Raw genomic sequence first — 71,331 nt, forward strand, 5'->3', positions numbered from 1 at the left:
GGAAACACACATCTTCTTTCTTTGTTATAGCATCCCTAAACTCTTCCCTCAGGCATGCCAGGCATGCCCACATATTGAATACTGTGTGCAGATGTGGATGCTCCATAGCAAAAAAAAGAGATATTGGAATTGGAAAAGGTTCAGAAAAGGGCAACAAAAATGATTACCAGTATGGAACAGCTATCATGTCAAGAGAGATTAAGACTGGGACTTTTCATCTTGGAAAAGAGATGACTTGGGGTGTGTGTGTGTGTGGGGGGGGATATGATAGTGATCTATAAAATCATGACTGATGTGGAGAAAGTAAATAAGGAAGTGTTATCTACTCCTTCTCATAACACAAGAACTAGAGTCACCAAATGAAATTAACAGGCAGCAGGTTTAAAACAAACGAAAGTATTTCTACACACAATGCACCGTCAACCTGTGGAACTCATTGCCAGAGCATGTTGTGAAGGCCAAGACTATAACAGGGTTCAAAAAAGAACTAGCTAAGTTCATGGAGGATAGGTCCATCAATGACTATGAGCCAGGATGGGCAGGGATGGTGTCCCTAGCCTCTGTTTGTGAGAAGCTGGGAATGGGCGACAGGGGATGGATCACTTGATGATTACCTGTTCTGTTCATTCCCTCCGAGGCACCTGGCATTGGCCGCTGTCGGAAGACAGGACACTGGGCTAGATGGACCTTTGGTCTGAGCCAGTATGGCTGTTTTTATGTCGAGACTGATTCCTGTGTGACTCCTGCAGCAGACATCCTGACCAGAAACGGCTCCCGGAAAGTAGACTCCTCACTAGGGTGACCAGACAGCAAGTGTGAAAAATCGGGGCGGGGGTGGGGTTGGGGGGTAACAGGCGCCTATAGAAGAAAAAGCCCCAAATATCGGGACTGTCCCTCTAAAATAGGGACATCTGGTCACCCTACTCTTTACAATTAAAATTCAGGTAACAGCAAACTGAATCCTATTATTAAAGTTGCAGCTCCCTAGACAGGGCTGCTACCTTTTGCCCTTCCCGTGACGATGTTCTGAGGCAGGTCCCTGTTTTGTGGTGACCAGAGAGTGTATCCCCATTAAAAATACCTGTTCATTATTGTGCTCGGAGCTGTACGATAACAGAGCTCTTCCGATGCCCTGACGCCTTTCATAAATCAGCAGCAGGAACTGCAGAATGCAGTGCTTGCTCGGCTCGCCTTTAAGTGACAGCCCCGCACTCCACTTATTTTTAGTTGCCGCTACCCCGGGCCAGGCTGCTGCTGAAGTCAATGGCGAAGCGCCCGTTGGCCGCACGGCTGCAAGCGCGGGCAGCAGGACTTCGCGCGCCCTCCGACGCGCGAGCCGCGAGCACCGCCCTTAGCGCGCTGCAAGGCGTCGCGCCGCTCGGCCCCGCCTGGCGGTGAGGTGCGGTTTTAAAATCTCAGGGTCCTGCTTGCGGTTGGTTGTAAGGAGCGGGCAGCGGGCTCAGCCCTGCCGAGTCTGTGTCTGTGCAATGCGCACGTCTGGCGAAATGCGTATTACCTCATTCAAGGCAAATCGGAGCGTTCGTAATGCGGAGCGCACAGTGTGCACGGCAAGGCTCTCCCTCCGCTTGCTCGGACAGTTCCGCAATACGCGTGGGCAGCTTGTAGCTACCAACGTAGGGGCCGTAGCTATGCCGCTGGAGGGCCCGCAGACAATCCCGGCCCAAAGCGGCCAGCAGCCTCATCAGATTCAATTGTTACGCTTCTGCGCCTGTCGGGGCCGCGGGGCTGCACCCAATGTCTCCGCGAGCGGCTATAAACAGCGCTCCGTCCACCCGCCACGCGGCTGCCTCTGGCTGTGTCGGTCACGTACATCTAACTTCGCTGTTTCTGTTAATCTGCTCAATTGCTATGATCTTCAGAGCAAAAAAAACCGCAAGGACGCTAATCTCTGGGCGTGTGACAGGTGCACTGGCGACGGGAAAGAAGGTGTATGTGTGAAGTCGTTAACGCAATGGAACCGTACAGGGGTCTCTCCCCACTTTCCTGGCCAGGAGTTTCAATGCTGCTTTTTCCAGCTGGCAGGAAAGTCAATCGGATTCTTTCCACTGACTTTCGAGGGAGCTGAATTGAGTCAGATCAGTCACTTGGCCTTGTTTGCTATCATTGGACGCGGTCAAAGTGCTAACCACGGCAGAGGGTCTGTCTACACACAGCCAGGGTGCGAAGAGAGCGTTCGGAATGTAACACCCGGCAGCAGTTCCATTAACGGGAGCTATTTAGGCAGTGACTTGGTAGGTGAGTGCCGAGGGACTGGGTCCTAGTACGAGGAACGGTGGCATCCCAAAATGACAGGGATTAAAAAAAACACTACAACAAATACTGTCCAGCTATTCAAACTGTGCTCCCTTAGCTGACCCGCAGGAAAGTTGTTTATTAATCCAGTTGGATTCACGTGAAGCCGCTTGTGTCCGAACCTACTCCCACTGAAACCCGCAAAAAGCAGAATCAGGATCCCCCTTTGTCTTTTTACCCTCAAGAAAGTCCCGCTACCACGTTGCCTCTCTGAATACAGTGTGACCTGAGAGAATCTCTCCATGGAGGCATAAACTAGTCTTTTTTGGTTGTTTTAATCCTGGGCTCCGAAATTTTGCCCAGCTGCCAAATGTGTCGATTTCGGGCAAGGAATTCCCACTTGGAAATGCACCTTTATTTCTCCTCAAATGGAGAAGATGTCGTGGGTTGAATATGAACATGACTCCTGCTAGAAATCCTGAACAACCCGAAGCGGTTTTACAAAACAGTGGGGAGATCCAGGATGATTTTACAGTTTACATAAACACAGATGGGAAAGTACAGCAGTGTAGGTCTAAAGATTAAAACCCTGGCTGTGGATGTATTTGACTAATTTTTAATAAAATGTAGGTACAGTTTCCTAATCCTCTCCAAAATCTGGCAGATTAATAATTTCTTTCGTATTTTGTTAACGACCCATTTAAAAAAGGAATTTTTGAGGACAATGATATAAAATATGTTTTTGTCACGATTTTTGTAAATAATGTAAATAATAAATGAATCGGATTACTACAATTTCTAACTTTCCCCTTGTAAAGCTGGCTCTGGTTTGAGTCTGAGCGATAGCCATATGCCGGTTTTCAATGTTAAATTGTGTCTTTGAAACGGAATTAATTGATCTATTTAATCTGTATGTCGATAAGAGATTATTTTCAAAACTGAAGCAATGCAATTGTTGAACTGTAGGTTTATATTATTCTCCGCGTGTGTGTTGGGGGATGAGGCTGCATTACTGTGTCTTTAATACAAAGTTTTTTTCATGAAATATAGATGTATACTGATTCATCATGTGGACTGGCAAATGTCCGTACTGTACCTCATCGGATTATGTTTGCATAAAGTCCCCAAATCTGACACTGTTAGATCTGGTTTAGTTCGTGATCATCACATAAGGCCACCATAATAGATCAGTTCAATAGCTAATGTTAAGAGGAGCTGCTGTTCTGATCTGTTACCGTGGGAATTTGCTGCTCACATCTGGTTTCCTCAATTAGTGTACCAGATCTGGCTGAATGGTATTTTTTCAGGGAAGGATTGGATCTTGGAAACATTTGACAAATGCCAGTTGTGAAAGCTTTTTTCACATGTTTAGTTTCTTTGTGCGGATAGAGGGAAACAGATGGATTTCTGTTTAATATTTAAACATTTGTGCCATGGCAAAACAAGCCCAACCACAGCATGCAGAACCCTGTTCCTCACCTCCTGTTTCCAGCACCTAGTGGATTTCTGTCAGTTCCCTGCCTTTAATACCAACACTACCAGCCACCTCAAGTCTGGGCCCTTTTCGGAGGTAGGGAACTGAGACAGAGAGGATAAGTGACCTGCTGCAGGTCACACAAGTCTGTGGCAGAGAGGGGACTTGAACTCAGCTCAGTGCCCAGCCCCTGGGCCATCCTTCCTCTCAGATAACCCTATTGCCAGGTATACACTAGATCTATTTAATAATGGACTTTCTCTTATGAGAGAATAAGATTCTCCGCCTCTGTTTTTTTTTTTTTTTTTTTTTTTTTTTTGTAGGAGTGGTGGGTGAAATTCTGTGGCCTGCGTTGTGCAGGAGGTCAGACTAGATGATCATAATGGTCCCTTCTGACCTAAATACCTATGAATCTGTTGGAGAATAAGCCCTGGTCTACACTAGGACTTTAGATTGAATTTAGCAGCATTAAATCGGTGTAAATCTGCACCCGTCCACACAATGAAGCTCTTTTTTTCGACTTAAAGGGCTCTTAAAATCAATTTCCTTACTCCACCCCTGACAAATGGATTAGTGCTTAAATCGGCCTTGCTGGGTCGAATTTGGGGTACTGTGGACACAATTCAATGGTATTGGCCTCCGGGAGCTATCCCAGAGTGCTCCATTGTGACCGCTCTGGACAGCACTCTTAACTCAGATGCACTGGCCAGGTAGACAGGAAAAGAACCGTGAACTTTTGCATCTCATTTCCTGTTTGGCCAGCGTGGCAAGCTGCAGGTGACCATGTAGAGCTCATCAGCACAGGTGACCATGATGGAGTCCCAGAATCGCAAAACAGCATGGACCGAACGGGAGGTACGGGATCTGATCGCTGTATGGGGAGAGGAATCTGTGCTATCAGAACTCCTTTCCAGTTTTCAAAATGCCAAAACCTTTGTCAAAATCTCCCAGGGCATGAAGGACAGAGGCCATAACAGGGACCCGAAGCAGTGCCGTGGGAAACTTAAGGAGCTGAGGCAAGCCTACCAGAAAACCAGAGAGGTGAACGGCCACTCCGGGTCAGAGCCCCAAACATGCCGCTTCTATGATGAGCTGCATGCCGTTTTAGGGGGTTCAGCCACCACTACCCCAGCTGTGTTGTTTGACTCCTTCAATGGAGATGGAGGCAACGCAGAAGCAGGTTATGGGGACGAAGAAGATGATAGCTCACAGCAAGCAAGTGGAGAAACCGGTTTTCCCGACAGCCAGGAACTGTTTCTCACCCTGGACCTGGAGCCAGTCCCCCCCGAACCCACCCAAAGCTGCCTCTTAGACCCGGCAGGCAGAGAAGGGACCTCCGGTGAGTGTACCTTTTAAAATACTATACATGGTTTAAAAGCAAGCATGTTTAATGATTAATTTGCCCTGGCATTCGTGGCTCTCCTGGATGTACTTCCAAAGCCTTTGCAAAAGGTTTCTGGGGAGGGCAGCCTTATTGCGTCCTCCATGGTAGGACACTTTACCACTCCAGGCCAGTAGCACGTACTCGGGAATCATTGTACAACAAAGCATTGCCGTGTATGTTTGCTGGCATTTAAACAACATCCGTTCTTTATCTCTCTGTGTTATCCTCAGGAGAGTGAGATAACATCATGGTCACCTGGTTGAAATAGGGTGCTTTTCTTCAGGGGACACTCAGAGGTGCCCGTTCCTGCTGGGCTGTTTGCCTGTGGCTGAACAGAAATGTTCCCCGCTGTTAGCCACGGGGAGGGGGAAGGGTTGAGGGGGTAGCCACGCGGTGGGGGGAGGCAAAATGCGACCTTGTAACAAAAGCACATGTGCTATGTATGTAATGTTAACAGCAAGGTTTACCCTGAAAGCCATTGTTTTATAAAATATGTCTTTTTAAATACCGCTGTCCCTTTTTTTTTCTCCACCAGCTGCATGTGTTTCAATGCTCACAGGATCTTCTCCTTCCCAGAGGCTAGTGAAGATTAGAAAGAAAAAAAAACGCACTCATGATGAAATGTTCTCTGAGCTCATGCTGTTCTCCCACACTGACAGAGCACAGATGAATGCGTGGAAGCAAATAATGTCAGAGTGCAGGAAAGCACAAAATGACCGGGAGGAGAGGTGGCGGGCTGAAGAGAGTAAGTGGCAGGCTGAAGACAGGGCTGAAGCTCAAATGTGGCGGCAGCATGATGAGAGGAGGCAGGATTCAATGCTGAGGCTGCTGGAGGATCAAACCAGTATGCTCCAGTGTATGGTTGAGCTGTAGTAAAGGCAGCTGGAGCACAGACCGCCATTACAGCCCCTGTGTAACCAACCGCCCTCCTCCCCAAGTTCCATAGCCTCCACACCCAGAAGCCCAAGAATGCGGTGGGGAGGCCTCCGGCCAACCAGCCACTCCATCACAGAGGATTGCCCAAAAAACAGAAGGCTGGCATTCAATAAATTTTAAAGTTGTAAACTTTTGAAGTGCTGTGTGGCATTTTCCTTCCCTCCTCCACCACCCCTCCTGGACTACCTTGGTAGTCATCCCCCTATTTGTGTGATGAATGAATAAAGAATGCATGAATGTGAAGCAACAATGACTTTATTGCCTCTGCAAGCAATGATCGAAGGGAGGAGGGGAGGGTGGTTAGCTTACAGGGAAGCAGAGTGAACCAAGGGGCGGAGGGTTTCATCAAGGAGAAACAAACAGAACTTTCACACCGTAGCCTGACCAGTCATGAAACTGGTTTTCAAAGCTTCTCTGATGCGTACCGCGCCCTCCTGTGCTCTTCTAACCGCCCTGGTGTCTGGCTGCGCGTAACCAGCAGCCAGGCGATTTGCCTCAACTTCCCACCCTGCCATAAACGTCTCCTCCTTACTCTCACAGATATTGTGGAGCGCACAGCAAGCAGTAATAACAGTGGGAATATTGGTTTCGCTGAGGTCTAAGCAAGTCAGTAAACTGCACCAGTGCACCTTTAAACATCCAAATGCACATTCTACCGCCATTCTGCACTTGCTCAGCCTGTAGTTGAACAGCTCCTGACTACTGTCCAGGCTGCCTGTGTATGGCTTCATGAGCCATGGCGTTAAGGGGTAGGCTGGGTCCCCAAGGATAACTATAGGCATTTCAACATCCCCAACAGTTATTTTCTGGTCTGGGAATAAAGTCCCTTCCTGCAGCTTTTGAAACAGACCAGAGTTCCTGAAGATGCGAGCGTCATGTACCTTTCCCGGCCATCCCACGTTGATGTTGGTGAAACATCCCTTGTGATCCACCAGAGCTTGCAGAACTATTGAAAAGTACCCCTTGCGGTTTATGTACTCGCCGGCTTGGTGCTCCGGTGCCAAGATAGGGATATGGGTTCCGTCTATGGCCCCACCACAGTTAGGGAATACCATTGCAGCAAAGCCATCCACTATGACCTGCACATTTCCCAGGGTCACTACCCTTGATATCAGCAGATCTTTGATTGCGTTGGCTACTTGCATCACAGCAGCCCCCACAGAAGATTTGCCCACTCCAAATTGATTCCCAACTGACCGGTAGCTGTCTGGCGTTGCAAGCTTCCACAGGGCTATCGCCACTCGCTTCTCAACTGTGAGGGCTGCTCTCATCTTGGTATTCATGCGTTTCAGGGCAGGGGAAAGCAAGTTACAAAGTTCCATGAAAGTGCCCTTACGCATGTGAAAGTTTCTCAGCCACTGGGAATTGTCCCAGACCTGCAACACTATGCGGTCCCACCAATCTGTGCTTGTTTCCTGAGCCCAGAATCGGCATTCCACAGCATGAACCTGCCCCATTAGCACCATGATGCATGCATTGGTAGGGCCCATGCTTTCAGAGAAATCTGTGTCTATTTCCTGATCACTCACGTGACCGCGCTGACATCACCTCCTCGCCCGGTATCGCTCTGTCAGGTTCTGGTGCTGCATATACTGCTGGATAATGTGTGTGGTGTTTAATGTGCTCCTAATCGCCAAAGTGAGCTGAGCGGCCTCCATGCTTGCCTTGGTATGGCGTCCGCACAGAAAAATGGTGTGGAACGATTGTCTGCTGTTGCTCTGACAGAGGGAGGGGCGATTGACAACACGGCTTACAGGGTTGGCTTACAGGGAATTAAAATCAACAAAGGGGGGTGGCTTTACATAAAGGAGTATTTCAGGCAGGACTTCATGGAGGGTTCCAATAAGAAATGTTTTACCTAAGTAATTGTTCTTATTGGAACAAGCAGGTTGGTCTGGCCTCTGATTGATACATGGCTAGATTTACCTCGCTGTACCTTCTCTGTGAGTGACTGCAGTGTGACCTAGAGGAATGAGTCCCCTAGACTGAGGGTGGGGGGAGCAAATGAGTACAAAACAAATCTGGTCTATTTCTTGTTTTGATCCACTCCATCTATCTTTTACATCTTTGGCTGGCAGCAGACGGGGCAGAAGGACTGCAAGCCATCCACATCTCATGGCTGCTCAGCAGAAGATGGTACAATAGGACTGCTAGCCATCCTCATCTCTTGCCTGCCTGGCAGAAGATGGTACAATAGGACTGCTAGCAATCTGTATCGCCTGCCTGCTCACCATAAGATGGTTCAATAGGACTGACTGCAGGACTAAAGAGAATGACCTGGTCAAGTCACTTCTAATATAGTCCCTGCACCCATGTCTGCCCAGGCGCTCCTGGCCAATGTGGCCAGGAGCACCTCGGACATGACGATGATGGCTACCAATCCTATTGTACTGTCTGCTGCCACAAGGCAATGAGTTGCTGCTGCTGTGTAGCAATTCAGTACCACGTCTGCCAGCACCCAGGAGACATACAGTGACGGTTACCTGAGCGGGCTCCATGCTTGCCGGGGTATGGCGTCTGCACAGGTAACTCAAGAAAAAAGGCGCGAAACGATTGTCTGCTGCTGCTTTCACAGAGGGATGGAGGGAATGGGGGCCTGACGATATGTACCCAGAACCACCTGCAACAATGTTTTACCCCCATCAGGCATTGGGATCTCAACCCAGAATTCCAATGGGCAGCGGAGACTGCGGGAACTGTGGGATAGCTACCCACAGTGCAACACTCCGGAAGTCGACGCCTGCCTCGGTACTGTGGAAGCACTCCGCCGAGTTAATGCACTTAATCCACTTAAAGCATTTTCTGTGGGGACACACACACTCGAATATATAAAAACGATTTCTAAAAAACCGACTTCTATAAATTCGACCTAATTTCGTATTGTAGACATACCCTAAGACTTTCCTTGTTCCTTTTTAGGAATTAATGCAATTATTAGGTCCTCACTTACACCAAATGCTTTTAGTCTGCCAGGCTGGCTTCCAACTTTTGTAAATTTCTTTGTCATTTGGCATATTTTGTTGTGGTTTTCCTATGTAACTTGCCTGTCCTTAGACACTGTATTTGACACTGGCCATGGCCTCCAGAGAAAAGTAGTAAATGATCGTTGGTAAGTCTCTCAGCGAGACTTACCTGTATGCTGCACTTTAGGCACACAAGTTCTCCCTTCGATTTTACTGGGATAATTCGCATGTTTAAAATTAAGCACTTAACCTAAATCTGAGCAGGTTCTCAGGTTGCATGTGTCCACACAAGCATTTACATCTGTTACAATAAATCGATTTAAAATACGATTTGGGGTAAAACTAGTGTATTTAAGCCCTTCTGTCTGGCTTCCAATGGTTGCATGTTCTCTGACGAATATGTAATGGCGCTGGATGACTATTTGGCTCCTGGATTTACACAGCGGAACGACGACAGATCAACCCAGAGTAGGGGCGGATTTACAGTAAAACACAGGATGCCCTAGCCCCAGGCCCCCCAACGACTGGGGGCCCAGGGCCGGGCAGCTGCGGGGGCAGAAGCATGATCCTGCTGGCTCCTGGGGCTCCAGTCCTGCTGCAGGGTCCGCACCCACCGGCAGCCAAGCTTCCCCTCCCCCGCCTCTTCCCAGAGCCTGCTGCATTCCCACCCCTTCCCCTCTCTCCTAGTGCTTCCCCCGCCGCCAGTCAGCTGTTTGCCGGCACTCAGGTTGCTCCAGGAGGGATGGGGAGGAGCGGGGCCGCAGCATGCTTGGGGGAGGAGGCGGAGAAGAGGCAGGGGCAGGGCCTTGGGGAATGGGGCGGAATGGGGCAGGGTGGAGCAAAGGCAGCCCCCACACTCCCCATACACATACCCCCCCCTTCAGCCCTCTACCGTGAGCTGCTCAGGGCAGGGGGCTGGGAGCACCCCCACAACCCCAGCCCACACCCCCAGCCCTGACTCCTGCACCCCCCCCACAACCCCAGCCCCCTGCCCTCCCTGACTCCTGCACCCACCACACATATCCAGCCCCCCCAAGGCCTGATTCCTGCACCCCCCACATCCCCACCCCCACCTTGAGCACCAAATGGGAGCTCCTGCACACCACCCCCACCCCACATTCCCACCTGCACCCCTCGCACCAAAAGAGAGCTGCCCCAGGTAAGTGCTCCACATTCCAACCCCCTGCCCCAGCCCTGAGCCCCCTCCCTCACCCTAACTTCCTCCCAGACCCTGCACCCCCAGCCCTGAGCCCCCTCCCGCACCCTAAGTCCTGGCCAGACCCCACACCCCAATGTTTTTTTTGCATTTTTTTTAATAAAGCGCTCTTATCCAAAGTGCTTTACACTAGTTAGCTAAGGGTACAAACAATATTTGGAAAGATCATTAAGTGGTCCAGCGAGACCCTCAGCAATTTTCAAGTGGTCTGTGGAAAAATAAGTTAGACTACAAATACACTCAAGGTACCGTACTTTATTTTCATTTACTTCCTCTTACTTAGAGGCGAGGAGGAAGAAAAAAACCAAAAACGGGGCGCTGGGGACATAAGAGAGAATGTTCTTTTTCTTGGCTGGGGGTCCCAAGGGGGGGGGGCAAAAAGGAAGCTGAGCACAGGGGCCCCCCAATTCTAAATCCGCCACTGACCCGGAGCCTTGTATTCGAGAAGGAAGGGGACGGTTCCAGTCCCAGCAGTCCGCTGTAATGAAAGGCACAGGTTGCCCCGTCTATTAGGTCGTGTGCGGGGCTCTGGCTGCGGGGTTTAACGCTGGTCTCCCGCTCGCTCCTTGTCCCCAAGGGCTAGGTCTAGCCCCGCTCGAGGGTTTGGGTTCCATCAGGGTTTCGTTAGCTGCCAGCTGTGCCCCCACCCACCTCCTCCTTCCCGGGAGGGGGCTTCTCACGTGCAGGGCTCGGGCTGAATGTCAGAAGTAAAATTAGGTTTCAGAGCCGCGGCCCTGAGAGTCTGTATCCGCACAAAGAACAGGAGGCCTTGTGGCACCTTAGGGACTAACACATTGATTTGAGCATAAGCTTTCCTGGGCTACAGCCCTCTTCATCGGATGCCTGCAACAGTAAAAGGCAGGTTGCAAACGGCCTATTGCGGGCCGGCTTTTCCCTGCAGGCGCTCCTGGGGCTGGGCTGAGCCTCGTCCCCCACCAGCGGTGTGCTTTCGGGGCAGAGGTTTAAAACTGAACCCCCCCAAAACAGGTAAGAGCAGGCCCGGGGCTCTCCTCCGCCAGGCGCTGGGCTGGGAGCCTGAGCGGGCGCAGACGGCTGCCCGTCCCGTTCCCCCACGCTTTGCCGGGAGGGCAGCGGGGCAGGGGCGCGCAGCCCGGGATGTCGGCAGAGAGCGGCCCCTGCTCTGCCCCGGCCTGCCCGCTCCACCGCCGCGCGCTCTGCGGGCTGGCTGCCAGCGGCGCTGCTCTCCGGCGGGGCGGCAAAGCTGGGGAAGCCGGAGGGCTCCGCTCGGTGACTCGGCCCCCTGCGGGCGCGGTGGCCCGAGCCCAGCTTTGCGCGAGCCGCCGGGGAGGGTCGGTCCCGGGAGGGAGGTGCGGGGAGATCAGGCCGGTGCGCGGGGTTCAGGCAGCCGGGTCCCTGCCGTGGGCTGCCCGGCAGAGAGGTGGGCAGCCGGGTGCTGCCTGGCGGCCTTTAAAAGGCCCGCACTGCGGCAGGTCAGAGCCTCGGCCTCAGTCGCGGGAGGGGGCACAGCAGGATGAACCGGTGGCTGTTTCAAAGGAGCTGGCCTGCAGCTTGAAGATGGCTGTGTACCCGCCTGCCTTCCCGGGGGCTCCGACTCCACGTGCCTAGCCCCTCCTTCAAGCCTCTGGGCTCAGCGAGGTTAGCTGGCTGTGGCCGGTAACTTGCAGCTGCGTAGCAAAGGTGAGGGGTTTACTGAAATGCAGCCTGTGGTCGGAGTGGCAGTGACTCGTCCTATCAGCCGGGCAGAGTCGCCTGGTGACAGACAGTTGACCTGGGCTTTTGAGACCATGCGCCACTTTGCTTTTAAACGGAAGGGAAATAGGAACGTTACTAACTTCCATAATGGGTGAGGCGCATTGTTTCTGGAACACATCTCCCTAGGTTTGTTGAGAAATTACACAGAACATGAGACAACTTGGTTGCTGTCTGAGAAATCTCAGCAAACAAAGGCAACTCAGCAAACCCAATGAGAAATTGTTACATCTCTGTGCATGAGGGTGCTACAGAGCTTGATAGAACGTTGATTTCCCTCTGTGAATGACTTATCATCCAGCATGCAGCTGAACTGTGGAATAATGATGGTTCTCCTTTTACTATTGTAACCCTTCGGCCCCTCAGAGTTGGCAGCAACAAGGGCCGGGTTCAGTATTTAGGGGTTCCGTTCCAATAACACAATGCAAAACCAGCTCCAGCCCCCACCCAGTGCCCTGGGACAAATATACACCACCCCCGCTCGGCACCTCCAAGAGGCAATAGTTCTCCTTTCCCAAGCATGAGTCTGAGTGTAGCAAAAGCCTTTTAATAACAGAGAGAAACAATGTGGCATTATGTTGGGGAAACACCACAAAGAGGATTCATAACACAAACCATGAGCAAAAAACTCACCAAAAAACTCAAGCAAATTGGGCCATGTCCTTTCCCTTTGGTTTTTGAGTCCAGCAACCCCAAAGTCCTCCAAAGTCCCCAAAGTCCAGCAATCCAAAAGTCTCTATCTCTGTCCTTGGTGAGTCCAGAGTTCAAAAGTTGATCTGCAGGGTTTTTCACACACACCCCCCCCCGCCAGCCTGTGTGGAAATGGGAGGGGGAAAGTAAAGGGGCACCTTACGTGCTCCAACTGCCCTGCCTCTCCATGGGTTTCTGCTGCAGCCTTTGCCGCCAGGCGCTCCTCTCTGCCAGCTGCTCCTCTCCGGTAGCTGCCCTGCGAGCCGCTCACCAATATATCTTCAGGCGCCCTACTACTTAACACAAAAAGAACAGGAGTACTTGTGGCACCTTAGAGACTAACAAATTTATTAGAGCATAAGCTTTCATGGGCTACAGCCCATTTCATCGGATGCATAGAATGGAACATATAGTAAGAAGATATATATATACATACGGAGACGGTGGAAGTTGCCATACAAACTGTAAGAGGCTAATTAGTTAAGAGCCGCTATTATCAGCAGGAGAAAAAAACTTTTGTAGTGATAATCAAGATGGCCCATTTAGACAGTTGACAAGAAGGTGTGAGGATACTTAACATAGGGAAATAGATCCAATATGTGTAATGAGCCAGCCACTCCCAGTCTCTATTCAAACCCAGGTTAATGGTATCTAGTTTGCATATTAATTCAAGGTCAACAGTTTCTTGTTGGAGTCTGTTTTTGAAGCTTTTCTCTTGCAAAATTGCCATCCTTAAGTCTTTTACTGAGTGGCCAGAGAGCTTGAAGTGTTCTCCTACTGGTTTTGTTGTGTGGTGTGTGGTTGCTGTAAGCTTACAGACAGCCCCCCAACCTGAAGCAAATACTCTCCAGCAACCACACACCACACAACAAAAACACTAACCCAGGAACCTATCCTAATGCCAACTCTGTCCACATATTTATTCAAGTGACACTGCACATCACATATTTATATGGGGCACTAGTCTGGAAGGTTCCCACAGTCTCACGCCAAACCCTATTCTACCAGCAGTCCCATTGTTCTAAAGTTCTGGACTGAGGCATGCAAACACGTAGGAGATGTAGGTCTCTACCAAGAAATCGAATAGCAAAGTGCCTAGCAGCATAGCCTAGGCGAGCACAGTCACATTCCCACACAGTGTCACAAGACACCCAGCTAGCCTGCGGTTGGGTTGTTTTAACATTTCGGGGCAATATTTTCCTTTCTCCCTCCCTGTGGACATGTGGCTTTTCTCAAACTCAGCTCTTGGGAGACGTTCTGGAGATGCCTATAAACTTCAGCTACAAGTCCTCCTTGTGTCCCCAATGTCAATGCACTCCCTAGCCCCTCCCAAACACTCCTTGGCTGCCTCTGGCCATCCACTGTGGGCCAGGGCAGGCTGGGCCAAGCCACTCTATCTGTCTCTTAAGAGGCTGCCATATTAGAACACATTGTTTGACTCTATCCCAAGAACAATACTCTGCATGCAATTTATTTTTACCCCTGTGACAAAGGGCAAACTGGCAGGTTTAGTCCCAGTCCAGGGCTGCTAGCAAGGCAGTGTCCTCCTGAAGCCAGTCTTTGAGGAGATCCCACTCCTCCAGCAGCAGCAGCAGTCCCCAGAGCCTCACACATTCAGCTCATCTGTTCGGCATGTTCATCGGGCAGGATTCCGCCTCCCCATTTGGCGGCAAGTTTGGGTTTTTTTGCCGCTTGGGGTGGCAAAAACGCTGGAGCCGGCCCTGGACAGAGCATAGCTCTTTGCTATTTATATCATCATGATTCAGCATTAGAAGTTCCAACATACCTTTGTGAGAAGTTTCCAAACCCAGACTGACCAGCTATGGGCCATATACATCTGTTACGCATTGTGTGAACCTTACCAGGTCTGTCAGAATTTTGATGGCTATTATGGAATCTTTTAGACTACATTCAGCAGTTAATAGCTTCTAAAATATGCAATCCTGCTTCTTGAAAAAAAGGCACAAGGTGTTAATCACACCCAGCTATTTTGAATACACCAAAACTTAAAATTTTAGGGCGAACTAACCTTGAGAAATGGTATGATGACAAAGCAGTGAATTTTCTAAATGTGGCCACAGAAATTCTCCCAACTCCCATACTTCAGAAAGGATCTCTAGGGCCAGATCCAGTGGCCAGTGAGATCAGTGGAAAGACTACCATTGGTTTTAGTTGGCTTTGGATCAGGCCCAGAGATATTTGAAATAGAACTTGTATTTCACCAATTTTTTTTCTTCTCGCCAAAGACGGGTGGCGGATTTAGAATTGGCGGAGCCCTCTGCTCAGCTTCCTTTTTGGGGCCCCTCCTTGGGACCCCCAGCCAAGAAAAAGAACATTCTCTCTTATCTCCCCAGCGCCCCATTTTTGGTTTTTTTCTTCCTCCTCCTCCTGTAAGTAATAGGGAGTAAATGAAAATAAAGTACGGTACCTTGATTGTATTTGTAGTCTAACTTATTTTTCCACAGACCACTTGAAAATCGCTGAGGAATCGCTGAGGGTCTCAGTGGACCACTTAATGATCTTTCCAAATATTGTTTGTACCCTTAGCTAACTAGTGTAAAGCGCTTTGGATAAGAGCGCTTTATAAAAAAAAATGCAAAAAAACATTGGGGTGTGGGGTCTGGCCAGGACTTAGGGTACGGGAGGGGGCTCAGGGCTGGGGGTGCAGGGTCTGGGAGGAAGTTAGGGTGAGGGAGGGGGCTCAGGACTGGGGCAGGGGGTTGGAATGTGGAGCACTTACCTGGGGCAGCTCCCTTTTGGTGCGAGGGGTGCAGGTGGGGATGTGGGTGTGCAGGAGTCAGGGTGGGCTGGGAGTGTGTGAGGGGGGTGCAGGAGTCAGGGAGGTCAGGGCCTGTGGGGTGAGGGGGTGCAGGAGTCTGGGCTGGGAGTGTGTGAAGGGGTGCAGGAGTCAGGGTGGGCTGGAGGTGTGGGGGGCAGGGGATTTGGGGGGTTGCAGGAGTGAGGGAGAGCAGGGACCTGCAGGGTGAGGGTACAGGAGTCAGGGCTTGTGGCGTGTGAGGAGGGGTATCGGAGTCATGACTGGGGGTGCCAGTTCTGGGAGGGAGTTTGGGTGCAGGAGCAGGCTGGGGGTTGGGGTGCAGAGTCTGGCCAGGAGTTAGGATGCAGGAAGGGGCTCAGGGCTGGGGCAGGAGGTTGGGGTGTGGAGCGCTTACCTGGGGCAGCTCCCTTTTGGTGCGATGGGTTCAGGTGGGGATGTGGGGGTGCAGGAGTCAGGACAGGGGACTGGGGGTGTGGGCTGGGGTCATGGGGGTGCTCCCAGCCCCCTTCCCCAGCCCAGCCACCTGCCCTGAGCAGCTCATGGCAGGGGGCTGGGGAAGGGGATATGTGTGGGGGGGTGCAGAGGCCCCACCTTTGCTCCACCCTGCCCCGATTCCACCCTCTTCCCCAAGGCCCTGCCCCTGTCTCTTCTCCGCCTCCGCCCTCGAGCACGCTGTGGCCCCGCTCCTCCCCCTTGCTCCCGGAGCGACGTGAGCACTGGCAAACAGCTGTTTGGTGGCGGGGGAAGCGCTGGGAGGGAGGGGAAGGGGTGGGAACGTGGCACACTCGGGAAAGGTCGGGGGAGGAGGGAGCTTGGCTGCCGGTGGGTGCGGAGCCTGCAGCAGGACTGGAGCCCCAGGAGCCACCAGGACCATGCTTCTGCCCCTGCAGCTGCCTGGCCCTGGGGCCCCTTGTCATTGCAGGGGCCCTGTGCCAGGGCCCCCTGTGTTTTACTGTTAATCTTCCTCTGCCAAAGACTCTGGATGATGATTAATTTTCTTTTACTGCACCACACGTTGACTGTGTTTAACAAACAACTATCATAATGGTTACATGAAAAATGTGATGCAAAAATTATCTTATGAGGTGGGAGGGGGCAAAATCTGGCTTATAATGGAAGGCAGGTTACAACTTTAATTGAGGGGTGGCTTCTATTTCACCATAGTAACTGAGTGTAACCTTAAATATTACTGTTCTGTTCTTGCAGTGGGGATTGTTTCTGCATGTCAATCCACTGGTCTTGCACCAACAGGAGACAGGGTGGTTGGTGCCGTGGGCTGCACTGTGGTGTTCCCTGGACCAGATCACATTGACACCACTGGGGTTGTATGGTGGGAGTATAAACAAAATGAAAATATCACTGAACTGTCCGTCGTACTTTATTATGTGGAATCATGGAAACTGGACATCTTACCAGCGTATAAGGATCGTATTGTATTTAACATGTCCAACTGGTCCCTGGGACTGAAATTGCAACTAGCAGATCGTGGCCTGTACAGATTAAGGAGAGAAGAGGAGGACAAGAATGGAAAATGGATCCAGTTGGAAGTTATAGGTAAGTGCCATGTTCATGAATCTTTCCTCCACTCTTGTGCTAATTTCATGTCAGCTTTTTGCTCTCTAGGATTTCACAGCCGACATTCTGCAGAGAAGTAATAGGCATATATTGTACATACTGACCCTGCACTGTCACATACTGCATTCTTACATCACCTACATTACTTCAGGTGGTGAGAAGGATCCACATTATATATCAGGTTTGGTCTATTTCTCCAACCTTTACCTCCCAAAAAAGGACTTCAGCACAGTATTCCTGGGAGTGGGGCAGGAGGAATTGTTGCATGTGTGACATAGAGGGGAACTAATTTCTGTGGTATTTTTGTCATTTAATTCTGAAGATGACTTGTCTAGATCAGTGGTTCCCGAACTTGTTCTGCCGCTTGTGCAGGGAAAGCCCCTGCCGGACAGGGCCAGTTTGTTTACCTGCCGCTTCCGCAGGTTTGGCCAATTGTGGCTCCCGCTGGCTGCAGTTCGCTGCTCCAGGCCAATGGGGGCTGCGGGAAATGGCACGGGCCGAGGGACGTACTGGCCGCCACTTCCAGCTGCTCCCATTGGCCTGGAGCAGCGAATCGCGGCCAGTGGGAGCTGCAATCGGCCGAACCTGCAGACGCGGCAGGTAAACAAACCGGCCTGGCCCGTCAGGGGCTTTCCCTGAACAAGCGGTGGAACAAGTTTGGGAACCACTGGTCTAGATGTATCAGACATTGGTTACATTTAGCTTTGGAACAGGACAGGTTCTAATTTTTTTTTGAGTGTCTCCCCAGTTGCTCTTGTGTGAAATTTTGACTCTCACTAAATCTTGCTTCTAGATCTCAGGTTTGCCCATATTTACCATGGTATTGATTATTTTGAGGGGTGACTTATCAAAATCTAGGTACGGATTTTACTGGCACTTGAGCAATAAAACAATACGCACAGCTTCTCTCCTTAAAATACAAAGGCAGTTTTCAGGTAGGTAATTCTGCCTAGTGTTGAAATAGTCAATGATAATGGGAGTCCCTATGGGGAAAAGGAAGCACTTGAATGAGTATTTGCATCACATGGTCTGTAGTTCTTTATATCTAAACTTCCTCTTTTGATTTATATTTGAGTGCTGACTGTATTGGGGGAGGGTGGACTTCTTCCTCTGAATAATCAAAAATGGCCATAGTTGGAGATGGGACATTGGACAGGGTGGGCCAGTGTTTTGAGGTGGTACTGGGTGTTCTCTCTCTCAAGTGCTTGGCTGGCTGGTTCTTGCTCAATACTCAGGGTCTGACTGATAGCCAAATGTGGGGTAAAGAAGGAATTTCCCTCCAGGACAGATTGGCGGTGATCCTGGAGGGAGAGGAGGGAGGGTGTTTCACTTGCCAGGATTGTTAGGGGGCTTATTCCTTCACCCACTTACTTCCCTGGTCCTTCTCTCATGAACAGAGAGCAACAATACCCGAAGTCCAAAGGTGCAAACAATTCAATGTTTATTGGGGCGAACTTCCAGCAAGCATGATTCCAGTTTCCTTCCTTAGTATCCTCCTTCCCAGCTCTGACACCACAGAGCCTTACACCTGTGTCCCTGTTCCCATTCCTACCCTTAGCCAAACATGATTCCAACTTCCTTACTCCCATTCCCTGTTCCCATTTCCCCCTTTAGCAAAACATGATTCCAGTTTTCTTACCCCCATTCCCTGTTCCCATCTCCCTCACCCACATGCCCATGCACACCCCCACCCCCCTACTTCCTGATTGACTGCAGACTATATAGTAAAACTTGAGTTCTCCTTTGCTATACCGTAACCAATCATTTTCCTGAAATTTAACTAACCAATCCTAACATATTGTAACATGATTACGTACCCAGTTATATCCCACCACCTTAATTAGTTTACACCCAGCAAAATTAATTATACAGCAGACAGGAACAATCACAGAACCAGACAGATTATACAGACAAACAATAGCAAAGTGGGAACTATAATGACAAAACAATACAGAAGTGAGGATTTCACATCCCAGCTATTGATAAGTGAGTTCTTGCCAGACAGGATGCTATCAAACTAAGTTTCCTTTTACATTTTCTAGGCACTTCCCTTTCTCTGGAGGTGATAGGAATACAATCCTGTCCTGATAGTACCTAACAGCCCAATAGCACCTTCTTTCAATGTGACTAGTTTGGAATGTGAGGATGTGACTGTTCGCTTCCCAGCTTATGGCTGCCTCTGCTGCTTAGCCAAAGGCCTGAGCCTAAGAACAGGGCCTCAGACTGTCACAGTAAGAGAAGGCCCTTACACCAGCAGATAGTGATTTTGATTCTTTCTTTTATACCTCTATAATTAGCCAAGTGATAAGAATACACCTAAATTCTTAGAGTATAGGCCTTTGCAGACAGGCCTGAATATCTATATCCTAACACTCCACCCCTTTTTTTTTCTTTTTCTTTTGGGATCCTCCTGCCCAGGTATCCCTGGAAAAGCATAGGACATATGGAGACACATTTCCTGATAGGGCCAGGCATCAAAGTGGAAGGTGTCGATATTCCATTTGTCCCACTGCCCCTTGTGTAGTATAGTGCCCTGCACCTTCTCTCGTACGGGCATACCACACCTATTCCAATTAGTGTTCCAGACTTCCCATTAGAGTGGGCCTGAGAAGGTTGAGTCTGGGTTGTCTAGTACACTGCAGGGTTTGGAGGGCTTATTACATTACTTATAGATTATCTCCCATATGCAACGTAACATAAGTACAGTTAACAATACAAAATCCACAGCAACACTGAGTCCTGACCACTGCAGTATGGTAAAACATCCGAGACACCCCCAAAACACTGCCTCTCCTCCTTCGATGGGGTCACGATCTTGTGTCCAGTTGCTGGCAGTTGCAACAAGTTGCCCTTGGAGGTTTTGCTTGCTTTTGTCCATATCATAAGTCCATTGAATGTTCACAGAGAAATGGGATATTGTCCAAACCAGCTTGACCACTTGGTATGGAATCAGGCAGTAAGTCCTGGCTTATTCACAGCAATAAGATTCACAGATCCATTTGTGCACCAAAGTCCATATAGCAGCATGTAGATGGGTGTAGTTTGGTTATGGGCTGGTGTAATTGTGCCCCCAGTAATATGTACATTCCCAGCAAAACACCTTAGACACAGTACATCCAATTGTCCACCCCTTACATAGGCCATTGATCCTGCTCCTCTATAGTCATAGGAGAGGGGCACATCCAAACATCTTCTATTGATTTACACTATTTTACACACCCCTCCATTAATTCCCAGTGAGCTCCTCCCCTTCTCATTATTTCCATAGGGCTTGTGGGGGCCACCTTAGTTGCCATTCCATTTCCAGGTACCACGGTAGCTATTACACAGATGCTGGCCTCCTAGTTGAGCATTTTGCATTCCCATACACATCTTCCCCCAAGGTCAGCCTTTTGAAGCCATCCCCCACCCATGTCATGAGGTTTTCTGTTCATTAAAACACAACAATGCTAGCAACAAGACAAACACCACAGACAAACAACACAAAACATAGATCCCTGGTATTCTGAGTTATTCTTCCCGCTGGCGCCAGCTTGCTTGTAGAGTGTCTGAAAAACAAAAGAAACAATTTCCACCCCCCTGGTGGGGACAGATTATTGCTTAATAATAATAATAATACCACTTTCCTTTACAAATTTCCTTGCTAATAGCAGGAAAAACAGAAGAATTACCTCCAGGCTGTCCTTATTTTGTTCTATAGTCAGGCTAGTGAATTACCTCACTCACTGATCATTTATGAAATTCATGAGATGGTGTACCTCAGTTTCCCCTCTTGTACAACAGACCGAGTTTGCAATAGTTTCTCTGCTGTACCAAGCTTTAAGTTTATTCTCAGGTAATAGCTGAGACACAGCTTCAGATTTTAGCACTGTACACACACACCTCTTAAGGTTAACCTGTCCCCTTTATTTTCAGGCTTGACTTGTTTTTTTCACCTCCCTTTCCTGGAGAGCCATAATCTGAGTCTTCTAGTAGCTTGTTTGCTGACCCGATGTATTCATTATTTGCAGCTCCTTTGTGCCCATCAGCTAGGTAATTTGCATTTACACAGAGGCTTACTAGCTTGCTTCTGGATCCAAAGCTGTTAGCAGCTCAGACACTGTCTTAAAAGGGAAACGTTTTACTTCCACCAGAGTTCTGATTACTTTCCACTTTCATCTCCTGCTCCAAAACACTCACAGATCTGAAAAAGAAAGCACAACCTATTGTGGCCCCTTTTGGAGCACTATTAGGATTTTAATGAAGTACCATGTTTTATTTGCATTTCTTTTACCCCTTCTCCAATATACACTGCACACGTCCTGGGAAAATGCACATTCCTTCCGTATAGTTTAACCTCCATAACATTATATTAGCCATATTAATTTTACACAAGGTGTAACTGCCTCCCCCATGCCCACAGAGTTCTCATGCACACCCACCAAAGCAACAATCTGATCCCCCAGAGCCATCCCAAGGCTCAGTGTTCCCATCATTCCTCCCCTTTTCCTTTTCTTTTACCTGTGCACACACACACAAAATTCTGTTTTGCCTAACATCCTTTGCACTGTGATTACTCTTTTTTACACAACTGTACCCCAATTACACTTCCATCTTGTACAACTAGACACAACCAGGCGCAGCCAAGTTAAGTTCCAAGAGAAACCCCTTCCATCCTTTAGTGATTTTGATTACATTACCCAAAAGTCAAATAATTTTGATCAGATTCTCTCTCTGCCTGCTGCCTGCAGCAGTCCCTTATAGACCATTTCTGTGGGAAAAGGGCCCATGTTCCCTCAGAATAGCTGTAAAGGCTTCTGTAGACAGAAGCATAGTGGTGGTAGTAGCCACTCTACCTGACCCCCTTGGATAATTTAATTACCAAGCTTCCTTCCAATGTGACTGCACAGAGTTGCACATCCAGTTACATTTATATAACTGGGTTTTATCATTAAACAAAAACTTCCTTCTTGACATCTCACATAAGTATCCAAAGTACCCTCCATTAAAACTTCAGAAAAACAAAAGAGTGTGGAAAGGCAGGTTGCACTTTGAAATTTTTTTTTTTCCACTCCCCCAGGACCAAGTCCCAGATCCAGTCTCTAAAGGTGGTCTGTTAACTCTGCTTTTGACTATAACCCTTTTGAGCCAAATCATCTTTCACTACCCCCAACTAATTTACAACCCTTCAGCAGCCCTTGCTGAAGCAGCACCAAACTTGAAAGATTACTGGCAGCTTCCATAATGCTGCCCTTACTTCAAACCGCTCACAAGCGGACTGAAGTGCCTCCTTTCCCTGGAAGGCATTCAGCCCCCATGGGCAAGGACCTTCTTCCACTACCCATATACCAAGGAGGGTGGGCTCCTCAGCCACCCCCCATACCTCTGGGTCCCCTAACACTTCCTCCATTTCCTTTTTAATCTCATCCCAGGTTGACCCCTGTACCTGGTATGGGCCCTGGTTCTCCCTTATCCATTTATCCAAAAAATCCTTTACCCTGGCTTGCCAGAACCCGCAACTACCATCACAAGAGTTCGCGATACCCCCTCCAAGCAGCTGCGCGGACTGTTGGGGAGGGGGACTTACAGGCTGCCACTCACCTATCCGATGCGATGCATCCGAGTCACGGCACCAAGATGTTAGGGGGCTTATTCCTTCACCCACTTACTTCCCTGGTCCTTCTCGCATGAACAGAAAGCAACAATACCCAAAGTCCAAAGGTGCAAACAATTCGATGGTTATTGGGGTGAACTTCCAGCAAGCATGATTCCAGTTTCCTTCCTTAGTATCCTCCTTCCCAGCTCTGACACCACAGAGCCTTACACCTGTGTCCCTGTTCCCATTCCTACCCTTAGCCAAACATGATTCCAACTTCCTTACTCCCATTCCCTGTTCCCATTTCCCCCTTTAGCAAAACATGATTCCAATTTTCTTACCCCCATTCCCTGTTCCCATCTCCCTCTTTAGCAAAACATGATTCCAATTTTCTTACCCCCATTCCCTGTTCCCATCTCCCTCACCCACATGCCCATGCCCACCCCCAGCCCTCTACTTCCTGATTGACTGCAGACTATATAGTAAAACTTGAGTTCTGCTTTGCTATACCTTAACCAATCATTTTCCTGAAATTTAACTAACCAATCCTAACATATTGTAACATGATTACGTACCCAGTTATATCCCACCACCTTAATTAGTTTACACCCAGCAAAATTAATTATACAGCAGACAGGAACAATCACAGAACCAGACAGAGATTATACAGACAAACAATAGCAAAGTGGGAACTATAATGACAAAACAATACAGAAGTGAGGATTTCACATCCCAGCTATTGGTAAGTGAGTTCTTGCCAGACAGGATGCTATCAAACTAAGTTTCCTTTTACATTTTCTAGGCACTTCCCTTTCTCTGGAGGTGATAGGAATACAATCCTGTCCTGATAGTGCCTAACAGCCCAATAGCACCTTCTTTCAATGTGACTAGTTTGGAATGTGAGGATGTGACCGGTCGCTTCCCAGCTTATGGCTGCCTCTGCTGCTTAGCCAAAGGCCTTAGCCTAAGAACAGGGCCTCAGACTGTCACAGTAAGAGAAAGCCCTTACACCAGCAGATAGTGATTTTGATTCTTTCTTTTATACCTCTATAATTAGCCAAGTGATAAGAATACACCTAAATCCTTAGAGTATAGGCCTTTTCAGACAGGCCTGAATATCTATATCCTAACAAGGATTATCTGGGTATAGCTCACTTCACCATTTTCCTGCCATTGTGGGGGTCTCAGGCACTAGTGGGCTTCTGTCCCTCTTTTTGTCTGCCTATGGGATGTAGCCGTTTAGTCTCCTGTGGGCTGGAATACTTTGGTCTCATTTGGTTGTTGGGTTTAGTGTGCAGATAGTAGGTGATGCTGGTGGCCTGCAATAGACAGGAGGCCAGACTAGATGAACTGGTGGTCCTGACTGGCCTTAAACTCTGACACATAATTTATTCCTGGAAGCCTATTTAAGCAACAGCACGACTAACGCCAGGATTCCTGGACTGTTACACACATAGTCTAAAACAGCTAAAACAACAAGGAAGAAATAAACACTGCTTCTAGATACACTGTCCAAAAATCATGTTTTATTCATTCCTGTGTCAATGGTACTGACAACACTTTATTAAAAATGAAAGAATTTTTAAAATTTGCCCCAACTGTCTTTATTTTCCATTTCTTTTTGCAGCCATCTCAGCTAGGATACTGACCATCTATTAAGCCAGTTTGGCTTTCTCATTTTCTAGTTCTGCTAGTGTTTGGGTTTCATATACTGCAGAATGTGGTGTATTGAAATCCATGTCAAAATTGTGGTCTATCACTTTACATTCTCTGGGGTTTTTCTGGCTGTACTTGTAGATGAGGGCTCTGTAGGGAAGAGTCTGATCAGAGTCAGTCTGTGGACAGATAATTTAGAAAGAGGTGGAGTGAATTGTGCTTCTGTTTTTTAAGGGAGTAGCCTGCTTTGTCTCTCTGTTGTTGGTTCTGGTGTGTTAGCATTCTGAATTCTAAGAAATAACTTTAGTTTTAAGTGGCAACCTTCCAGTAAGAGTATTTGTTTTTATCTAACTTCTTTACGTGTATGCCATGAATATAACACACGGGAAAGTTACTTGTTTGAAATTGTTTCATTGGAATTTTAAAAACAATTATTCTAGTTTTAGGTTTTATACTTGTTTTAACAAAATGTAAAATGTGGGTCAAATTTAAATAGACAAACCAAAGGACTTCATAAAACATTTGATAGTAGCCAGATTTAGCAAAAATTTATGAGAAAAATACTTTATTTTATCTCCATTAATATACCTTTGAGTGTGTAATAATCATTTGTACCATCTTAAAAATAAATTAGATTTTTTTTATTTACATGTTATTAGTTCCTTACTTTCTTCCCATTTTATAATCTCAAACTGCTAAAATGGATGTTTTTGTATGTTTCTTTAATTAGGTTTGTAGCTGGAATCACTTAATTCCCATGGACTTCCTGAACTGGGGCCTAAATACAGAAAAAAGAGTGAACAAGGCTTTTCATTTATATTCTTCACCTGTTCATTTATCTTTTCAGAGTCTCAAGTGCCATCTTCTAGCAGTCTCATGGTCGCGGGTGGGAGGAATTTTCTCACGGGCAAAATCAAAGTTCTGATTCCTACAGCAAATGGCTCAAGCTGCTTAGTAAGACATTAAAGTTGACATGTTCAGAACTGTAATATAATATACCATACTACAAGGCAGGAGCATTAAGGATGCTATGGGAGCCATAATTGAAATGACTTGATTTACATTTTTTAAAGCTCAATCATAATATTGCATTAGTAGGGATTTATTTATTTAGCATACGCTGCTAATAAAGATCAACATTGCATAACTCGTTGTGCCATCCAGTGCTATCGAAACACATTCCTTTAAGACTGAAGATAGTGTCTATTAATAGTTAAGTGATATCTTTAAGTCATTCTTGGAAAATGCTGTTGCATTTTTTAGTGTTTAGGAATAATGGTCGCAAAACGTTCCCTCTTTTCCAGAGCCCTTATCCAAGTCGGAACTCTTTAGGAACTCTTCCTTGGCGGGCTGCACCACTGAAATGGTCTGTAACGTGACAGTAGGTAGGGTGGATTCCTATCTGTGGAGTAAGGACCATAAGCCTCTCCCTGGGACTGATCACTACCAACTCTCTCGGAAAACAATGTACTTCTCATACTGAATGCAACACAGGCTGATAGTGGCTGTTACTCCTGTAAAGTTACCAGTGAAGTTAGTGAGAATGAAACCTCCCTGGAATTGGCCATCAGTGGTAAGTGGGAATTTCTCTTTGCAGTATTTTATAGTTTTTGTTGTTTTAATTATGGGAATTAACTTCATGCTTCTTCGGAGTTTATGTGTGTGTGTGCACGCGCAATGATCGGTGTTTATTCAATAATGGGCTACATTTTAAAAAATACACCCATAAGTTCATCTCAGGTGCACATCTATGCAATTCAGTATTTCAATGGGTCATTTCAGAGCTCTGATGCTCTTAAGTGACTTCAGCAAATGTAGGAGTGATTGCACTCCTAAACAAGGGTCCACCGGTGCCATCAAGTTTAAGCTTAAAAAAGGATGGTGTAATATGGCCCCAAGTGCCAACAAAAAATAATTACCCAACTGAGAGCCCAGGAATAAGTGATTTAAATAAATGGTCCCAACCCAGGCTAGGAGTATAAATCCTCTCGAAATAGCTTGACACCAGTATTGGTTATCTGTACTTAAATGATGCATTTTCATGTGAAAATATTTTGATATGGTTTAAAATAAAAATTAGACCAAACCCACTGAACTGTGGGAAGACTTTGGAGTTGGGGGCTCTTTAATTTAAGATCTCAGTAAAGCTTTGTCTTCTATGTGCTATAGAAGTAAGTAAGTAGGATGTTTAAAATTGCCACCCATCCTATAGGTCACTATGCAGTGCCATGTTACCTAGTGGCAGTAATAGACTCTGGCTTGCAAATAGAGATATGCACCAGTTTTAGAGAGCGAGAATACAGCCTGGCTAGAATACAGCAGTAGCATCACCCTTTATTTTATAAGTGATTTATTTTTAGCTAACTAAATAAACTACCATAAGCCCCGCCTCAGAGATCATTCTACTAGTGCATTGTACCAGAAGTGAAAGCACAAAAGGTGGGAGAATGCAGGTACCAGTGTATATAGGTGGGAGCTGAGTGATGGCAGATGAGGAAGCACTGGGGGAGTCGAGTGAGCACAAAAGGACAATTGTTGCCCTCTTTGGTTGTACTGAAACTTAGGCAGTCTGGCTTAATCAAAACTGCAGGAGTCATGGAAAAATTTGGACATCTGGCCTTTCTAGACCTGGACGACAACAGAGTTGGGGGCAGTAATGTTTACAAGTGTGAGAGAGACAACTTGCAACAGGTTTTTTTTAAAAAAATCTTGTAGAACAGCACTTAATATTCAAACTTGAAAGGGCAGATCGCAAAGTTGTTGTTTTAAAGGAAAAAGGCTATTTCTCTCTTGGGACATTTTCCACAAGTGAGGTTCAAAGAGTGGCTGATCGGAAAGTGTTGTTTCTTCACACAGATTCTTCAGCTGTGGTTTCAGACGGAGTCATTTTGGGAGTTGCTGTCAGAACTGCTGTCGTAAGTCTAGTAATGGGTGAGTAAAAGGATTGCAACTTCCTTGCCATTGATCACAGAACTGTATTTGGTTCATGGTGGATCTATGCTATGAGTTATATCAAAAAGATGGGGAAGGTGTGACCTAAAATAACACTATGGGTTTGTCTTCTAGAAACTGATCACAGCTGCACATATCAGTTTCTCTGTTTTACATATTTGTACCCAATGGGATTTAAAGCCGAAATCCTTGGGGAATTTTGTTGCTGACTTCAGCTGGATCAGGATTTGGTTCTTATGGTGAAAATGAGCCTTCATGAAGGACTAAATTGTGCCTGGCCCTCTTGTGGGTGTGCAGAAGGAAAGGTGCAAGGAGTCTCCTCCCTCCAAAATGAACAACTGGCACAAGGAGCAGACTTAATTCCAGTCCCCCAGCTAAGAGAAGTGTGGGACTGCTCCTTGCAAGCATCTTCAGGGGTTCAAACTGCTCCAGCTGGGGTGTGTCGGAAGCAGGAACAAACATCCCAGCCCAATCCCTCCTTCAGCTGTTCCTGGAACAACGTAGTGCTGCACCTTGCCCCAGAGGGGCCAGTGGCTCTAAAGCTGTATTTAGCACAAACAAGAAGATTCACTTTATGTTCTGTTTAGTTAGCGGTGCCCATGCTTAGAAATTACCTGGTTTGTCTGGGTTATTTGCAAAGCTGTCTCCAAAGACAAAATATATGAAAAGAAATGTACATCTCCTTTTAGAACACTGGTAGACATTAAGGGTATGTCTACAGAGCAACTAGACATCCACGGCTGGCCTGCACCAGCCATCTTGGGCTTGCAGGGTTTGGGCAGCAGTTGCTGTGTAGACTTCCGGGCTCAGGCTGGAGCCCTGGCTCTGGGACCCAGCAAGGATGGAGGGTCTAAAGAGTTTGGGCTCCAGCCTGAGCTTGAATGTCTACAGATGGAAATGTTTAGCCCCTCATCCTGAGCCCTGCGAGCCCAAGGCAGCTGTGGGCTGAGCTGTGGGGCTTTTATCCCTATGTAGACGTAGACTGAGGTTCCTAAATCCCATTTTCAAAAGTGAATTATGTGCGTAAGTCATTTAGGTGCTTTTGCAGATGCGAACCTTGTGCTAGCTCACTACCTCACTTTTCCTTTAACCCAGCCACGCTCTAGGGGAAAGGACATTGTACTCATAATGCATTGAAAGAAATTTTCCTTAAGGCCATATTGCACCCTCAGTTTAATTCTTCATTCATTTCAATGGAGAGTTCCGCATAAAATTGCAAGAGAAGAAGAGCCTGCTGCTGCTTTTTCTGAAGTAGAGCAGAGTGTAGGAGAGGAGAGCCTGGAGCACTGAGCCTGGGGCAAGACCTGAGGTCTGAACCAGAGGCTGTGAACCACAATCAGGTCATGTATTAAAATAGATATTTACAAGTTCACTGTATTGCTAGGGTTGCTGAAACCCAGGCACTCTTAAGTAGCAACAGATACTGTGGTGGGTGGGAACATTCTCTAAAAGATTACCTCAGGGACATCCTGACTTAACGCCAGATAAGAGGAAGTTTTGTCTGAGACAACTGGAGTATAATACAAGGGAAGGTAACAAGTAGATGTCATCATAAAACATGTCCGGCAGTATGCAAGTTGTTTGTCTCAGTTAGAAATGTCAGGGTACCTCCCCTTAGCCCTCTGTACGGCTGAGAAGACAGCAGAAATTCCTGCCATGGGACGCTCAGGTGTTAGTGTACCTGTAAACCACGGAGCCAGGGCACTAGTACTGTGCCTTGAGGGCAATACACCTGGCCGAGTGCCTTTGTCACTGAACTGTGCTGGTGGCCGCGCTTTATAAATCACATGGAGGTCTGCTGAAATAGCTCGCTGCATTCTGTGCTTGTGTTAACAACCTTGGCGTGCCAGAGATAACACTGAGCATCAGTAATAGCTCAAAGCAGCTTCTGGACAGTGTTATCATGGCAATGACATTCCAGCCTTCAGCACTTAGCATCCTTTTATACTTGAGGTCAGAGAAGTCAAACTAATGTTCACTGTTAAGACAAATTATAACAGCACTTTATGTGTGTAGCTGTTACACATTTTACATGGGAAAAAGAATCCATGCCAATTACTGTTCTAGTGAACACTCTCTTTACAAATGCTAATGCTTCTCCTGCCATTGCTCATTTTTTTTTCAGTAACAACTCCACTCTTCTTCCCCTCTCTTCAACTGTCTTTACAAATCAAACATTGTTTAAAGGGGCACTGTCAACTGGAAACCTAGTGAATTTCAAAAGATGCGTTTAAAGCTCCTGCCCTAGGTCCCCCGGCCAATTTTTGTGGTTTTACAAACATATTTCTCTAAATTAATGTCAAATACCTTAAATAAACAAGCAAAAAATAACAGAGAAACTTATTTTTTTGCTAATCTTTCAGATACAATTTTTGTTGTTTTGTTTTGTTTTGTCACTTAGAAGTAGGCAAAAAACTTTTTAGGCCAAAGTATGTCCCTTTAATTTTTTTGCTTTCTGCAGGATGGGGCTTCAATAAAATTACTCTTCAGCTGGTTAAATATTGGGTGGGTTCAGTGAGCTGGATGATTATGAATAAATATCAGAAAATATATGGCAGCTAGAAAATATATGAAAAGCCAGCACCAAAACCGAGGATTAGGGTTGGGGGGGATACCTGGCAAAAGTATTCCAACTAATCAGTGGCTGGAAATTAGCTTGTCAGTGATGCAATGCAATCAGTTAGTCACTTGTAATAATTAAATCTGCCATTCTCTCACTGCTGTGACATTTCCATAGCAGGGTTGGGGTCAAATTACTGACATCCACAACTATCTTAAAAAGTAAAGGAGTACTTGTGGCACCTTAGAGACTAACCAATTTATTTGAGCATGAGCTTTCGTGAGCCACAGCTCACTTCATCAGATGCATACCGTGGAAACTGCAGCAGACTTTATATATACACAGAGAATATGAAACAATACCTCCTCCCACCCCACTGTCCTGCAGCAGGACAGTGGGGTGGGAGGAGGTATTGTTTCATATTCTCTGTGTATATATAAAGTCTGCTGCAGTTTCCACGGTATGCATCTGATGAAGTGAGCTGTGGCTCACGAAAGCTCATGCTCAAATAAATTGGTTAGTCTCTAAGGTGCCACAAGTACTCCTTTACTTTTTGCGAATACAGACTAACACGGCTGTTACTCTGAAACCACAACTATCTTGTGACTTGTAGAAATTGTGGAATTATTATTTCCTCCCTAGGGTTCTGGTAACTCTCTTTACTGTTCTGGGATGACCTCATTGGACTCTCCTCAATAGATTTACAATCTAAGAACAGGCATACTGGGTCAGAGCCATGGTCCATTTAGCCCAGTATCTTGCTTCTAATGGTGGCTGAATGCCTGGTGCTTCAGAAGGAAGTAACAGAACAGGGCAGTTTATCAAGTGATCCATCCCCTGGATAGGGTTGCATCCCTGACCATACCGGCTACTAGTCATTGATGGACCTATCCTTCATGAATGTGTCTAATTCTTTTTTGAACCCAGTTATACTGGCCTTCACAACATCCCATGGCAACTGAGTGCCACAGGTTCATAGAATACCAGGATTTGAAGGGACCTCAGGAGGTCATCTAGTCCAACCCCCTGCTCAAAGCAGGACCAATCCCCAATTTTTGGGCCAGATCCCCAGATGGTCCCCTCAAAGATTGAACTCACAACCCTGGGTTTAGCAGGCCAATGCTCAAACCACTGAGCTATCCCTCCCCCCACTGTGTGTTGTGTGAAGAAGCACTGTATTTCCTTATGTCTGTGTTAAACCTGCTACCTATTAATTTCATTGGGTGACCTCTGGTTCTTGTATTATGTGAATGATTAAATAACATTTCGTTATTCACTTTCTCCACATCAGTCATGATTTTATAGACCTCTATCGTATTCCCCCTTAATTGTCTGTCTCTTTTCTAAGCTGAACAGTCTGTCTTTTTAATCTCTCCTCATATGGGAGCTGCTCCATACCCCTAATAATTTTTGTTGCCCTCTTCTGTACTTTTTCCAATTCTAATATATCTCTTTTGAGATGAGGCAAACAGAACTGCATGCAATATTCAAGGTGTGGACATATATAGCATTATTATGGTATTTTGTGTCTTATTATCTATTCCTTTCCTAATGCATTACCTGTATTTGACTTTTTTTGATTCTGTATAATAATGCACCCATTGCTTCTGGCTGAGGCCCCTTCAGGGAACCATCTGTGACTAATAGTCAATGTCAAGTGTCAGGACTGTTTGGAATTTGGGCCGGGAATCAGCAACCACCAGAGCCAAAGGAAATGAGTAACTGCTGAATTGATTGAATATGGCGATACTAATAGAAGATTTCCTTTCCTTCTCCATTAGCAGATGGGGACTTACACAGTGAATAAAAACTCTGCCGTGCCTTCATCTGGATGAAGAAACAATCCCAATTTTAAAAAGAGACATAATGGAACAGAAAGTGAATTATACAGTTTGCGTCTGCCCAGCAACAACCACTTCATCAGGCTTAAGACAGTCATCAGACCTCTTACAAATCACAAATTACAAATCAGTGTTCTCCGTCAGAAAATGCATCTGAAACTGTCCATCTTGTGGGTTTTGGTTCTTTGATGCAGAGTTGCCAGTTGCCCATCCATGAACAATACTAGCACTCAGAACTCTTTTTAGAAAATGCCTGCCCAGCAAAGGGGAGAGAGAGAGCTGCAATTGCACAACGGCATCTGAAAATTATAACTTAGCATTTCAAGTTATGTAGGAACAGATTGAGTCTACATTTAAACAAACAAGCAACAAAATGCACAAAACAATAGACCTATAAGGGAGAGTGTTTAAAGGACAGGTTGTTTCCTATAGAGCAAGGGTGTCAAACTCATATTGGGGAGAGGGCTAAAGTCTATTTGTAGTTGTGGTCTATGAAGCAGGGTATAAATACAGATCTCTATGCAGTACGTCTCTGGATCCGTTGTAGGAACTTCCCTTATATTAATAGTAAGTCTGCCGAAAGGTCAAAGATAAATATGGCTCTTAGTAAACGCCAGTGTCTTATTGTTGAATTCACTCTGTAGAAAAATATGTTAACTTTTCAAACCATGGCTATTTTTGCTTTTGTTCCTCCTCCTTCTCTGTCCTCCTTTTCCTGTCTTTATGGCTTGTTTACATGGAAAAATTGACCAGAATAATTATTGTAGGATAAACTTTTCTACAATAGCTCCTCATGTGGACACTACTCTGGAATTCATTATGGAATAATTAGTGCGATTTGAGCATGTAAATCATGTTATTCTGGAATAATTATATCCTGGAATAGTGTCTACCTCGGGAGCTATTCTGGTTTGTTTCCTTAAGCCTCTCCTTTCCTTCCTGTAGCATCTCCCAATTTCCCTCTTGTGGGCTTGACTCCCAATTCTTTCACCATCCAATCTGTTAAACTGAGCAGTGATGAAATAGTTGTCAATGAAATGCTATAACACTGACAGAAGCAGTGTGTGTGCCCACTGTAACTCAAGCATGTCTCTCTCACCACCAGAAGTTGGTCTAATAAAAAATATTACCTCACCTGCAAGGCTAACAACTCAGGCCAAAGGGGCAACAATCTATATGTACTAATCATTTGTACCATTAACAATTTTTAAAATGTATTTGTAATAAAAATCTAGTAACTAAAATGGCACCATTAGGCTTGTTGACTTCTTTCCCCTGGGGTCTTTGAGTGGTGTTTTTTGGAGGCCTTACAACAGGCAATGGTACAGGCTTTTCTGTGTCTATGGTGTACTCTAAAATACTTAGTGCTCTCTGACACACACACACTCTTAAACCCTTTCACTACCTAATTGCAGGAGCAAACTATACTTGCACCAACAAATTAGAGAGTTGGGCTTTTACATTCTTGCACCTGCACCTGCAGACACAAAATTAGAGGCCAGGTTGATGGCTCTCTCAAAATGTCATCCTAGGTATTGGGGGGGGTGGGGGGGGAGGAGTCAGTGTTGTGAAGAGCTGATCAAAGTATTTGCTACAAATTAGGGCTATCAAGGTTAATCATGCTGTTAAACACTAATAGAATACTGTGACAGTGCCCCCCATAAGGCTTTATGGAAATATGCTTATGAATGTATATATGACATAACTGGAATATGTTTTATGCTACATAGGCCATGTAACATATCTCTGTAAAAGTTATGGTCTGCTGAATCTATTCATCCTATTTGTATACATATATCATTCTTGTATTCAAAGTTATGAATATTGGCTGTATACTTGTCTGATTCTAAGTAGGTTTTAGTGAAGCAGTTGGTCAGCTTCCTGAGAAAAGACTATTCTCAGTAAGTGCCCAGCCAAGAAGCCGTTAAGCCAACAATGAACTTGGAGACGCCAATCCACATCTGAGCTTTCTCAGGAATGTGGCTTGGCTGGTAAGGAACTCAGTCATGCATGGACATGTGACTTGCCCAGGTGACTCCAAAACTCCATTTTGTAGCTGGGCTTTTGCATAGGAGAGAAGAGGGGGTCTCCACCCACAAGAGAAAGTCTATTTAAACTGCTGGGAGACCCCTCCTTTTTGTCTTCAGCTGGCTAATGAGATAGCCTCTCCACCCCCAAGGATACCTGAAACAAACTGAAACAAAGGACAGTAACTCCAGAGTGTGTGAGTGCTTGCTGGACCCAGACTAGAAGGAGGCTAGTCTGTAAAAGGAAGCTTACTGGAACTGGTGAGATTTTGTCTGTATATTAGACATAGACTTGCATGTTTTATTTTATTTTGCTTGGTAATTCACTTTGTTCTGTCTGGTTTCAGAGTAACAGCCGTGTTAGTCTGTATTCGCAAAAAGAAAAGGAGTACTTGTGGCACCTTAGAGACTAACCAATTTATTTGAGCATGAGCTTTCGTGAGCTACAGCTCACTTCATCAGATGCATACCGTGGAAACTGCAGCAGACTTTATATATACACAGAGAATATGAATGTACACTGCCATGTACATTGGTCAAACTGGACAGTCTCTACGTAAAAGAATAAATGGACACAAATCAGATGTCAAGAATTATAACATTCATAAACCAGTCGGAGAACACTTCAATCTCTCTGGTCACGCAATCACAGACATGAAGGTCGCTATCTTAAAACAAAAAAACTTCAAATCCAGACTCCAGCGAGAAACTGCTGAATTGGAATTCATTTGCAAATTGGATACTATTAATTTAGGCTTAAATAGAGACTGGGAGTGGCTAAGTCATTATGCAAGGTAGCCTATTTCCTCTTGTTTTTTCCTACCCCCCCCCCCCCAGATGTTCTGGTTTAACTTGGATTTAAACTTGGAGAGTGGTCAGTTTGGACGAGCTATTACCAGCAGGAGAGTGAGTCTGTGTGTGTATGGGGGTGGGTTTTTGGAGGGGGGTGAGGGAGTGAGAGAACCTGGATTTGTGCAGGAAATGGCCTAACTTCATTATCATGCACATTGTGTAAAGAGTTGTCACTTTGGATGGGCTATCACCAGCAGGAGAGTGAATTTGTGTGGGGGGGTGGAGGGTGAGAAAACCTGGATTTGTGCTGGAAATGGCCTAACCTGACGATTACTTTAGATAAGCTATTACCAGCAGGACAGTGGGGTGGGAGGAGGTATTGTTTCATATTCTCTGTGTATATATAAAGTCTGCTGCAGTTTCCACGGTATGCATCTGATGAAGTGAGCTGTAGCTCACGAAAGCTCATGCTCAAATAAATTGGTTAGTCTCTAAGGTGCCACAAGTACTCCTTTTCTTTTTGTTCTGTCTGTTACTACTTGGAACCACTTAAATTCTACTTTCTGTATTTAATAAAATCACTTTTTACTTCTTAATTAACCCAGAGTATCTATTAATACTTGGCGGGGGTCGGGGGCGGGCAAACAGCTGTGTATCTCTCTCTATCAGTGTTATAGAGGGTGAACAATTTATGAGTTTACCCTGTATAACCTTTATACAGGGTAAAACTGATTTATTTAGGGTTTGGACCCCATTGGGAGTTGGGCATCTGAGTGTTAAAGGCAGGAACTCTTCTGTAAGCTGCTCTCAGTTAAGCTTGCAGTTTGTGGGACGTGGTTCAGACCTGGGTCTGTGTTTGTGGCCGGCAAGCGCATCTGGCACATTCAGGTAGGGTTCTGGAGTCCCAAGCTGGCAAGAAGGGCTGGGGCAGAAGTAGTCTTGGCACATTGGGTGGCAGTCCCAAGGGGGTTTCTGTGATCCAACCCATCACAAATACCATTTATTTAAACATTTTTGGATATTTTCTACATTTTAAAATATATTAATTTCAATTACAACACAGAATACAAAGTGTACAGTGCTCACTTTATATTTATTTTTTATTATAAATATTGCACGGTAAAAAACAAAAGAAATAGTATTTTTCAATTCCCCCATTGGAACTACTGTAGTGTAATCTCTTTATCATGAAAATTCAATTTATAAATGTAGAATTATGTAAAAAAAACAACCCTGCATTCAAAAATAAAACTATGTAAAACTTTGGAGCCTACAAGTCCACTTAGTCCTACTTCTTGTTCAGCTAATTGCAAAGACAAACAAGTTTGTTTACTTTGCAGGAGATAATGCTGTCCACTTTTTGTTTACAATGTCACCTGAAAGCGAGAATAGGCATTTACGTGCCACTGTTGCAGCACATCACAAGATATTTACGTGCCAAATGCCCTAAAGATTCATATGTCCCTTCATGCTTCAACCACCATTCCAGAGGACATGCATCCATGCTGATGATGGGTTCTGCTCGATAACAATCCAAAGCAGTGCAGACTGATGCATGTTCATTTTCATCATTTGAGTCAGATGCCACCAGCAGAAGGTTGATTTTCTTTTTTGGTGGTTTGGTTTCTGTTGTTTCCACATCAGAATGTTGCTTTTTTAAGACTTCTGAAAGCATGCTCCACACCTCGTTCCTCTCTTGTAAGGCACTTCCGATTCTTAAACCTTGGGTCGAGTGCTGTAGCTATCTTTAGAAATCTCACATTGGTACCTTCTTTGCGTTTTGTGAAATCTGCAGTGAAAGTGTTCTTAAAACAAACAACATGTACTGGGTTGTCATCCGAGCCTGCTATAACATGAAATACATAGCAGAATGTGGGTAAACAGAGCAGGAAACATACAATTCTCCCCCAAGGAGTTCAGTCATAAAGTTAATGAACACATTTTTTTAACGAGCATCATCAGCATGGAAGCAGCCCTCTGGAATGGTAGCCGAAGCCTGAAGGGGCATACGAATGTTTAGCATATTTGGCATGTAAATACCTTGCAGTGCCGGCTACAAAAGTGCCATGTGAATGCCTGTTCTCACTTTCAGGTGATATTGTATATAAAAAGCAGGTAGCATTATGTCCCGTAAATGTGAACAAACTTGTTTGTCTTCACAATGGGCTGAACAAGAAGTAAGACTGAGTGGACTTGCAGGCTCTAAAGTTTTACATTGTTTTGTTTTTTGAGTGCAGTTGTGTAACAAAAAAAATCCACATTTTGTAAGTTGCACTTTCACAATAAAGAGATTGCACTACGTACTTGTATGAGGTGAATTGAAAAATACTATTTCTTTTGCTTATCATTTTTAAAGAGCAAATATTAAATCAAAAACAATATGAAGTGAGCACTGTACACTTTGTATTCTGTGTTGTAATTGAAATCAATATATTTTAAAACAAAAACATCCAAAATATTTAATAAATTTCAAGTGATAGTCTATTGCTTAACAGTGCAGTTAAAACTGATTAGTTGCAATTAATTTTTTTGAGTTAATCACGTGCGTTAACTGCGATTAATTAACAGCCCTACTACAAATCATATCAATTTTAAGTTTCATGACCCCATCCTAGTTTTTGGGAGTGTTTTTACTTAAGTATTGGATGAGCAGTTTTAACAAATAACTTTTAGGCTGTTGATGGTTCACAAACTTTTCACTTGATCTTCTATGTGCTATTCGTATTGGAGGAGTCCCACTACCTTGAATTAGTTGCAGGGGCAGCAGCAGGGCCTAGTGGGTAGAGCACAAGAGCGAGACTCAGGAGACACGGGTTCTATCCATGGTTCTGCTGCTGGCCTACTTTAGGCAAGTGCTTGAGTCCTCCCATGGCTCCACTGGGATTACTGACGCTTAGATTTAAGCACATGCTTATGTGTTTTACTGACTGAGGTGCTGCTGCTCACTTATATAACGCATAAAGATATGAGGGGCAGGGTGTGTGTGTGTCTTTCCTATGAATCTCTTGGGTTTGACAGGAGAACCATCTGGGCCTTCAGAGCTGGTTTATGGATTAAAATAAAAGAAGCTTTACACCGGACTGGATTCTACTTTTTGTGTCCTGTGAAATCATCACAGAAATCATCACGTGACAGTGTGCTATTGTGAGAAGTGTTTATTCTCTGTGTGATGAAGAAGCTGTAAATGGGTGAAGCTGGGCTATATCAGCAGGTAGATGTAGCATTTTGATAGCTCCAGCCATGCTGGGGAAATTAAGTATATCTATCTATCTATCTATATGCCTTCATAGCTCCTGAATCCCTATAGGGATAGTTAAAAGATTTCTTTTTGCTCTTAATCAATTATTACTATGGGAAAAACTGAGTTAGAACAACACAGGAGAGTGAAAAGAGGCAGTAAATAAAATTGTCAGAGAATTCTGACAGTCATCAGGCTGGAAAAATTGTAAAAAAGTGAGCCCACACTCTCCTTTTCTTCCATATATGTGTGCGGGTTTTTTTGTTGTGTTTTTGTTTTTTAAACAAGGAAATATATCTCATCCCAGACAGTCACATTCTTTCCCAACTTGACTTTCACGGACAGATGTGGGTTTTTTGGTTTATTTTGTTGTTTATTATACAAGGAGATAGTTATTGCACATTTGTTATCATGCTGTAAAACTATAAGCAAAGACAAGGCACTTATAGTTCTGACTGGGAGATTGTTGGGTAGGATCAGCACTATATATACCCACCCACCCATTCCTGGCTGAACTTGCCTAATTTCCTTGTGGCAACACTACAGTGCCTTATCTCCACTAAGTTTTTGTAGCAGAATAGCTAACATCAATTCACTACCTCAAAGTAAAGCAAAGGCAAAACCACTGTGTCAGTGAAGAAAAAACTCTTCAGTAAAGACTCAGGTGAACATGAGCTAACTTCTCTCTCCTCAGGCCCTACGCTACCAGCACTCCCCACTATCTTTGAGACACCACTGACTTCCTGAGGAAACTACAGTCCTTTGGTGATAGTCCAGAAAACACCATCCTGGCCACCATGGATGAAGAAGCCTTCTACATGAACATTCCACACAAAGATGGACTACAAGCCGTCAGGAATAGCATCCCCGATACCATCACTGCAAACCTGGTGGCTGAACTTTGTGACTTTGTCCTCACCCACAACTATTTCAGATTTGGAGACAATTTTTACCTTCAAGTCAGCGGGACTGCTATGGGTACCCGCATGGGCCCACAGTATGCCAACGTTTTTATGGCTGACTTAGAACAACGCTTCCTAAGCTCTCGTCCCCTTACACCCCTGCTCTACTTGCACTACACTGATGACATCTTCATCATCTGGACCCATGGGAAGGAGGCCCTTGAGGAATTCCACCAAGATTTCAACAAATCCACCCCACCATCAACCTCAGCTTGGACCAGTCCACACAAGAGGTCCACTTCCTAGACACTCAGGGCCGGTGTAACCACTAGGCGAACTAGGTGGCCGCCTAGGGCGCCAAGATTTGGGGGCGCCAAAAAGCGATGCCCCCCAATTTTTTTTTTTTACATTGTTGCTGTCATAAATATAAAGGGAAGGGTAAACCCCTTTGAAATCCCTCCTGGCCAGGGGAAAGCTCCTCTCACCTGTAAAGGGTTAAGAAGCTAAAGGTAACCTCGCTGGCACCTGACCAAAATGACCAATGAGGGGACAAGATACTTTCAAAAGCTGGGAGGAGGGAGAGAAACAAAGGGTCTGTGTCTGTCTGTATGCTGTGCTTGGCCAGGGATAGACCAGGAATGGAGTCTTAGAACTTTTAGTAAGTAATCTAGCTAGGTATGTGTTAGATTATGATTTCTTTAAATGGCTGAGAAAAGAATTGTGCTGAATAGAATAACTATTTCTGTCTGTGTATCTTTTTTGTAACTTAAGGTTTTGCCTAGAGGGGTTCTCTATGTTTTTTAATCTAATTACCCTGTAAGATATCGACCATCCTGATTTTACAGGGGGGATTTCTTCATTTCTATTTACTTCTATTTTCTATTAAAAGTCTTCTTGTAAAAAACTGAATGTTTTTTCATTGTTCTCAGATCCAAGGGTTTGGGTCTGTGGTCACCTATGCAAATTGGTGAGGCTTTTTATCCAACATTTCCCAGGAAAGGGGGGGGTGCAAGTGTTGGGAGGATTGTTCATTGTTCTTAAGATCCAAGGGTCTGGGTCTGTAGTCACCTAGGCAAATTGGTGAGGCTTTTTACCAAACCTTGTCCAGGAAGTGGGGTGCAGGGTTTTGGGAAGTATTTTGGGGGGAAAGACGCGTCCAAACAGCTCTTCCCCAGTAACCAGTATTAGTTTGGTGGTGGTAGCGGCCATTCCAAGGATCACGGGTGAAATACTTTGTACCTTGGGGAAGTTTTGACCTAAGCTGGTAAAGATAAGCTTAGGAGGTTTTTCATGCAGGTCCCCACATCTGTACCCTAGAGTTCAGAGTGGGGGAGGAACCTTGACATGGTGGCATAGTGGTGGGATTAACCTGAAATCATTTTGAGATCCAGTTGAGATTTTTTGAACTAGAAATACAGATTTTAAAAAGGAATTTTTTTTTTTCCTTTGGAAAGCAGTTGAAACTGAAAGCAGATTGTTTTTCTCTGCTTTGTGGCCAAGCAGAGACAAAAAGGGATTATCTTGTGAATTGCAGGTTTTCTTTGCCTGGAGGCAGGGTACTTAACTCCTGCAGGGAAATTCACAGTCTTCCAACCCAGAGGTTTTTTTTTTTTTTTCCTTCCTAAAAGTAAATAGGGGGTGTGTGCTCTACCCATTTGCCTGGAGACAAAAGTGGCAGGGGTTTTTTTTTTTTGGATTTTGATTTTTTTGTTTTACAAGGAGCACAGGTTTGAAAGGGAATTTTCTTTTTCTTTGGGCTGGGTAAGCAGGTTTCCAAGTAGCTGGAGGTTTTTTGCTTTAAGTTGGGCCCAGAGCAGAGACAAGGGAATTGTCTTTTTCTGTAGGCTGACAATCACTATCAGAGAATAGGTATTCTATTCCAGCACAGCAAAATTTTACAGCCAAGTTTTGTTTGTTTATTTCTAAACCTCGGGTGTAAAGTTAGTTAAAAACAGAGAGGTTAGAATGACCAAATCCTCAGCTCGACTACAGCTGGAATTAGCCAAATTTCAGGCTGAGGAAAGACAAAGGGAACATGAAAGACAGATAGAACTCATGCAGCTGAAGAAGGAACAAGAAAGGGAGGCAGCGAGAGAAGCAGAACAACACCAAGCGGCTGCTCACAGGAGAGCTATGGAAGCGAGGGACAAAGAACTGGAGGAGAAGGAAAAAGAGAGGAAGTATGTGGAGGAGATGGAGAAGATAAAGGCTCAGCAGAATATCCCAACAAACCCTAGTAATCCTTCTCCAAGTACCACTTCCCATCCCAGAAAGTTCCCCACCTACAAGGCAGGCGATGATACTGAGGCCTTCCTAGAAAACTTCGAAAGGGCCTGCCTTGGGTACAACATCTCTACTGACCAATACATGGTAGAGCTGAGGCCGCAGCTCAGTGGACCCTTAGCTGAGGTGGCAGCTGAAATGCCTAAAGAACACATGAACAAGTATGAACTGTTTAAATCCAAGGCGAGAGTCAGAATGGGGATAACACCTGAGCAGTCTCGTCGGAGGTTCAGAGCCCTAAGGTGGAAACCAGACATGTCATTTACCCGACATGCCTACCACATTGTGAAACATTGGGATGCCTGGATATCAGGAGCAAGTGTTGAATCTCCAGTAAATTTGCCCTTCCTAATGCAAATGGAACAATTCTTAGAGGGTGTTCCTGAGGAAATAGAAAGATACATCCTAGATGGGAAACCCAAAACTGTAATCGAGGCAGGAGAGATTGGAGCCAGATGGGTGGAGGTGGCAGAGAAGAAGAAAACTGGTCGCAGTTGGAGCGGAGACCAGAAGGGACCACCCCAGACCACACCCTATTACCGGGGGCCGCCCAAGGCCCCACCTACCTCCCAAAGAACCCTCCAGACCCCTTATCGTCCTGCCACCCCGTTCTCCAGCAACCCTCCTCGCCCCAGTGACCCGTCAGCTGGACGATGTTTTAAATGTAACGAGCTGGGGCATGTAAAGGCCAACTGCCCCAAGAACCCCAACAGATTACAGTTCATTGCACCGGAATCACACCAGAGGTCCACAGGCCCAGATACCTCCCAGATACCCTTGGAGCGGAGGGAAACTGTGAGTGCGGGTGGGAAGAAGGTCACCGCGTGGAGGGACACCGGAGCACAAGTGTCAGCTATCCATGCTTCCTTAGTGGACCCCAATTTAATCAACCCAGAGATCCAAGTGACGATTCAACCCTTCAAGTCCAACTCTTTCAATTTGCCTACAGCCAAGTTGCCTGTCCAGTACAAGGGCTGGTCAGGAATGTGGACTTTTGCAGTCTATGATGATTATCCCATCCCCATGCTGTTGGGGGAAGACTTGGCCAATCATGTGAAGCAGGCCAAGAGGGTGGGAATGGTCACCCGCAGCCAGGCTAAACAAGCCGTGAGGCCTAGCTCTGTTCCGGAAACTTCTATCAGGACCCAGTCAGAGGTGATGGACCCGGACCCCAGGCCAATGTCTGCAACAGCAGTAGTGGATCCAGTCCCAGAGACCCAGACGGAACCAGTCCCAGAACCGGAACCAGCCGAACAACCAACACCAGACCCCGTGCCAGCACTGAATCCAGTACTTGCAACCTCAACACCAGAGGGCCCCACCGAACCTGAACTGGCAGCAGCCGATAACCCTACACAAGAGGCTCAGCCGGAGCCTGAATCCCAACCTAGTGCACCAGCGGAGAGCGGTTCACAGTCAACAGAAACAGCTCCATCCCCTATATCGCTTCCAGAGGGACCAAGCCTAGGTCCACAATCCAATGAGGAACTGATGTCCCCAGCATCAAGGGAACAGTTCCAGACCGAACAGGAAGCAGATGAAAGCCTCCAGAGAGCTTGGACGGCGGCACGGAGCAACCCACCGCCTCTCAGCTCTTCTAATCGATCCAGGTTTGTTGTAGAAAGAGGACTTTTATACAAGGAAACTCTTTCTGGTGGACACCAGGAAGACTGGCATCCTCAGAGACAGTTGGTAGTTCCAACTAAATACCGGGCCAAGCTCTTGAGCTTAGCCCACGATCACCCTAGTGGCCATGCTGGGGTGAACAGGACCAAAGACCGTTTGGGGGGATCATTCCACTGGGAGGGAATGGGCAAGGATGTTTCTACCTATGTCCAGTCTTGTGAGGTGTGCCAAAGAGTGGGAAAACCCCAAGACCAGGTCAAAGCCCCTCTACAACCACTCCCCATCATTGAAGTTCCATTTCAGCGAGTAGCTGTGGATATTCTGGGTCCTTTTCCGAAAAAGACAGCCAGAGGAAAGCAGTACATACTGACTTTCATGGATTTTGCCACCCGATGGCCGGAAGCAGTAGCTCTAAGCAACACCAGGGCTAAAAGTGTATGCCAGGCACTAGCAGACATTTTTGCCAGGGTAGTTTGGCCCTCCGACATCCTCACAGATGCAGGGACTAATTTCCTGGCAGGAACTATGAAAAACCTTTGGGAAGCTCATGGGGTAAATCACTTGGTTGCCACTCCTTACCACCATCAAACAAATGGCATGGTGGAGAAGTTTAATGGAACTTTGGGGGCCATGATACGTAAATTCGTAAATGAGCACTCCAATGATTGGGACCTAGTGTTGCAGCAGTTGCTCTTTGCCTACAGAGCTGTACCACATCCCAGTTTAGGGTTTTCCCCATTTGAACTTGTATATGGCCGTGAGGTTAAGGGGCCATTGCAGTTGGTGAAGCAGCAATGGGAGGGATTTACACCTTCTCCAGGAACTAACATTCTGGACTTTGTAACCAACCTACAAAACACCCTCCGAACCTCTTTAGCCCTTGCTAAAGAAAACTTACAGGATGCTCAAAAAGAGCAAAAAGCCTGGTATGATAAACATGCCAGAGAGCGTTCCTTCAAAGTAGGAGACCAGGTCATGGTCTTAAGGGCGCTCCAGGCCCATAAAATGGAAGCATCGTGGGAAGGGCCATTCACGGTCCAGGAGCGCCTGGGAGCTGTTAATTATCTCATAGCATTCCCCACCTCCAACCGGAAGCCTAAGGTGTACCATATTAATTCTCTAAAGCCCTTTTATTCCAGAGAATTAAAGGTTTGTCAGTTTACAGACCAGGGAGGAGACGACGCTGAGTGGCCTGAAGGTGTCTACTACGAAGGGAAAAGTGCTGGTGGTGTGGAAGAGGTGAACCTCTCCATGACCCTTGGGCGTATGCAGCGACAGCAGATCCAGGAGCTGTGCACTAGCTACGCGCCAACGTTCTCAGCCACCCCAGGACTGACTGAACGGGCATACCACTCCATTGACACAGGTAATGCTCACCCAATTAGGGTCCAACCTTACCGGGTGTCTCCTCAAGCTAAAACTGCTATAGAACGGGAGATCCAGGATATGTTACAGATGGGTGTAATCCGCCCCTCTGAAAGTGCATGGGCATCTCCAGTGGTTCTAGTTCCCAAACCAGATGGGGAAATACGTTTTTGCGTGGACTACCGTAAGCTAAATGCTGTAACTCGCCCAGACAACTATCCAATGCCACGCACAGATGAACTGTTAGAGAAACTGGGACGGGCCCAGTTCATCTCTACCTTGGACTTAACAAAGGGGTACTGGCAGGTACCGCTAGATGAATCTGCCAAGGAAAGGTCAGCCTTCATCACACATCTCGGGCTGTATGAATTTAATGTACTCCCTTTCGGGCTGCGAAATGCACCCGCCACTTTCCAAAGACTTGTAGATGGTCTCCTAGCGGGATTAGGAGAATATGCAGTCGCCTACCTTGACGATGTGGCCATATTTTCGGATTCCTGGGCAGACCACCTGGAACATCTACAAAAAGTCCTTGAGCGCATAAGGGAGGCAGGACTAACTGTTAAGGCTAAGAAGTGTCAAATAGGCCTAAACAGAGTGACTTACCTTGGACACCAGGTGGGTCAAGGAACTATCAGCCCCCTACAGGCCAAAGTGGATGCTATCCAAAAGTGGCCTGTCCCAAAGTCAAAGAAACAGGTTCAATCCTTCTTAGGCTTGGCCGGTTATTACAGACGATTTGTACCGCACTACAGCCAAATCGCTGCCCCACTGACAGACCTAACCAAAAAGAAACAGCCAAATGCTGTTCAGTGGACCAGAAAGTGTCAGAAGGCCTTTAACAAGCTTAAAGCGACACTCATGTCTGACCCTGTACTAAGGGCCCCAGACTTTGACAAACCGTTCCTAGTAACCACAGATGCATCCGAGCGTGGTGTGGGAGCAGTTTTAATGCAAAAAGGACCTGATCAAGAATTCCACCCTGTAGTGTTTCTCAGCAAAAAACTGTCTGAGAGGGAAAGCAACTGGTCAGTCACTGAAAAAGAATGTTATGCCATTGTCTACGCTCTGGAAAAGCTACGCCCATATGTTTGGGGACGGCGTTTCCACCTGCAAACCGACCATGCTGCACTGAAGTGGCTTCACACCGTCAAGGAAACTAACAAAAAACTTCTTCGGTGGAGTTTAGCTCTCCAAGATTTTGATTTCGACATCCAACACATCTCAGGAGCTTCTAACAAAGTGGCTGATGCACTCTCCCGTGAAAGTTTCCCAGAGTCAACTGGTTAAAATCGTCCTTGAGATGTGGAAAATATTGTTAGTCTTTATGTACTTGGTAGTATATTTAGAGATGCATGTGTCTTATTAACTCTGTTTTTCCTAGAGCTCCAGGAAGAAATCCCAGCCAGTGTTTCACCCTAGCTGAGATTTGGGGGGGCGTGTCATAAATATAAAGGGAAGGGTAAACCCCTTTGAAATCCCTCCTGGCCAGGGGAAAGCTCCTCTCACCTGTAAAGGGTTAAGAAGCTAAAGGTAACCTCGCTGGCACCTGACCAAAATGACCAATGAGGGGACAAGATACTTTCAAAAGCTGGGAGGAGGGAGAGAAACAAAGGGTCTGTGTCTGTCTGTATGCTGTGCTTGGCCAGGGATAGACCAGGAATGGAGTCTTAGAACTTTTAGTAAGTAATCTAGCTAGGTATGTGTTAGATTATGATTTCTTTAAATGGCTGAGAAAAGAATTGTGCTGAATAGAATAACTATTTCTGTCTGTGTATCTTTTTTGTAACTTAAGGTTTTGCCTAGAGGGGTTCTCTATGTTTTTTAATCTAATTACCCTGTAAGATATCTACCATCCTGATTTTACAGGGGGGATTTCTTCATTTCTATTTACTTCTATTTTCTATTAAAAGTCTTCTTGTAAAAAACTGAATGTTTTTTCATTGTTCTCAGATCCAAGGGTTTGGGTCTGTGGTCACCTATGCAAATTGGTGAGGCTTTTTATCCAACATTTCCCAGGAAAGGGGGGGGTGCAAGTGTTGGGAGGATTGTTCATTGTTCTTAAGATCCAAGGGTCTGGGTCTGTAGTCACCTAGGCAAATTGGTGAGGCTTTTTACCAAACCTTGTCCAGGAAGTGGGGTGCAGGGTTTTGGGAAGTATTTTGGGGGGAAAGACGCGTCCAAACAGCTCTTCCCCAGTAACCAGTATTAGTTTGGTGGTGGTAGCGGCCATTCCAAGGATCACGGGTGGAATACTTTGTACCTTGGGGAAGTTTTGACCTAAGCTGGTAAAGATAAGCTTAGGAGGTTTTTCATGCAGGTCCCCACATCTGTACCCTAGAGTTCAGAGTGGGGGAGGAACCTTGACAGTTGCTCCCGGTGGGGGGACGGGCCACTCGCAGCTGCGTTAGCACCTACCTCTGCGGGAGTCCTCTACAACTGCAGGCCCCGCCGCCTCCCTCTGCCACGCCCCACATCACTGCCCACCTTCACCACCCCGCCAGCCCGGAGCCGCCTCCTTCCTGAGTCCCCAGGCTGCCACATTGCTCCCTAGCCCGCTCCCTCCGGCTCTGGCAGTCCCAGACCCCCTGCCGCAGCAGCGGCTGCTGCCCAAGGGCTGCCGGCTGCAGATCGGAGCGGGTGACATCAGTCCGCCTGCAGCTGGCCCTATTGACAGCAATGCAGCGGCGGGAGGGGGGGCAGGGATGGGGGAAAGGAAGAGGAGACTGTGGCCACTGGTCCACCTGCAGGGGTGGATCATGGCCCTGCCAGAGGATACAGGGTTAAAGAGCTGCAAAAGTGTAACTGTCCTCAGCACGTGCCACCTTCCAAGCCTTCATCTCCATCCGTCCCTGCAGCCCTGTGGAGCAGGTAAATAGAGCCCCATTTTGGGGAAACTTAGGCAGAGAACAGAGACATTACTTGCCCAAGGTCACCCAGGGAGTCACTGTTGGAGTCCTGCTTTGAACACAGGAGACTGAGGCTCCTACTTCTGCGCTGGCTCAGACCATTAGACCAGAGGCCTTCAAGCCCTGAGCTCTGCACCTGCCCACACAAGGTATTAATCTGGGATTCAGGGGCAGCACACTGCAAGTTTTCAGTGAAGAAACCCGGCTGCCTCGAGCCCTTATGGCTACAAAGAAAATCTTCCAAAGGTGATGGGTGTCTAGCCGACACAGTTCTGTCTGCCTGAGTCTGCAGCCAGCCTGGGACAACAGCTCTAGGAAATGTGGCAGTAATTATTAAGTCTAATTACGACACCGTCGGAGCTAGATTTTCATGTAACATGGGTGACCAGTCGCGTGGTGCACAACCACTGCAAGTCTGCTAGCAACTCAGGTTAAGTGTAGCTGAACCCTGGGCAGGCTGCAGCACCCAAGAGATCTTTGTTCTCCCACTGAATGACAGTAGATGCACCAGTAACTTTCCTAGGTAGAAGTTTAGTGACCACATTAGGGCCATATCCTCTCTACTCCCAGCACTGGGCCAACTGCCCCTCATCATTCTCCTGATTGCTTGTATTGTGATTGATGGGAGATCTGCTGTGGATTGAGGGAAGTATCTGGACCTGCCTTTGCAGGCTCAGTCCTGGCCCAGCATTCGAAATAAAGTGCCCTGAATTTCAGAAGTACTGAGAACCCTGGAGTTCTCACAGACATCGGGGGAACCGCAGGTGCTCAGCATCTCTGAAAATCAGGCCCAGAATGACACTGACGCCTCTGCCCTGGGCCAGAGCTCTCTGAGTAAGGGGCTTCAGCAGCGACTGGCATGGGGCAGAGTAAAGTAACCAGGACAGTCATGATGGAGGCTGAAACTCTGTCCTCACCTCACACCTGTGGGGAAGACAGGCCTTCAGACACCCTCTCCCGCCTGCATTGCACTTTCCAGCCCAGGAGCAAGGAACCATTTCACACCTTAATGCTGGGGGGAGCTGAAGCCCAGAATGGGGAAGTAACTTGCCTGAAGTCATCCAGTGAGTTGGTGCCAGGGTGGAGAATAGAAGCCAGATCCCAACTCCCAGCTCTGTGCTCTGATCCCCAAAACAGCCCTTTCCAGATCCATGGGGGGGTGGGGAGCAGGAGGGACTCTAGCCACATGCAGGAGACCCAAAGCCCTTTATTTTCATTAAATATATAGACTAAATAATGAAATTAATAAATTTTCAAGCCAAACATATTAATTCTAATGAACAATGCCACTTTATGTAGTACTCATTTTTGAAAATTTATAATAAGCGATGCTCCGGGGGGAGGGAAGGAGGAGGGGCGGGGTGCAAAGTGGAAGTTTCACCTAGGGCGCAAAATATCCTTGCACCAGCCCTGACACTACAGTGCTAATAAGTGATGGTCACATAAACCCCACCCTATACCGGAAACCTACCGACTGCTATACTTACCTACATGCCTCCAGCTTTCATCCAGACCACATCACATGATCCATTGACTACAGCCAAGCTCTAAGATACAACTGCATTTGCTCCAATCCCTCAGACAGAGACAAACACCTACAGGATCTCTGTCAAGTGTTCTTACAACTACAGTACCCACCTGGTGAAGTGAAGAAACAGATTGACAGAGCCAGAAGGGTACCCAGAAGTCACCTACGATAAGACAGGCCCAACAAAGAAAGTAACAGAACACCACTGGCCGTCACCTACAGCCCCAACTAAAACCTCTCCAGCACATCATCAAGGATCTACAACCTATCCTGAAGGACGATCCCTCACTCTCACAGACCTTGGGGGACAGGCCAGTCCTCACTCACAGACAGCCCCCCAACCTGAAGCAAATACTCACCAGCAACTACACACCACACAACAAAAACACCAGCCCAGGAACCAAACCCTGCAACAAACCCCATTGCCAACTCTGTCCACATATCTATGCAAGGGACACCATCTTAGGACTTAACCACATCAGCTATACCATCAGGTGCTCATTCACCTGCACCTCTATCAATGTGATATATGCCATCATGTGCTAGCAATGCTCCTCTGCCATGTACATTGGCCAAACCGGACAATCTCTACGCAAAAGAATAAATGGACACAAATCTGATATCAGGAATCATAACATTCAAAAACCAGTGGGAGAACCTTTCAGTCTCCCTGGTCACTCAATAACAGACCTAAAAGTGGCAATTCTTCAACAAAAAAACTTCAGAAACAGACTCCAACATGAAACTGCAGAACTAGAATTAATTTGCAAACTGGACAACATCAGATTAGGCCTGAATAAAGACTGGGAGTGGTCGGGTCATTACAAAACCTAAACCTAATTTCCCCCTACTGTTACTCACACCTTCTTGTCAACTGTCTGAAATGGGCCACTCTCATTCCCACTTAAAAAGTTATTTTTCCTCCCTTGGTATCCTGCTGTCGATTGAATTGTCTCGTTAGACTGACCTCACACTTGGTAAGACAACAAACTCAAGTTAAAATAATAATACCTAGTTCATATATGGCTCTTCTGAGCTGTAGCTCTCAAAGAACCTTCACAATCTTTTGATGTATTTATCCTCCCTGGGAGGCAGGGAAGTGCTACTATTATCCTAATTTTACAGATGGGAAACTGAGGCGCTAAGAGACTTGCCCAAGGTCTTGCCCAGTACAGGAAGTCTGTGGCCACGCAGGGAATTGACCCCAGGTTTCCTAAATCCTAATCCAGTAAGCACTTCTCCACTTAAATTAAGGGTTATTGTGCCTGGCAACACTAGAGTTAATTGTGCGGTGAACATAAACCCCAAAATTACTGCCTTAAATGGAAGTGCTGGGTGATTGCTGAAGGATGATTGGGCAACTCCTAATCACAAAAAGAAAAGGAGTACTTGTGGCACCTTAGAGACTAACCAATTTATTTGAGCATAAGCTTTCGTGAGCTACAGCTCACTTCATCAGATGCATACACAGGGGATCTCAGATTGTCCCCAGGGAATAATTTAGATTAACCCTTTTCCTGCAAGCATTTTCAACATCCTGTGCTCCCCAAATTGCCCCATAAAATGCTTTCACTTTCACCCCTTTAAAACTATATGGAGCAGCATCGGCTCCCAATGCAATCTATAGGCCCAGAATCTAGGTCCTTTTTTTTTTTTCATTTTAATTTTGCCCACCTCCCTTACATATTTCTTGCCTTTATGAACACACAATTTCTGGAGACATATTACCTTAGTCTCCTGGCTGCTGTAATACTGTGGTCTAATTTCGGTTGTTGGGTTGACTGTGCAGGTACTGGGTGTTGTGGGTGGCCTGTGATATGGGGGAGGTCAGACAAGATGATATTTGGTGGTCCATTCTGCAGTGCCAGGTTTACAATGGCGCCAGTGGCTCCATGGAGCCAGGCCCATGCTCAGAAGGGTCCCCGGCCTACTCCACTTGCACTGTGCCACGAGATCCTCTCCTCCCCCTGCCCACTACTTGCTCCTCTTGGCTTGCCTGCCAGCTGGCAGAGAACTCCTCTACGCCCCCTCGCCCCACCCCCCTGCTTCTCTCTGCTCTCTGGCAGGACCCTAGTGCACCTCTGGCTCTAGGCCGGTGGGGAGTCTGGGGGGTATGTGTGTGTGCTGGGTTGTGAGGCGGCAGGGAAGATGTGTGTGTTGGGGCAACTGGGAGTGGGAGTTCTGTGGGGGGTGCTGGGCAGTTATGGTGGGGCTTTGGGCAGAGGAGTGCTGCGCAGGGGTAATGTTGTGCAGGGCGCTGTGCATTTCTGGGGGAGCGCTGGACCTAGTGGGTCTGGGAGGCTACGGTCATAGGGAGTCGGGGGGGGGTGTTGGGTGGGGGTCTCTGTGGCGTGGTAGGGCCGCCCCCCGAGGGGAAGGGGGATGCTGGCATCACAGGGCCACCGTGAGTCTGGCAACTGCCAGTTTGTAAAAAGTGCACTCGCATTGGGCAGAGCGGGGCCACCCCTGCCATGCCAGGCCCCTGGCTGGCCCCTCGGTCTGCGGTCTGACCTCCCCACGCCATGCTCCCTTGCCTAAACGGGGACCCACAAATATGTTTGGTGCCAGGCCCACAAAAGGTTAATCCGGCCCTGCCCTTCTGTGCTTAAACTTTAGGACACACAAACTAATCCATTTGGTTTATTTTAATCTTCAACTCCAGCCTGACCTAGGTGAGTTAATTTCAGCTGAACGCCTACTGCCAGGAACAGGAGAGTCCTGCTTCCATACTGAAATCAACAGCCAGGGAGCGTATGAATTTACTGGGGGGGGAGAAGGTGTGGGCAGCTTGGAGTTTGTTTCTGATCAGAAACTCGTCAGGCACAAGGGAGCAACACGGGGTTGGATATCAGCACTCTGCCTGGGGGTGTGACTGACTCGCATCGACTTGGGGCAGCAGGTGTTTTGAACAGCGCCTGAATCTGGCAGGTTAATCCCCCCCCGAATTCCTTGGCATTTCGCACCGTGCCTGAGAAACGTTTGTGAAGGGATTATTCGTGAGCGTGCGGCAGCGTTGGTTGATCCCCGAGCCCAGGCGGCAGGAGCGTCTGATTTAGCGCCTGCGAGTCTCTCCGCCGGCCGGGCCCGCGCTCCGGCCATGCGCGCGCTGCGGGGCGCGGGGCTGCGGGCGCCGCTCTCAGGTGAGCGGGGGGGCGCGCGGCATTCACAGCCCGGCGCGAGGAGCGGATTCTGGCGGGCAGCGCTGGGGTGGAGGGGAAGGGTCGCGAGGGACCGACGGGCAAGTCCGGCGACCGCAGGCCAAGGCGGGCGTGGGGCTGTTTTGCAGCGCCTGCGGCCCGGCCCCTTGTGGCGCAGAGCTCGATGCCCTGGCAAACCCGGCCCTGGCAGATCTTGATTAAATTCTTTTTGTCAGGTCTGTCGTGCGCCCCCTCCCAGCCCCAGCGCTGGCTGCCATGGGTCAGTGAGGGGAGCAGGATCTGTCCCGGGTGTGGGGGGCGGGGGGTTGGAGCGTTTCGGGCTGCAGCTTGCTGTTGGCATCAGCTGCAGCTGCCTCTTCCCTGCAAGCCCTACCCCTGGGCATGGAGAGCCCTCCGCTGCCATTGACATCCAGTGGCGCCTCAGGCATGTAGACCAGGCCAGCGGGGCCTGGCCCAGAACAGGTTGCGGAGAAGGGCTGTTGCGTGCCTGTAACCGACTTGTGCTGTGAGGTCTGAACCTGCCCGCTGTAGGGAAGTTACTCGCAGTGGGGAAGGTGGCTAGGCCTCAGTGGCGAAGCCTAGAACTTTTTCTGCAAAGCTGCCTTTTCTTCCAGGGGGTCTGTGGGTTCCCGGGGTCTTTAAAAGGGTTCTGTGGTGTGGCCTAGCCCAGTCCTTCCCTGAGTCAGGTGTCCTCCCATTACTCCTCAAAGACAACGCCAAGAAACCTTCATACCAAACCTCCCACGCCATCGAAGCCTTTGTACGTATCGCAGGCTGGCCCAGAAAAGCTGTTTCAGAGAAGTTTTTTTTTTTTTTTTAAATGCTGTTGCTGTTATTTCTCATGCCCTTCTGTCTGCAGTGCCAGTTTTTCTCCTAGTGCCACGAGCTAAACTGTACACACTTCAGGAGCAGAAGGAAAGGGCAGTTAATACATCTTATAAACCTCCCTAAATAACCTGAGTTTGGTTTACCAGTCTGCATAATCATGCTGTGATTTTTTTAAAGGGCAGATATTTTGTGATTGAACCAGGGTTAGAAATTAAAGGCTCAATCCTGATAAACCTTAGTCCCATGAAGAAAAGGAGGACTTATGGCACCTTAGAGACTAACGAATTTATTTGAGCATAAGCTTTCATGAGCATCCGATGAAGTGAGCTGTAGCTCACGAAAGCTTATGCTCAAATAAATTTGTTAGTCTCTAAGGTGCCACAAGTCCTCCTTTTCTTTTTGCGAATACAGACTAACGTGGCTGCTACTCTGAAACTTATTCCCAGGAGTAGTCCAAAAGAAACACCACTGAGGACAATGGGATGGTTTGCATGTGTAAGAACTGCTTCCGTGCAAAAGGTCTGCACCCTGGGCCCTTATGCAATTTGCAGCTCCCAAATGAGGTAAAGCATCTATTTCTCTCCCTGCATTGGATTTTCAGTGGGACGTTCAGAGGCCAGCTGCCCTTTGTGTCTTTGAAAATCTCTCCTAAATCTGTTGCTGGTCCAGGACTAAAAACTGCCTATCCTACATCTTATACGAGCGTAGCTGTGGTGAGGTTAAAACACTCACTTTGTGGAAAGATGGAAAAGTTTTTGTGTGGCTGGGTGTGTGTTTTTGTTTTCAAATATGGTCATGTCTTGAAATTTGCTCTGAGATTTGAACTTGTGCAATTTATTAAATGGGTATTACAGCCAAGTGTGTTTGGATGTAGATATAGATGCCTAGATATAAGTATCACACGTGGTAGTGGCACAAGTGTGAAAAACTGGATTCTCACAATAAATGTCACTCCTCTTGCACTCTGTGCACCGGGACCGCTTCTAATATCAAAACTTTTGAGCAGCTACAGTTGGCATTTAAACAGTCAGCCACTGAAATTCCTTTCTATCCTTTCGCAGTGAGGAATTTCTTCCATCCAGGATGGGGAATATTCAATCCTTGACCAATGAGAGGCAAACAACTTAATTAGTTTTAAGAGAGAGCTTGACAAATGTATTAGTGCAGTTGTACGATGGAGTTGCTCGTGATGGGCAGGGGGTAGGGCATAGCAATTCTGGTTTGTTTTATGTGTCTAAAAGCTCATGCTTCAGGATTTTTAGCCACACCTGCAGGGGTCAGGAAGGTATCCACCCCATCCCCTCATGTATTCTGGTTTTGTTTTGTTTTAAAATTTCCTTTCCTCTGAAGCATCAGAGATGGCCGCAGCTGGAGATGGGAGATCAGATGGGGAGGTCCAGGGCTCTGAGTGGGCACTAAGCATTCTCTCTCTCAGGTGCTTGGCTGACTTGGTGTTACTTGTGTGCTCAGGGTCTAACTGGTCAATGTATGTGGGATTGGGAAGGATATTTCCACCAGGACAGATTGGCAATGACCTTAAGAACATAAGAACGGCCATACTGGGTTAGACCAAAGGTCCATCAAGCCCAGTATCCTGTCCTCTGACAGTGGCCAATGGTAGATGTCCCAAAGGGAATGAACAGACAGGTTATCATCAAGTGATCCATGCCCTATCACCCAATCCCAGCTTCTGGCAAACAGAGGCTAGGGATACCATTCCTGCCCATCCTGGCTGATAGCCATTGATGAACCTATCTTCCGTGAATCTATCTAGCTCCCTTTTGAACCCCGTTATAGTATTGGCCTTCACAACACCCTCTGGCAAGGAATTCCAGAGGTTGACAGTGCGTTGCCTGAGAAAATACTTTCTTATGTTTGTTTTAAACCTACTATCTATTAATTTCATTTGGTGGCCCCTTGTTCTTGTATTATGAGAAGGAGTAAATAACACTTCCTTATTTACTTTCTTTATACCACTCATGATTTTATAGACCTCTATCATATCCCCCCTTAGTCACCTCTTTTCCAAGCTGAAAAGTCCCAGTCTTATTAATCTCTTCTCATACGGAAGCTGTTCTATACCCCTAATAGTTTTTGTTGCCCTTTTCTGAACCTTTTCCAATTCCAATATATCATTTTTGAGATGGGGTGACCACATCTGGACGCAGTATTCAAGGTGTGGGTGTACCATGGATTTATATAGAGGCAATCTGATATTTTCTGTCTTATTATCTATCCCTTTTTTGATGATTCCCAACATTCTGTTTGCTTTTTTGACTGCCACTGCACATTGAGTGGATGATTTCACAGAACTATCCACAATGACTCCAAGATCTTTCTTGAGTGGTAACAGCTAATTTAGACCCCATCATTGTATATGTACAGTTAGAATTATGTTTTCCAATGTGCATTACTTTGCATTTATCAACATTAAATTTCATCTGCCATTTTGTTGCCCAGTCACCCGGTTTTGTGAGATCCTTTTGTAGCTCTTCACAGTCTGGCTGGGACTTACAAAACTACTCAAGCTAGTTATCATCTGCAAATTTTGCCACCTCAGTGTTAACCCCTTTTACGAGATAGTTTATGAATATGTTAAATAGGACTGGGCCCAGTACATATCCCTGGGGGACACCACTATTTACCTCTCTGCATTCTGAAAACTGACCATTTATTCCTACCCTTTGTTTCCTATCTTTTAACCAGTTATCACTCCATGAACGAACCTTCCCTCTTATCCCATGACTGCTTATTTTGCTTAAGAGCCTTTGGTGTGGGATCTTGTGAAAGGCTTTCTGAAAATCTAAATACACTATATCCACTGGGTCTCCTTTGTCTGCATGCTTGTTGACCCCCTCAAAGAATTCTAGTAGATTGGTGAGGAATGATTTCCCTTTACAAAAACCATGTTGACTATTTCCCAACAAATTATGTTCATCCTTGTGTCTGACAATTTTGTTCTTTACGATAGTTTCAACCAATTTGCCCGGTACTGAAGTGAGGCTTACCTTGGGGCATTCCGTGGGACCTCTGCAGCATGTGGGTCACTTGCTTGGATTATTTGGATATATCTTACTTAATCATTTCCCTGCCATTGCAGGGGCTTTGGCACTGGTGCACCTTGGTCCCACCTCTGCTCTGCCTGTGGCACATTATAGTCTAGTCTTCTGGGGGCTGTCATGCTTTGGTCTCATTTTGGTTGTTGGATTTAGTATGCAGGGGCTGGGTGGTGTTGGTGGCCTGTGATTTACAGGAGGTCAGACTAGATGATCCGGTGAGTAGTTTAAAGCCAGATATCTCACTCCCTATCAGGGTTAAAAATGGGACCATGATTTGATTAGAGAGACCGTCCTAAAGGTACTAAGCATTTGTGTCTACCTCTGGGAGACTTTGAGTTATTTTACCTTAAAATACAGCCCAGCTATGAGTGGGGAAACTATTTTTAACCAATCTGATCTGTGGATATTATAGTAGAGTCCCAGGTCATATATTAGACTTTGCCACCTATACAATCTTGCCTAGGATAAATAAAGAAATGATGCCTTGACTCAGGAAAGCACATGCTTAATTTTCAGCATGTGCTTACTCTGAACAAGGTGACTTCCTGAATTAGTGCCTGTATTTAGGAAAAGTTATTTCAGGTATTTGTAGAGCTTTCTAATACAGCTGAATTCCTCACCATAGAGTCACAGTAAGGGAGCATGGTTTTACAGATGGAGGGACCTGAGGGTGTGTAGTGTGTAACGAATACATTATTCTGTAGAGCTGGATATGAGAGACTACTGTCTGATAGGTAATACGTAAAAAGGCTACAGGGGGAGAGAGGATGTACTGATGCTTGCTCTTTTAAGTGCAAGTCCAGGGTAGCAGTTTGGGTTGCCAACCCTCTAGGATTGTCCTGGAGTCTCCAGGAAATAAAGATGAATCTTTTTAATTTAAAGATTGTCATGTGATGAAACCTTCAGGAATACGTCAGACCAAAATTGGCAACCCTAAAAGCAGCAGTGGCCTGGACAGGGGACTCCCCAGTTGCAGGGCCCACAGAGGTTGGCTGAGGAGTGGCAGGTGCAGACAGGGTGTTGCCTGCAATAACTGACCCAGTTACCCTTAAGTCTTGCAAACAATTCTGCTTGGTGGTATGGGATTCCAAATTTTGTTTTGTCTTCCACTTTTTTCTCCATGGATTCCTTTTTAAGGTTGCCCCTAACCCCTCTCTTCCATCCCTACTACCATTACCCCACTCAGCTGTGTAAATGCAGTGGGAGTTTTCAGGGCCCACTGACCATTCCCATCATCTGTCTTATCCTCCTAAGGCTGCTGATACCACCTCCTAGCTCTTATTTAGCACATTTCATCCATGGGTCTCAAAGTGCTTTGAAAAGGAGATCAAGATCATTATCCCCATTTTACAGATGAGGAAAACTGAGGTATAGGTGGGGAAGTGACTTGTCCAAGGTCACCCAGCGGGCCAACGGCAGAGCTAGGAAGAGAATGCAGGTCTCCTGAGTCCTAGTATAGTACTCTGTCAACTAGGCCACGCTAGATAGCCTCCTGAGAATGTAGGAAGCATCTTCAGGACCTAGAGGACTGTTTCTGCTGCCTTGTGCTTACAGAGATAGACTCCAAGGCCTGGATCCTACAAGATGTGGCTCACTCTGGCTCCAATCCAGTATGCCCAGAAAGGGTTAGAATCATAGAATCATAGAATATCAGGATTGGAAGGGACCTCAGGAGGTCATCTAGTCCAACCCCCTGCTCAAAGCAGGACCAATCTCCAATTTTTGCCCCAGTTCCCTAAATGGCCCCCTCAAGGATTGAACGCACAACCCTGTGTTTAGCAGGCCAATGCTCAAACCACTGAGCTATCCCTCCCATACCTGCTAGGGGACAGGATGGAGCCAGGGCTCTAGCCAGTCCCTGCCCTGTTCCACCTCCCCCAAACAATCTGCATAAGGGAGGAATATAGTAGTTCTATGCAGCTTGTCTTCTCTGCTGCCCAAGATGCAGGTAGCTGGCACAAGTTTACAACGGGATACTTTATTCCCCAGAAGCCCCTGCACCACTGTGCTAGCTGGGCCATAATTTGGCACATGAATGTGTAAAAAAACTAGTTTACATGCATAATTAAGAGATCGTAAACCTGTCTGAATTATTGATCAGTCACACAGATAATAAACAATGTTAATATGATGTTTAACATGATTCCATATTGTTTAATTGCTATTATCTGACAGGGAAGGTCCCCCTGATTGTAAATATCTCCTGGTGTTTACATTCAATTCACCACTTCACTGGCAACATATTTTAAAATATGCCCCCCTTCCTGGAGGGCCTGTGAAAGTGATTACTGTATTTTCACTCCTGGCTCTGCACCAGTGAGTACACTGCCCCTGAATCTGCTTTCTCTTGAACTAGTTTTACTCCGGTGTAACTTCAGTCTGGTAACTCCAAATTTACCACAGTGTGAGAACAGAATTGGGCCCAGGGCCTTTCCATTACTCTGCTGACAATCCTGATGGGACAGATGCTCAAAATAACCATAATTTGCCTATGATAAATATATCACACAGTGGCTCTGAAACAAAATAGATATTTAACCAAATGATTCTGATTAACTTATCTGTAAACCTCGGGGATTGTCAAAGTTTGACAAGTGATATGTCATCTTTACTTTCAAGTGCCTTAGGTTGACATTCACCCCTGTATGGAGTTCTGGCATGAGCCCCAACATACCACCTAAGTCCCACTTAAAAGTTTAAGTGCTATTTAGGCCTTATGCTGACTCTCTGCATATGAGTGAATCTCCTCGGGATGTGGGGAAACACTATAATGACTTATTTGACATTCAAAACGGTAATGAATGATTCGTTCCTATAACTGACAGATCTTCAGAATGCAGTGTGGTTGTAGTTGGGGCAGTCCCAGGATACTGGAGAGATAAGGAAGACAAGGTAATATCTTTTATTGAACCAACTTGAAACAAGCTTTTGAGCCACCCAGAGCTCTTCTTCAGGTCTGGGAGAGGTACTCCCAGCTTCACAGCAACATGCAAAGTGGAACAGACTATGGTAGCACCCATTGTAAATGACCATTCAGATAGGGTGGCCAGTTAATACCTTTGTAATCCTAGGACAAAAAGGGGGGTTAATGGATTGCAGATTGTTGTAGTAGACCATAAATGCAGTGTCTCTGTTGAAGTGATTGTTTTTTATTTTCACTCCTGGCTCTGCAGCGGTAATAATTATTCAGGCCCTGATTCTGCTTTCTCTTGAACTGGTTTTATACTGGTGTAACTACAGACGACAATAAACCAAACAAGAGCTGCTTGTTTTTTCTCTTGCAGTAGCATGGTTGATTTCATGGTGTTCCGTCATAGCTGGGCCCCCAGGAGAGAAGATGACTGCTGCTGCAGGATCCTGCATTATGCTCCCTGGACTGGATCAGTTGCAGGGTGTTAGCCTCATGCAGTGGAAATTTTCTGAGCAGTACCTCGTGATTTATCATGTCAATAACTCCAGTTTTCCTGACATTGTGGACCAAGACCGATTTCTTTTCCAGAAGTCAAATGGATCTCTCCAGATCTGTAGATTAAAAGTGAATGACAGTGGGATCTATACCCTAATAATAAACATGAAGAAGCAAAATGAGAGATCCATCCAACTAGAAGTTGTTGGTAAGTCAGAGAAGATGATGATAAAATGGAACTCCTATTACTCTATTATTGGTCTCATCTGAACTCTTCTGGTTCTATTTTAATCTGTATAGACAGCACCTTTCAGAATCAGTGCCCTGGAAGAACTCGGCCTCTTGTTAGTGCTGTTCTTCAGTACGGGCAAGACTGAAAAACATTCCTGGCAGAATATCATTGTCGGTTGCAATTCACTGAGGAATGGTACCAGAAAGCTGCAGCTACTCTAGGAGTTTTCACTTGCACCAGGAGTAGAAAAGCTTCCCTTAGAAAAAAAAAAAAAAAAAAGTTCAGTTTTCTAAAAGTTTGACTTTCAGTGGGACTCTCCATTTGACTTTCAGTGAGACCAAGGATATGTCTACCCAACAATCAGGGTGTGTGACTGCAGCATATGTAGCTATACCCTAGCCAGCTCAGATACTGATAGCAGTGAAGGTGACTTCAGCGTGGGCTATACAAACCTGCCTGGGTAATTACTCAGGTGGCTTGCCTGTACTGAAGCCCATGCTGCTATGGTTTCACTGCTATCAGTACCTGACCTACCTTGTTACATCTACATATGCTGCAGTTACACACCCAATTGCAGTGTAGACGTACCCTTAGAATTGCCAAATCACTTAGGCACTTTTAAGATTTTTACCCAAACTCTTAATTGTAAAACTCATGCTGGTCCTAATCCAAATCCCACTGTAAGACATCCATTGATTTAAAGGGGAAGTGAATGAAGTCTTATCAGCAGGGCAGTGAAATAATTGCTTCTTTTCATCTAGAGCCCGTGTCCCAGCCGGAACTCTGGAGCAACTTGTCCTTGATCGGCCTTAGCACTGAGCTGGTGTGCAGCACATCAGTTGAGAAAGTGGCTAAATATCAGTGGAAGAAGGATGGGAAGCCCCTCCCTATAGAAAGCCATTACCAGCTCTCTCAGAATAACAGTGTGTTACTCATACTAAACACTACCTGGTCTGACAAAGGCTCCTATAGTTGTAATGTCAGTAATGAGGTCAACTGGCATGAAGTTTCCCTGGAGCTACCTGTTCAACGTAAGTTCCTTGTCTCACTGTTGCATTTTTAGTGTGTTCTGTCTGTTATTTAGGATTTATTTAACGTATCTTGCACTATTTACAGTGGAACAAATGGATTTCACCATCAACAAATCAAGTAGATTAGATTAGAACTACCATGACATGAATTACATTCCCAGGCAGACCAGTGCCATTTGCTTTCATGGTTGTACCATTAAGGACAACATGATCACGTAAGTGTAACCCTCTTGTTGCTGCCACTGGCATCTAGAATGGCTAGGTTCAGTCTAGTTTATAAAATAAATAAAACCATGGCTCAAGCCCCTAGCCAGGGCTGAATTCCTACTTCCAGCAATAGGACACTAAAGTGTAACCTCCCTGGTCACCTTGGCAGTTGGCTCTTCCCTCCTTGCAATAGAGTCCTGTGATATATGGAACCGCCTCACGCATGGTCCAAATTATACATCCAAAGGGGAGGGGGTGCTTTCCTCTCTGGACTGGAGCAGGTGGGTGGTGGCAAGTGTTGAGGAATGTTGTTAAGGCTGCTTAGTTGTTACGACTGCTCAGTGCTGCTGTTCTTGGAGCTCCACCAGCAGAGGACGCAGCTTGCTGATTCAGCAGACCTCAGTGTTGTTCATAAGAAAGACCACAGGCTCGGTTCAGTGGTGAAGGCATTCAGTCAGGTTCATAGTCCCCCATAGGAGCTACAGGTACACTAACACCATATATCCCACAACAATGGTACGTGCTCAGTCAGCTCACCCGGATGCTGTCCCCTCGGCTGGGCAAAGATGCCCCTCCTATGACTTCTGCTTTTATACATTGATACAAACAAGTTATGTATTACTCCCCAGATGGTGTTAGTTACCACCCTTATCCTTGTACCCACTAGTGTGAACAAAACACCCTTATGCTGTCATCCCCTCCTTATCATATGAGGGATCGGTGTGTTCTTGTACCATCTCTTAGGAATGTGTTTACATAGTTAATTGAGAGATCTGTGGCTTCTTTGTGTACCATCCTCTGCACTCAGGAATATGCTTCCTTGGTGTTAACTAATACCAAGTGTGGTGGTGTTTTGCTAAGGCAGGGCTTGCTCTGGTTCACACGCTAGTTATGCCTAGGGCTCCAGCAAGGCCTACAACAGGTAGGAGTCAGCACTGCAACTCAGGTTCTGCTGAGATTTGCAGCTATATGGGCCTGTTGTGTGTGACTTTGCTAGTCTGGTCCGGCCTTGCTGTGAAGCAACTCAGTGCTGCTGCTGCAAGTCCAACCTATTCCAAGATTGCAGAATTCCCAGGTGAGGAATCCAGAATAACAAAACCCGTGGTCGGAGTCTTGCTTCCTGGGATAGAGCTCCTGCTGTCTAGGACAGAGCCCTCTGCCTTCTCCTTGGTGAATTTGTAGGGGTGGCAGGTTTGCAGAAATTTTGGTGGTGCCCAGAACCTGCCCTCGCCCAAACTCCACCCCACTACCTGCCCCAGGCTCTGGGAGGGAGTTTGGGTGGAGGAGGAGGTCTGGGGTGCAGGCCCTAGGCTGGGGCAGAGGATTGGGGTGCAGGGTGCAGGCTCTGGGAGGGAGTTTGGGCATGGGAGGGGGTGCAGGGGTGAGGTCTGTGGGGTGAGGTCTGTGGGGTGTGGCTGCAGATGAGGGGTTTGGGGTATGGAAGGGGCTCAGGGCAAGAGTAGGGGTGTAGGTGGTGAGGGCTCTGTCTGGGGCTGGGAATGAGGGGTTTGGGGTGTGGGAGGGGCTCAGGGCAGAGGGTTGAGGGTGCTGTGGGGGGTGAAAGCTCTGGCTGGGGGTGTGGGCTCTGTGGTGGGGCAGGCCTGGGTATGAGTTTGAGGTGCAGGCAGTCTGCTCCAGGACAGGGGCCAGAGAGGAGGACTCCCCCCAACCCTTTCCCTGCTGGCAGCAGTGAGCTCTGGGGGGGGGGGGTGGAGTCTCCCTTTCCTGCCCCCCCAGCAGGACACTCACCCCCACCACTGTCACTGCATGTGCTCCTCAGGCCCCTCTCAGGTCCAGGAATCTGCCAGGGAGTGCTGCGTGCGCCTCCTCTCCTGCTGTTGCCCCTGACTGTAGCCTCACTGGGGGTGAGGGATGGAGCTGCCCCTTGCCCAGCATGGGACAGGAGCAGTGACTGTGGGTAGGGGGCCCCCTGTGCTGGTGGAGGGCCCTGCTGGAAAAGGGGAGAGTCTGAGGTGGAAGGGCAGGCTCAGCCAGTCTGCCCTGGCAGTCGAGATGGGAGGCACTAGGACCCTGCGGCAGCAGTTGGTGCAGGGAGGCTGCATGGAGCTGCATGGAAGAGGCAGAGGCAGGGATGCTCTGCTCCAGGGCCCGGGGAGGCACGTGGGGGCAGCAGATGGGGCCGGGGAGGACACCCGGCCCCAAATATTGGTGGAGCTGGGCTCCTGGGCTCTGAATATTGCTGGTGCTAGGGTACCACATGGAGATATAACTCGCCGCCCCTGTGAACTTGAATCCCATTCCCAAGTCGGAGTCTACTCTCTGTAAATTCACGGTGACCCACTTACTCCAGAGAATATCGTGTGCAATTCCTAAGCCCTTTCCTGAGTACAGTCACAGCAATGACCTATTATCACTTATGCCATCAGAACATACAGATCCAATTAAATGTAAATAAGACTGACCAATGCTGTTTTTTTCCTGTATAAAGGGAGCAGAGATTTCTCTCTCTTTGCCTCTCTGCTCTGGGGTTGACATATGGAAAAGCTGATTTTCTCCCTCCCCTTCCTCCTGTTTTAACCAAAACTTTACTGGGGATATTGTGAGACAGTTACAAGTCCCATATTAGACATTGCAACTTTGTATTTACAAAACTGTAACTTAGGAGAAAAACACTGCCTCTCTCATATAATCATTCCAATACACTTCCTCTCTCCTATAATCATTACCGTTTTTTCAGTCCTTCCCTCCCCTGGATCACTATGTTCTAGTCATCCTATCTCAAAACAGCTATGGCTGAATGAGGGGGCTCAGAGAGGTTTATAAAACCTGTTGCTGCAGCCTTAACTGCTGTGCAGTTAGGCGTTTCCCCCTGTAGTGGCATTATGAAATTTTCAGTATTATTTTCTATCCTATTCCTTACCCATAGTGACAGTTTGTTTGCTCTTCTGCCTTGACAGCGAGCAGAGATTTTCACTGACCCTTTCTTTGATACATCTGTCTGAGCCTCTTTTCAATGTTCTGAATGCCACAAATGATGGGGTGAGAGGATACTTAGGTTATAACCTCTTTGGGACAGGGACTGTCTTTCTCTTCTGTGTTTGAATAGTGCCTAGCACTACTACAATATAAATAATAAGGATAATTCACTGGCCCCCCTCCTGCAAACACTTGTGAGTAGTTACTTGTGTTCACTGACCCACTTGAATTCAATGGGATGTTGTATCATGTAAGTATCACTCACCTGATTTGAGCATTTACAGAATCAGACCTATGAACTTAACATTTATTTTCCTTCTCCTTCTGGTGTTTACACCCACATAAATCTCGAGTCCTGTAATGCCTTGGCTGGTGACATCCCACTCATTCTGGAACCCCATTGCATGCCTAGGCTGGCCCAGAGTGACAATGCAAGTTCCATTTAAAAATATTTCATGGATTTCTAAAGTAATAAAAATAAGAGTATTTTAAATAGTGATCTGTTCCATAGTACCATAGAATCATAGAATATCAGGGTTGGAAGGGACCTCAGGAGGTCATCTAGTCCAACCCCATACTCAAAGCAGGACCAATCCCCAACTAAATCATCCCAGCCAGGGCTTTGTCAAGCCTGATCTTAAAAATATCTAAGGAAAGAGATTCCACCACCTCCCTAGGTACGCATTCCAGTGTTTCACCACCCTCCTAGTGAAAAAGTTTTTCCTAATATCCAACCTAAACCTCCCCCACTGCAACTTGAGACCATTACTCCTTGTTCTGTCATCAGCTACTACTGAGAACAGTCTAGATCCATCCTCTTTGGAACCCCCTTTCAGGTAGTTGAAAGCAGCTATCAAATCCCCCCTCACTCTTCTCTTCCGCAGACTAAACAATCCCAGTTCCCTCAGCCTCTCCTCATAAGTCATGTGTTCCAGTCCCCTAATCATTTTTGTTGCCCTCCGCTGGACGCTTTCCAATTTTTCCACATCCTTCTTGTAGTATGGGGCCCAAAACTGGACACAGTACTCCAGATGAGGCCTCACCAGTGTCGAATAGAGGGGAACGATCACGTCCCTCGATCTGCTGGCAATGCCCCTACCTATACATCCCAAAATGCCATTGGCCTTCTTGGCAACAAGGGCACACTGTTGACTCATATCCAGCTTCTCGTCCACTGTAACCCTAGGTCCTTTTCTGCAGAACTGCTGCCGAGCCATTCGGTCCCTAGTCTGTAGCGGTGCATGGGATTCTTCCGTCCTAAGTGCAGGACTCTGCACTTGTCCTTGTTGAACCTCATCAGATTTCTTTTGGCCCAATCCTCTAATTTTCTAGGGCCCTCTGTATCCTATCCCTACCCTCCAGCGTATCTACCTCTCCTCCCAGTTTAGTGTCATCTGCAAACTTGCTGAGGGTGCAGTCCACACCATCCTCCAGATCATTTATGAAGATATTGAACAAAACTGGCTCGAGGACCGACCTTTGGGGCACTCCACTTGATACCGGCTGCCAACTAGACATAGAGCCACTGATCACTACCCGTTGAGCCCGACAATCTAGCCAACTTTCTATCCACCTTATAGTCCATTCATCCAGTCCATACTTCTTTAACTTGCTAGCAAGAATACTGTGTGAGACCGTGTCAAAAGCTTTGCTAAAGTCAAGGAACAACATGTCCACTGCTTTCCCTTCATCCACAGAGCCAGTTATCTCGTCATAGAAGGCAATTAGATTAGTCAGGCATGACTTGCCCTTGGTGAATCCATGCTGACTGTTCCTGATCACTTTCCTCTCCTCTAAGTGCTTCAGAATTGATTCCTTGAGAACCTGCTCCATGATTTTTCCCGGGACTGAGGTGAGGCTGACTGGCCTGTAGTTCCCCGGATTCTCCTCCTTCCCTTTTTAAAAGATGGGCACTACATTAGCCTTTTTCCAGTTGTCCGGGACTTCCCCCGATCGCCATGAGTTTTCAAAGATAATGGCCAATGGCTCTGCAATAACATCCGCCAACTCCTGTAGCACTCTTGGATGCAGTGCATCCGGCCCCATGGACTTGTGCTTGTCCAGCTTTTCTAAATAGTCCCGAACCACTTCTTTCTCCACAGAGCGCTGGTCACCTCCTCCCCATGCTGTGCTGCCCAGTGCAGCAGTTTGGGAGCTGACCTTGTTCGTGAAGACAGAGGCAAAAAAAGCATTGAGAACATTAGCTGTTTCCACATCCTCTGTCACTAGGTTTCCTCCCTCATTCAGTAAGGGGCCCACACTTTCCTTGACTTTCTTCTTGTTGCTAACATACCTGAAGAAACCCTTCTTGTTACTCTTAACATCTCTTGCTAGCTGCAACTCCAGGTGTGATTTGGCCTTCCTGATTTCACTCCTGCATCCCCGAGCAATATTTTTATACTCTTCCCTGGTCATTTGTCCAATCTTCCACTTCTTGTAAACTTCTTTTCTGTGTTCAAGATCAGCCAGGATTACACTGTTAAGCCAAGCTGGTCGCCTGCCATATTTACTATTCTTTCTACACATCGAGATAGTTTGTTCCTGTAACCTCAATAAGAATTCTGTAAAATACAGCCAACTCTCCTGGACTCCTTTCCCCCTCATGTTATTCTCCCAGGGGATCCTGCCCATCAGTTCCCTGAGGGAATCAAAGTCTGCTTTTCTGAAGTCCAGGGTCCGTATTCTGCTTCTCTCCTTTCTTCCCTGTGTCAGGATCCTGAACTCGACCATCTCATGGTCACTGCCTCCCAGGTTCCCATCCACTTTTGCTTCTCCAGTAGAAAGAGTGCCTGTCTTATTTCTGTAGCTCCACTCCAGCCCCCTGTGAGATTCAGTGGTAGTTATGACTTCATCAAAGAGCGCATTGAAATATTATATGAAGAAGGAACCAGGAAGTCTAGAGAATAAGAGCAATCTTGTTGTAGGTGAAACCAGGTGAATAGTGAGCAAAGTTGTTCATAAGCATTTTCATGAATTCAGAATAGCCTTTTTGTTTATCCAGGTTCATGTTCCTTTTTTGCCTGTCCATAAAAATTAACATGGATAGGTGTTGAGTCACATGGGAGGGGAGAGGAGAGACTTTTAAAGGTCCACAGGGCAGTGTGACTTTCAGTGGCAATTGGGTGCCTGTGACCGTTGGGGGCCTCTCGTCCCCATTTATGCCTCTGACAATCTCCCCTCCCCTGCCCCCCCCCCCCCAAATACTTATGGAATGGCTGTCCTTTGTGGATAAAATTCATGAACATGGCTGGGAAAAGCAGGTATGCTTGGGGAGGGTGCACAGACGGGTCAGCCATCATAAAATCTAGACACCATGTATGTCCCAGATAATCTATTCCTAGACACCATAGTATGTCCCAGGTAGTCAAAATGAAACTGATGAGAGAGAGAGATAAGAGTAGGCTACGATGTCACAGGAAAAGACAATGTCCCAGCTGTGGTGATACGACCTCAATCTATTGCCTTCTGGGGCCTGTTCCAACTCCTTGTGCCTCCCAACTCCAACTGCAGGGCCCAGCAATAGGGTTTGGTGTGTGGCCCAGAACTGCTAAACAAGCAACTGATTAGTAGCATCACCATAGAAAGGATAAAGAACCATGGCTAAAGGCATGAGAAACACTGGTATGAGAGAGATTTAAAAATATGTACAAAGGAATTTGTTAGAGGGGAAAAATGGATGCTTATAAATCTAAGTGTAAACTAAATCATGCCAGACTTTTAATTGGCAGTTTGGGACTCTAGAACCCTACCTTGTTGAGCTGGACACGCTAGCCTGCTGAAACACAGACCCAGGTCTGGTCCATGCCCCCAAATCTGTAGACTTTAACCAAAAACTGCTCAGCAGGTCACCTATCTCCAGCACCCAGACACCCAGTTACCAATGGGATCCAAACCCCAAATAAATCCGTTTTACTCTGTGTAAAGCTTATACAGGGTAAACTCATAAATTGTCAGCCCTCTATAACACTGATAGAGAGAGATGCACAGCTGTTTGCTCCTCCAGGTATTAATCACTTACTCTGGGTTTATTAATAAACAAAAGTGATTTTATTAAATACAGAAAGTACGATTTAAGTGGTTCCAAGTAGTAACAGACAGAACAAAGTAAGTCACCAAGCAAAAACATGCGAGTCTAAGCCTAATACATTAAGAAACTGATTACAGGTAATATCTAACCTTCAGAGATGTTCCAATAAGCTTCTTTCACAGACTAGACTCCTTCCTAGTCTGGGCCCAATCCTTTCCCATGTTACAGTCCTTGTTAGTTCCAGCAGATATCTCAGGTGGAAAGCAGGGGCTTTCTCATGACTGGCAGCCTCCTTTTTTCTGTTCCACCCCCTTTTTATAGCTTTGGCAAAAGGCAGGAATCTTTTGTCTCTCTGGGTCCTCACCCCTCCTTCTAAATGGAAAAGTACCAGATTTAAGATGGATTCTGGTATCATGTGACATGGTCACATGTCCTGTGAGACCTTATTCTTCATTACCCACGGGCTGGCCCACATGTACACGTTACCTGAAATTGGGCCAGCTAGTAAGCTTAGGGAGGACTAATAACTCACCAGAATTTGGCAGAAAGAGCTATTATTCTGATAGATAAGCTCAAAAGAAAAGGGGGCGGGGTCATGCTCACATACTCACACTCCCAGGACAGGCACGGCACTGGAGATGTCAGGATCCTTCAAGGTAAGTGTTCCACAGCACAGCAATGGATGGTGTGATGAAAGTAAGTCTTCCCAAGGCATGATGGAATGCAATGCAGCAGAACACTGGCCAGGTGGTCTGGGCGAAGGGCCTTCATGGGAGGTACAAGTTTATGAGTGCACTCCTGAGCACATGGCCACTTCCCCTTTTAAGGACCTGCTCCTCGTGGCCTGCAACTAGAGATAACTTGGCCGCATCTGGTTGGTCACACTCCACCTCAGGCAGTGTCCATGCATTGGGTGTGTGATCACTGCCTAATTAGAGTCCCAGACACCTTGTCTACCTTGGAGCTCTTCTGAAGCAGCCCATTCATCCCACAAGCATTCCAGGAGGGAGGGGGAGGGGGAAAGCCACTTCACAGGTATTCAAAGAGGGAGAGGAGACAAAACGGGGGGAGGGGGGGAGTGTAAGAGACCTTTTCAGCATAGAGGTTATACATAGCATAATCATACATAGCATACAGATCACTGCTGCTCCTACAACAGTACACAGGAAGGCTTGCAGGTAAATAAACTCATTCACAACCAGTTGCCCTAGTCAATGGGAGCCATCAAGATTCTAAGCCACCATTAATGGCCTATACTTTGTATAATTACAATAGGACCTCAGAATTATACTTCATATTTCTAGCTTCAGATACAAGAATGATACATACATAGAAATAGGAGGAATATATTTAGTAGGTTTTAGACTTTTATGATACCTTACAAGAGACCTTTTGGATAAAGTATATTCCAGTTACATCATATTCACACTCATAAGCATATTTCCATAAAACATATGGAGTGCAATGTCACAGTTGTATTATTACTCTTTTACTATTCATAATTACCCTCTTAATGAATGGAGAAAGCATTTGCGATATCTAGAACTTACATTACTAAAATGTAAAGCTGTGCAAACAGGAAAACTTCAAAGAACTTTTTGAAAAATATTTGGAGGTGTGGAGAAAATATCACTTAGTGTATACGAGCTCTCACCCTGGTCTCCTGTGAGAGGGGCTTTTGCAAATATGTCCAGATTCTTGCGCAGTGCTATCTAGCTTATTTTTACATCCATATCCATAAACAGGCAAACATATATATATATATACCTTTTAAACTGAAATTGTGAAGCACTGGTAGCAAGGCTATCAATAAATTGTTAACAATGGACTTTTGGTCCCAGTTTACAACAACATTATTGAACTTTGCATGCAGAATGCACATAAACTTTTCCAAAAATACATTTTACACTACTTGACTTTTTGTAAGGACCTGATTTACATGTATAAATATACATCCCTGGCCCCACCCCAGAGCCTGCACCCCCAGCTGAAGCCCTCACCCCCCTCCTGTACCCCAGCCTGGTGAAAGTGAGTGAGGGTGGGGGAGAGTGAGCGATGGGGCAGGGGGGTGGAGTGAGCAGGGGTGGGGCCTCAGAAGAGGTGGGGCAGGGCCTCAGGAAAGGGGCGGGGCAAAGGTACTGGATGCATTAGGTCTGGTTCTTTCTCTGCCCAGAGATACTTAAAGATTTGTGGTGAGAATTTCTTACTTATCTAAGGTCTAACTGTAATAAGAGTTGAGTGTGTTCCATCCCCTCCAGAAGCCACTAGATATCTTTCCTGGCTTGGAAAGAGAGTGTTACCAAAACGGTTTAATATTTTACATCTCACATTTTTCAGTAAAATCTATTGTTGAATCTGAAACATTTTTAAAACTTCTATTTGCAGAATACAGAAAGAGAATATGGATGCTACTCCCAGTTGGAATATGTATGATTGCCTGTGTTGTCACTGGTAAGAAGGTTTTTAACTAATTAAAACTGGGGGTTAGGTTTTCTTACATCATTTCATTTAACTCTAACGTGCAAGCATCCATTTTGTTGCAATCTCTCTCTCTCTCCAGGTTTCTTCATTTTTAAATCCAACTCATGAGGTTTTTTTTTTTTTAAATTCTGACTTTTATCAGAAGAAGGATCTTTTGGGGAAAAGAGCTTGCAACAGAACTTCCTTGAATGTCTTGTGTGATGTCCTAGTCAATTTCTGGAATAATTAATGAAGCACTTTATAGTGAGCAGAACCAGATGCTTCAGAGAAAGATGCACGAAACCATGCAGTGAGCAGTTACGGAACAATCCATTCCCAAGGAGGTCTCTGAACTCTCTCTGATGTTATTGACATAAACTGTGACTGTATAGATCATTGTTGCAACCACAGTTATATATTTACAGCAAATATTGTACAAAGGTTGTCATGTGAGGTGTCTGTAAAGAGGTTATGATTTGCTGGTTATGCTATCTGTATGTGTGTATTATTTTTGTAGTTGAAGTTATGAAAATTGGCTATGTACTTGTATCTCAATGTGTTTTGATTCTAAGTAGACTCAATGAAGCATTTGGTCAGCTTCTTGAGAAAGGAATTTGCAGATGACGTGCCCAATCGAGAAACACTTAACTGACAATAGATTTGGGGAGACGCCAATCCATATCTGAGCTTTCCTGGGAATGTTCAAACTAACATGTAAACAATGGCATCGGCCTGCAGACTGAGTCATGAATGGACATGTGACTTGCCCATGGGACTCCAGACTCCATCTTGCTGCTGTGATTTTTCCACAGTAAGAACAAAGGGGTGTCCTTCCATGGGCAGAGAATATAAAAGGCCCTGGAAACTGCTCCATCTTGTCTTCAATCCTGCTTCTGACCTCTGGAGGAACCTTGCTACAAACTGAAGCTCTGAACAAAGGACTGAATGACCCATCCCAGCTGTGGATGTACTCCAGAGACTTGATTTGAACCTGCAGTTTATTACACCACTGCTACAAGCCTGAACCAGGAACTTTGCCATTACTGTATGAAATTGATTCCATTTAACCAATTTTAGCTCTCATCTATATTTTTTTCATTTATGAATAACCCTATAGATTTTAGATTCTAAAGGATTGGCAACAGCGTGATTTGTGGGTAAGATCTGATTTGTATATTGACCTGGGTCTGGGGCTTGGTCCTTTGGGATCAAGAGAAGCTTTTTTCTTTTACTGGGGCATTGGTTTTCATAACCATTCGTCCCTATAATAAGTGGTACTGGTGGTGATACTGGGAAACTGGAGTGTCTAAGGGAATTGCTTGTATGACTTACGGTTAGCCAGTGGGGTGAAACTGAAGTCCTTTCTGTTTGGCTGGTTTAATGTGCCTTAGAGGTGGAGAACCACCAACCTGGGGCTGTAACTGCCCTGCTCTAAACAATTTGTCCTGAATTGATATGCTCAGGTGTGTCCCACCAAAGGCAGCTTCATTACAGGTGTCCTAGTCAATTTCTGGAGTAATTAATGAAGCACTTTATGGTGAGCAGAACCAGATGTTTTAGAGAGAGATGCAAGAAACCAGGCAGTAAGCAGTTATGGGACAATCCGTTCCCAAGGAGGTCTCTGAACTCTCAATTGTTGGATTAACATATACTGTGAAGAATTAAGGCTTGAGTGTCAAGGAGGGTTTGAAGTAGCCATTTCAACACTTGTGTGTTCAATCCTCACTATTA

The 71,331-nt window shown here is 46.3% G+C and overlaps 1 protein-coding gene across 1 annotated transcript; it reads left to right on the plus strand.

The window, feature by feature from the left end:
* Positions 1-15,844: 15,844 nt before the first annotated feature.
* On the plus strand, positions 15,845-60,652 carry LOC144269754 (hepatic and glial cell adhesion molecule-like). The gene is made up of 4 exons (XM_077825552.1): positions 15,845-15,854; positions 16,633-16,980; positions 59,700-59,969; positions 60,519-60,652. Exons 1-4 carry the CDS (start codon positions 15,845-15,847, stop codon positions 60,650-60,652), a joined length of 762 nt encoding a protein of 253 aa, XP_077681678.1.
* The last annotated feature ends 10,679 nt before the right edge of the window (positions 60,653-71,331 follow it).

Source organism: Eretmochelys imbricata, chromosome 9, assembly GCF_965152235.1.
Source record: "Eretmochelys imbricata isolate rEreImb1 chromosome 9, rEreImb1.hap1, whole genome shotgun sequence".
NCBI classification, from domain to species: Eukaryota; Metazoa; Chordata; order Testudines; family Cheloniidae; genus Eretmochelys; species Eretmochelys imbricata.

What these genes read in the sequence shown, in the direction of transcription:
- LOC144269754 (XM_077825552.1), top strand. An exon ending in GATCCAGTTGGAAGTTATAG is followed by an intron (nt 16,981 to 59,699) that starts GTAAGTGCCATG and finishes CTTTTCATCTAG; the next exon opens with AGCCCGTGTCCCAGCCGGAA. An exon ending in CCTGGAGCTACCTGTTCAAC is followed by an intron (nt 59,970 to 60,518) that starts GTAAGTTCCTTG and finishes ACGACTGCTCAG; the next exon opens with TGCTGCTGTTCTTGGAGCTC.